We start from the raw sequence: 72089 nt of genomic DNA on the forward strand, positions 1-72089 counted from the left end.
TTCAGTATCATCATGATAGCCTCAAAGTCAAAAATAATTAGACAAAAAGGGAAAAGAATATACCTTGATTTGTACGTCAGAAACGTTCCCTAAACTATGGTTATTAAACTAAAAATAAACCCTCTAAAACCGTAGTAAATGTTGTGCATACTTTAGCCAGAAGTGATTACATTTAGTTACATCTGAGATCAGTTAGGTGTTTTATTTTCTGTTTGTTCAATGATAATTCTAACCTAGAATTATATATTTTCGTACTTTAACAAGAATTTAATTGAGTAAAATTTAATTGAATATGAGAAGGACTGTAAATATATTGACAAAGGTTTTTTTCTTAGACTAAGCTTAAAGAGAGAAATTCTAGCATCGTTAAAGAGTTCTAACAGTGTTTTGTTTGCTTTTTTCCTTTGGACTTCTTGAGAAAAAAGATTAAAAAGGAAAAAATCAGGAAAATAGCTTTTGATTTTTTTTTTTTTTTGGTAAATTACAAGGGTAGAATAGGGAAAGAATATAGACTTATTGGGTTCAAATCCTGGTAACTTGCTAGCTATATGAATTGGGCATCAGTTTTTTCATCTGTATAACATGGTTATGAGTACTTACCTCACAGGATTATTCTGATTAAATGAAATGCTTCTTTTGAAGGATCTAGTAAGTACCATGTAGTAAATTCTCAGTAAATGTGAGGTCCCATTTCTTTCCTCTTTCTCTCTGGAAGCTTCCATCATATATGAGTGAAAGAAATAAAGGAGAAAATGCTTTTTTTTTTCCTTTCCCCTTTTAAAGCCATAAAGTATTTAAGGAAAATACTATAGTAGATTCTGAGATGGATAAAACACATGCATTTGGTTTATTAACGTTCTAGTTAAGAGATTTATTTCCCAGCTCGTTTAAATATTTTGAGAAACATACTGTTACATTTAAACATGAAATCTGTCTCCCTTACACTTCATGAAGCTTTTCCAGTTTCCTGTCTTCAAGTTAGGAAATGATGAGGTTGAAAGCATTCTGGCCTCAAGACACTGACCACGAAAGTTCATTCAACTTCTCATAAATGCCTCAAGACTTTCAAATGTAAAACATTTGGGCAATAGACTTAGTCAGGGGGGACATGATACCAGCCTCTTGTGTTGTGCCATTCATCAGAACCTGATTTGTAGAGTACAAAGTTTCAAAGATTGACTTTTCTTCTTAGATGCTGCATACCATTCAGACTGTCTCATTCCCTGATGTTTGTACTCCTTCTTGCCCATGATTCACTTCCTATTCTGCCCAGCTTCATATCGTCATAGTTATTCTGCTTGTGGTTTTTCTCCTCCTTTAAGGTATTTTTCAGAATTTAGAGTTGTGGGAAGGCAGTATCAGTTTTGACTCATTTAAGGGGCTTCAATTTATACTTCTGACAAATATTTGCCCTAAATAATTTTAGTAGAGCACTCTGATCTTAATGTGTTGCTGGTCAGTAATACCATCAGTGTTGCCCCTCTCGGTGTAAACAAATAGGATCTCCTAGTTAGTAACCATGGAGAAAGCAAGGGTTTACAAACATTTATACACAGTTATAAAGCTTCCCTGGAGTGAAATGGATGCAACTGAAGGGAAGATAAATTATCTTTAAGGATGTTTCTCAGATTGGATTGTTCTTAATAAATAATTCTGTTCTCTCTTGGAGCCAAATTTTGCTTTTGGTTTGTTGGCCTGTTCTGTGTGTTCACAGAGGGAGGTCCACATGGGAAAGCATACTCTTGCCTCAACTTTAAAGAATTTAGAAAAAGTAAAACCATGCTTTGCTGTGAAGGTGTATTTCTATCAGTGGATATTTCTTGAGTGCCTACTGTGCGATTATCATGAGTGGGAGCTTTTTAGGGAGAGAGCGAGGTGGAAAAATTAGTCAGTGACTCAGGATAGCAGATATCAAAGTACCAGATGACTAGACATTACTATAGAACAGTAATTCTCAGCAGGGGTGATATTGTATCCCGCCCCTACCCCCAAAGGCATTTGGCAGTGAATGTCTGGAGGCATTTTTGATTCACAAGTAGAGGGGAGATGCTTCTCATATCCATTAGGTGCAGCCTTTGTAGGATGTTTAGTGGCATCCTACAAAACACAGCATAGCCCCACAGCAAAGAATTACCTTGCTTAATAATGCTGAGCTTGAGAAACCCTGCTGTAGAAATGTCAAGGAAGAGAGTCTGACAAGTAGAAAGGCCTTTCTTTTGCAAAATTCTGTCATAATATGATAACTTAACCCTTTAAAGATGCTTATTTCTTTGAAGAATTTGGAAGATATTTGTTATCTTTGTTCAAGAGCTGTTTAAGTGCCTTCTAGTTGTTAGGTAGGTACCAGAGTCCTACTTATTATGTGCCTCTTAGTGTCAAAGGTTTTGTGGAAAATGCTTGTTGAATTTTGGCTTACAGCCTCTCTCTTGGGCTCAGATAGGAGTCCATGAGACTTGGTGAGGTAACCAATGTCCATGATGCACAAAATTCTATCTTTTCTCAAGGTTTCCTTTACTCATTCCAAAACTATCACATAAATTATCTCCCAGAAGGTGCCCCCACCAATCCATCATACCTGCCAAGACATACCTGTATCCCACTGGAAGACAGGGCTAAGTCCAAAGTTGATATCCCTGCACTTATTTGGGTGCTTTGTAATTAAAAAACAAATGAATAAGGGGGGGGGTGGAATATGGAGGGTGGGGAGACAGGGAAAGGAGAAGGGGAGAGCAGAGAGGAGAGGGCACACATGCATGAGGGACAGTACTTTTGACATCAGTTTATAACTATTGTAATGTGCCAGATTTGGGGGAGGATCTTTGGTTTGGCTATGGTCGTTCCTTTTCTTCAGAGAAATGTTTCTGATCTTCACAGAGTTAGAGGATTTTCCCATATTCTCCCATACAGTCTCTGCATCTCTCTGTGTATTTATATTATAATTGTCTCTTTAGGTGTTCATCTTCCCTAATAGGCTGCAAGCAACTGAAGGGCAAGCAGTGTGTTAGCTCCCTGTTGCTAGCTAGGACAGTGCCTGCTGCATGATAGGCATAAATACCTGTGCAATTGATGAAAAGCCAGTACCTACTATGGTGCTTCACCAAACTTCAAACAAGGAGAACACTTAACGAAGTTTTCCATTTTCTGCCTGCCACCTCTTTCTTGGTGGACAATAAAGGGATATATGGCATATTTTCTTCTTATTTCTTTTACCTATCAGCCCAACCGCAGTATAGGCTTTATTTTTTTGCTCCATCTCTCTTGCAATTTCTCATTGTAAGTCTCTTTTCATGATTATTGTCTTTATTTGTATTGATTATGTGTTTTATCTCTTCATTGAATTATTGGCTCTAGGATGACAAAGACTCTGCTATATCTTTGTTTTTTATATCCAAAGTACTTAATTTCACTAGGGCACGTGAAAATGCCTAGAGTTGCTGTAAATGTATTAAGATTGACAAAAGAAAAAAAAAAAAAAAAGAAAGATTGACAACAGCTAGGGTTTGGGCTTTTGTCTCCTAATGCAGAGCACTATGAATGAATATCTATCTATCTATCTATCTATCTAGCTATCTAGCTATCTATCTATTTATTGTGAAAAGGCAGAAAAAAGTGAAATGAGTAGGAGTTTTAGTGGGAGGAGAAAGAACAAGATTTTAATGGGAAGTGAAAGAACAGTAGGATAAAGCTTACATTAGAAGTAAGATAAAGGACATGGGGGAGATGCAGAAAATGACTGAAGATGGAGAGTAGGGGGCTGGAAGTATATGCCATCAACATAAGTTTGTTCCGGGAATCTTGGGTTTCTGTTCAATTTCTAATTTTTTGTGACACATAAGTAGCAGACTCAAAAGAGATAACATATTAAGGAGCAATTATCTCAACTCTTTAGTCTCACTGCTACTCTGTTGGAGAAATTACTTCAAATAGAGAAATAATTATGCCATTTTTCATACTTAGCTCCATAGTGCTGAATTAAATTTGTTTAGGCAAGGTCTAATTTTTCTCAGATACTATGGGGACTTCTCAGTGTGGGGTTTGCAAATCTGTTGCTCATGTTTTCACTTTATGGTAACCTTAATTATTAAGTAAACTTAGAGATAACTGATTTTCTCTCTCCTCTCCTTTCTCTATCAATCAATTATTATATCTTAGCAATTGGAGTGAACATATATCATCTGATTTCAAATAAAAATGTAAAGGCATGCAAATCATTTCCCCATGGCTGAAGCTTTGCTCTTACATTGTACATTAGTAGACACACTCTTTCTCATTGCAGAATTATGAATAGTAAAATATATGCAACATTCTTATACAGTTTATGATGAGCAACTGACAAGAGGGATTAAATCAGGAGGCAAGATGCTCTGCTGGAATTGACTGGAGTCACTGCTGTTGAAATGCCAGAGCACAGTATGTGCATATTTTCTCTCTTTTCTCACTGCCTAATTGAGAGAGGCGTTAATGCAGTAAAGAGTGCTGAAAGCAAAATGCCAGCTTTGTGAAACAGGAAACAGATATGTCCAATTATTTTTTGGTTGGACTACCGTCCATGATAAAGCAGAACAAATGTTGCTGCTTTGCCTGTATTGAAGTTATGAACAACAGAGAAATTTGGCACGAATTCAGCAGTTGATAGCACCAAAAAAACACCAAGAAAATCAAGGCTCCGGTTATTTGGATTTAATAAGGGCCTCAGTTGATAAGTATGAGTTGAATAAAATATTCAGTATACATTTGGTCTTCTGCATTGACTGGTATATACTGAAGGAAGAGAAATATTGATCTCACATTTCACTAGTGCCTTTAGGATTGGGAGAATGAATTTTTTTCCCATTGTCTCAAATTGCTTTGGATGAGCTCTCTCTAAAAAGATAAGTTGCAATTATGGAATAGTGTTTAGTCTTAACATGAAAGAAGATTGGATAGGCCAAAGTATCATCATTAAATACAATGCACGTAACATACTGGCTCATGTTAATTAGTTTGTTAGTGAAAAGCAAGGAGCTCCAAGTGACTGTGGGAAAGTGACTTGGTGATTTGCTATTGCTGGTCAGCCTCACAAAAGGAGAATTGTCTATTGTGAAAAAGTAGAGAATGGGAATCAAAGAATCTGATAGAACTTGGATATGGTAGTAGTTAGTTAGAGCATTAAGTAGGAGGGAATCTAAAACCTATCATTGATTTCTTGAAAATATAATTTGATTTATCTCTGGAGTTCCAGAGGAATCTAATGGTTAGAAGATTGGTATTTTATCACGTAAACTGTTTTTTCATATTTATTCGCATCATTCAGGTCAGCAAATTTAAATCTGGCAAAAAAAATGAAAGAACCCACATTTTAGACACCAGAATTTATCTTCAGTACAGCACACAAAAACATAATGCAGAGCAGAATCACAAGAAGCTGAACTTATTATGCAAATTCCTTATTAAAGCTTTCAATTTCTATCTAGGTGGTGCTGCTGCATGTACATTACTTCCTTGGTTTGGCTACATGAGGAAGTCATAATTATAGAATACAGATTTAAATTATTCTAATGAATAGAAACCATACTCAACTAGTATATTTTGACTTTTATTAATAGTATAAAAAAAGCTTAGAAGAGAAGATGGCAAGCTGGAATCGCCACATGAAGGATCTGCCATAGATAGCATTTAAAATAATTATACAAAAAAAAATTAAAAAAAAAAAAAAAAATAAAATAATTATACAGATTTTATTTTTTTAGTATAATTAATGTCCATTCAATGGCTAATGACCAAGATGTAAAGAAAAAAGTAGAGCATAGTCTTCTTTGAGCAAATGTAAATCACTTACTATCAAACAAAGAGCAAAGTACTTTGTCAAGTACTTTTATTTTATTCCATTAATTTTGTTCTATTCATATTATAATTTATGCCCCAAACAACTTGAAATAAATGAGTTGCTGACATTTTTATTAGGTTAAATTATTTATATCCCACCCTTCATCTCTTCCTCCATCCCTTCCTCCCTCCCTCTTCCTTTCTTTCCTTTCTTCCATATTTATTGAACAGCTAACCAATTCCAGGCATTTAGGTATATGCTAATGACACAATGAGGATTAAGGCTGAAATAACATTACCGATATATATGGACTAAACATCAATTGAGTAATTGTCAACATATCCTTCAGATGCAAACTCTTGACATTGTTAAGTTTTAACATTATGAGGTAAGGTTCCATTTCATTAGGGGATAAAAGAAGCATTTGAACACAGAAAGGCAACTCAGACATAAAAATAAACATACTAAAACAATGCTGTCGATCTGTTACATTCCTTATTTTAACATCTTGAGGGTACATAAGTATTTCTGATATAATTGAAGAAATCAATATTGATTTCTGTCTAGCCTGTTAGAGTGATGGAGTCAAGGAACTGGAAGAGATTGTTAGAAGACATTAGTTCCATTCCTCTGCTTTTGTGAAATGTATAATTTGCCAGAGTAGCTCTGTAAGTCAAGTGGGGAATAGTGGAGTGGCTGGTTTCTCTTCTACTTTTATTTATTTATTTTTTTTAGGTGAGTGTAATGTAGGTGGTATTTAGCTAGAAATCCCTTGGTCTGCTAGGACTCTTTCCTTGGATTACAGGTTCTTTAACTCAGCACTACTGATGTAGAACCTGAAGAAGTTAGAAGATCTTCACTATGACTGTCAATGGGCAAGCCAAATGCCTTTCAATCACATTGAATTTTTTATTCATATATCGTTCAAATAATAGAAGAAAGTTCTTTTAAAATCAAATACTATAGTATACCCTTCTTTGTGTAATTTTGTAAACTAGTTTTCTTCTTTCCTCCCTTCTCCCTTACTCTTCCTTCCCCTTTCCCTCCCCTCCTGAAATCAGAGTTCTGCTTAGATAAGGGTAATGTGTCTTGAACTCACTTATACAACAACACTGAGATTTTGGTTAGCGGGTATGAAGATTAATGTGACATGATTCCTATCATTTAAAGCTCAAAATCTAGCAGGGTCAGCCATTTAAACAAATAAATTGAATTCAATATAATAAGCCCTATAGTAAAAAAAAAAATAATAAGCCCTATAGTATAAACAAGTGCAAGTTTCAGAGCTTAGTACAAAAGAGAGATAATAAAAATACACTCTTTTTTTTTTAATTTTTATTTATTTATGATAGTCACAGAGAGAGAGAGAGAGAGAGGCAGAGACATAGGCAGAGGGAGAAGCAGGCTCCATGCACCGGGAGCCTGACGTGGGATTCGATCCGGGGTCTCCAGGATTGCGCCCTGGGCCAAAGGCAGGCGCCAAACCGCTGCGCCACCCAGGGATCCGAATACACTCTTTAAATAAATGTTTTCCTCACTTTACTTTCTCCAATTAAATAACTATTCTTACAGTATTAAAAGACAGTGGTTTGTATTGAGAGTAGAATTATTTAATAGAGTGTTCTAGACACAGTACATGAGATGGCTGAGAATGGGAGAAAATGCCTTGGTTTTGTTTTTTGTTTTTTGCTATTTTACCACTTTTGTGTTAAGTCCCTTAACATTTCTTTCCAAACTATCTCTAATTCTGTCTTCCTTTCCATTCTACCCTCATGTGTTCTTTTCTTTTTTTGCAATCCTCAAATTCCAACCATTTCTTAGCTTTTTGAAAAGTAAAAACTAAGAAAGCTTTAATGTCTCTTTAACTTAAAGTCTCTCCACTTGTTTTTACACATGTCTGGAGTCATATTTAATGGATAAAAATAATCAGGATATTTGTCTACAGGCATAAAAAAAAGACTCTTCATCTAAAAAAAAATAACAAATATCTCAACTTGACAACAAATAATTAGGAAAATCACAAAAACTTGGGTCACCTGGGGTACGATAGTCAGTTGAGCCTCTGACTCTTAGTTTTGGCCTATGTTTTAATCTCAGGGTCCTGAGAATGAGCCTCACGTTGGTTCTGTGCTCAGCATGGAGTCTGCTTGAGTTTCTCTCTACCTCTGCCCCCTCCCTGCCATTGCAAATAAATAAATAAATCTTAAGGAAAAACCCCACCACACTCAAGAGATGGGGTTGGTCTCTGTCCTTCTTGGGAGTTACTGTGGTGGCTCTTGAGGTAGTAAAAAATTTATGGATGGGACATGCACATTTTAAGTCACTCTACCTTTAGTTATAAAGATTTTCTAATGCTAATTTTAAGAAACCAAACATCAAAACTTCAGAAAGAATAAAGGGGAAAATTGGTTGAATTGTTCAGAAGGTAAGAATTGGCTGCAACTTAGAATTCCATCTAATTCTCTTAGTACATGTTGGCCTGATACATTTTCTTCAATAGAATTGAGATCCATTAGAGTAATGAGGATGTAGAAGTACAAATTTTACTGTTGTAGGACTATCTTGATCATCTATATCACATTGCACTGATCAAATAATTGATTCCATTCACTATTTGGTGGTGGCCTTATGAACAATGAATTAATTAGTTTTAGAATAATTTGTTAAGTCTTATTAATATTTTGTTACTTTACTATTTTAAAGCCATTTCTGACAATAGTAACAAAGAATATATACTCTGTAAGCCATTCAGTTTTGTTTGTATTGGATGATGTTGATAATATAGGGTTCTGATATTACATGAGGGTTTCTAATATTCAAGTTATTTTTTATCAAATCCATTTTAAAGAATAAATAATATGTAATATGTCATACCTGTTAATACTTATTTGAACAGGGATCCCTGGGTGGCGCAGCGGTTTGGCGCCTGCCTTTGGCCCAGGGTGTGATCCTGGAGACCCAGGATCGAGTCCCACGTCAGGCTCCCTGTGCATGGAGACTGCTTCTCCCTCTGCCTGTGTCTCTGCCCCCCTCTCTCTCTCTGTGTGACTATCATTGAAAAAAAAAAACAAAACTTATTTGAACATATTTTTCAGGTACACATAATCTATGCTTTACAGAATGGTGATTTATGTGGTTCGATTAAGAAAAGGAGGTTGTTCAGGGCTTAAATGCTCCTGTGGGTTTATTATGCATAAAATCCTGAGATTTAAACATTTTACTGAAGTGGTTCCATGATCATGCAAAGCAAGTTATTCTTGGCTGCCTAAAAAGAAAGTAAAACACATTCTTGGTCTTATTTCTGTCTTTTATTCCCACCTGATGTCATCCTCAAATCGTGCAATATCCTTAAACCGGGAGGTTACAACTAATTCCAAACAAACTTTATTGGGGACTTTCCTTCCTGCAGACATTTCCTAACACAGAAAATACTATAATCATTCTCAGAGCTCCCAGACTGTCCTAATGTTTGGTTCTCTCTGCAAACCCTCAGCCTTGGTCTGCTACACGTGATTGTCAATCAGAAACCTTCCTTACCCTAGCAGAACGTTGCATGGCATACTGAAAGACTTCCATTAAAGCAGACTCAAACAGATGAATGCTGATATACTGGGGAAATAAACAGAAGGAAAAATGGCACGTTTTCTGGGAGGCAGTCAAAAGCAGTTGGGTTGCTAGGCAGGAGGAAGTCATATAAACAATTTTAGATCCCAAATTCTATTTGAATATCTGAGTGAATCCAGTTGAGTTCATGGCAAAAGTGTAAAATAAAAAAAATTAAAGGAAAAAAGAAATTCTTGATGTGTGTCAATCCCATTCCTTCAAGTTTTGCTTTCTTTTAGTTTCCAAGTTTCCATTCTCCTCAATCAAACTGTATCATTGCTTCAGATAGTTTGCATTTGAGATTTGTTTTGGTATTTGTGAATAGTTATAATTTGTATAAAAAGAAGCTGCAGTTGCACTTTATTTTTCCAATAAGGATTTAACTTAGGTTTAATAGGACAGTTATCATATGTTAATTAAATATTGATGGATTATGAGAAACATTTATTCTGGTTTATCAACAAGGTACAAAAATATGTTTTTAATCTAAATTTGGCATTTAGCTACTTTGCAGATTCTTCTGTAGAGAGATAAAGTTCTTCAGAGTTAATAATATGTTTATTTTGCTGAGATAAAATTGTACGTGACAGTTCAAGTATTTGTATTTGCTATCAGGTTTATAGTTATGTTACAGAGATGTATGTGGATATGTTTTAGATCAGTGAGCACTGGATCTTCCAACAGCAATTATATATTTAAAAATCAATTGATCTTTTTTATAGCTACATTTGTATTTTTGGAATTTGTCTCTAACAGGTAGTTACAAAATGCTACCCAATAGAATCTCTTCTTTTTATGAATTTTTCGATGTACTTTTTATTAAGAAATGATATATTTTAGGAATGTTTTCTTCACATCAACACTTGTCATCTATAGGACCAATTGTATTCTCTAATTCAGCTTATTTTCTCTCACCATAGTTATGAATACACTTGATTGAATCCACCTTTTTTGCATCAGAGCCAATATTCCTCCTCATCTCTCTCTTTCTTTTTTGTATGAGTGATTATAACCTACTTTTTTTTCTGTCTCCTCTTGTATCATTTTATCCCTAAAGTCTCCCCTAAGGACTTACAGCCTGGCTCTCCACCAAAGTACATTGTCTGGAGTTAGAGATCTTAAGAGTGCTGAGTTAACTTATCTCTTGAGTTTCTAGGCACTTTATAAAAGACTACACAGTAAAACATTGAGAGCCAGTAAAAGTAGAGAGTTGAAGAATTATCTGAAAAATGTGACCAATATGCACAGCAAATCTGGATCATTTCATCTCTGATTTTTCCCCCTCAATAACAGGATTATCTGGGTCTTGACACTTGCATTAAATTTCCACTTCTTTGGGCATACAGAGTTACAGCCAAAGGCAAGAGGTGATTTTGAGTTTTCTTTTTATTAAAGCAAAATATCTGAAATCCTTGACACATGAGCTCTTATAACATGTCTCATTGTACTTAAAAAGGAAGAAAAAAAAAAAAAAGCTACAATTACTTGTGTGCTAAGGAAGAGAACACAAGGTGGCAGGGCCACAGCAGAAATTGCATCGATATTGTGAGAATACACATACAGGTTGGGTCAGAGATATAATTTAATTTAAATCATGATATGATATGATATAATTTAAATTCTCTGGGAAGTGCATTTTTTTCATTCAAATTTCACATAATGTATTATTTTCTTTACCAGTAGCAAATCATTAATCCCTTTAGAAGGCACAAAAATCTTAGTTTCTAAGTTAAAATTCATAAGGATTGCAAGCAGATACACTTAGCATTGTAAATTATTTACCTGAAGTGTGTGTTGCATTATTTTTCTTAGCTTTTTATGACATAAGCTTTACTTTATTTCAAAAATGCCTTAGGAATAATTCTATGATCCAGATGATTTGAATATTCCTGATCTCTGTTATACTTCAGAATTTTTTGGCTCTGTGGGAATTATGGCATTTTCAGCATTTTATGAAATAGATCAGTGAGTTTTCCTTTGTGTGGTTCAGCCAAGAGAAGTATATAGTAGTGATAGATATTCCAAGCCTTTGATGGTAATAAACTGGAATATTTATATTCTGGAGAAAATGAAAGTGCTTATGCTAGTTAAGGTAGCAGAACTTCTGTAAAATAGAAGTACAATAATTTCAGTAACTTAACACAATGGAAATTTAATTCTTGCTAATGAAAAATATTAAACAAGCATACCTGAGTGGCAGGCAGATTTTGTTAAAACATTGATTGAGTAATCCAGTTTCCCCTATATGTTGGTTCATAATCTTCAACATCTGACTTCTAAAATTACCATAGAAGGGAAGGAGCATGGGAGATTGCAAATGTTAGGTTGTGTAGGTAAAGCGTGGCAATAATAGTTATCACTTCTACTCACATTCTGTTTGGCCAGAACTCAGCCATATGGCCTCATCTAACTGCAGAGGTTGCTGGGTAGTATTGTCTATCTGCATGTCTATGAGGAAGAAGAATTAGGTTTGGTGACCACCTGCCTCACCTTTGCCATAGTGCTATTGGTGATTTTAACTAAATTACTACAAAAAAAAGATTAAGAATCATGGCTACAAATAGATATTTGGGAAGATGTATGTATCAGTTAGGGTTCAACCAGAGAAACAGAAGAGTAGGAAACATATATTAAGAGAATTGGTTTAATGTGTGAGCACCGGCGAGGCGAGTCTGAAATCTTAAAAGTCATCAGGAAGGACAGACTGGAACTCTGTTTTGGAAGAAGCTGCAGTCCAGAGGTGTGGGATAGTTTCCTCTTCATGGAATCCTCAGCTCTGTTCTAATGGCTTTTGCAACTGATTGAAATAGGCCCACCCAGATTATCTAAAATAATTTCCTCACTTATGATCAACTGATTATGGACTTTAATCACATCTACCAAATACCTTCATAACAATGCCTAGAGGGATGCCTGGGTGGCCCAGTGGTTACGTGTCTGCCTTCAGTTCAGGACATGATCCCGGGTTCCTGATCACCACAGGAAGCCTGCTTCTCCCTCTGCCTATGTGCCTGCCTCTCTCTATGTGTCTCTCGTGAATAAATAAATAAATAAATAAATAAATAAATAAATAAATAAATTCTTAAAAAACAAATAACAATGCCTAGGTTATTTTATTTTTTATGTTTATTGAATAGCTGGGGACTATAGTCTAGCCAGATTGGCATAAAATTGAACATCACAGTATTTATATATGTGTATATAGTTATAATATTTGATTGTTAATATAATTAAAAATTATTTTACATTTGTCTTTTGACACTTAGAAACTATACAGACACATTTCCATATGTACTATATTTTGGAAGTGAAAACATTCTTCTTTGCAGTTGTACATTTAATTAGCAAATAAATAAAATGCAGCATGATATCAGTAGGATAAATCCAGCTTTGAAGTGAAACAGACTTGAGTTTCAAACCTTGTTACACTGTTCACTAGTAATTCTGTGACCTTGCACAATATTACCCAATCACTTTGAGGCCAGCTTTTTTTTTTTTTTTTTCTAATGTAAGAGGAAATAATGATTGAATTTGTGTATAACATATTACAACAGTCCTTGGTTTGGGATAGTTGTTCAATATATAATAGGTATTATTAAATGAGATAGGAGATAACCTATAGCCAGGGCTGGACACTCTCCTAGAATGCCAAGATTCAGAAGCCAGGAAAGATTGCTATGACATTGTCTCTCTACCTTAAGGTGGAAGTGACAGGCTGCATCATGCCTGAGATCGTCATTCTTGATGATCATTCCTGATAATAGGAGAGGCAGTGTTCAGAGCAATGTTAATGTCATGGAAAATGATTTCTAAGGCCGTAAAAGTCTTTCCTTAATCTAGGTCTTTGCAATGAAAATTTTAGCTGTTCTCAAGTAACTCCTGAAGAGCAATGTGAATGTCAGAATTTCGTTCATTGTATTTATTCTTTTTTTTTCATTCAGTAAAATATTTATTGAGTTTTTACTAACTCCTTGGCATTGTTCTAGATGAAAGTAACAGAAATATATTGAGATTTGTGGAGAGGTGAGCTTTAGAGTAATAGTTTACAGATTGGAAAGGTGGGGCAGGTAGTTAAGTATTTCCATTAACAATGTCCCTGGTCAGGGTGGTGTTGTCTTCTGCTGTTACAATTTATAAAGGCTCATGTAGCAGGTTGGGTTTTCTTGATCTCAATTACTCTTTTTTTTTTTTTTTAAGATTTTATTTATTCATGAGAGAGAGAGAGAGAGAGGCAGAGACACAGGCAGAGGGAGAAGCAGGCTCCATGCAGGAAGCCTGATATGGCACTCCATCCCAGATCCTGCAAGCCCTGAGCTAAAGTCAGATGCTCAACCACTGAGCCACCCAGGCGTCCCTCAATAACTCTTCTAACCTTAACATACTACTTTAAAAAAAATTCCTGAGAATCTAAACTTTTCTATATGCTATTTAATCTATGCCTTTGCTTCTTAAAATAATTTTAAAAAGCAGTCTGGTTGCTATTTCCTGTATATGACTTTTGATAAAAGGTCAATATCTTTTTTTTTAAAAGATTTATTTATTTATTCGTGATAGACAGAGAGAGAGAGAGAGGCAGAGGAGGGAGAAGCAGGCTCCATGCCGGGAGCCGGACGTGGGACTTGATCCCGAGACTCCAGGATTGCGCCCTGGGCCAAAGGCAGGCGCCAAACCGCAGCGCCACCCAGGGATCCCCCAAATGGTCAATATCTTAAGACCAAATGCTAGAAATCTAGGTTCTAAGAAACATCTGAATGTGAAGTATGTGAAAGTGGCCATTAGTTGATTGGAGGACCATGTGACTAGTGATGGTTTTCATAGTTGGATATAGTTAATATTGTTTATGAATTCAGTAGTCAGATTCTTTCAAAGGTTTTAAAATAATTCATGAAAAACTGATTATCTAAGTCAATACCTACAGTACTTGTGGAGACAGGCTGGGAAAGACTTTCACAATGGCCTATGTCTGACAGACTACTTTGGAATGTTAATAATAGTGTGTAATTGCATGTGACCAGGAAAAATTACTTTATATCATATACTATTAATTGTTTTAATATAAATTTATATTATATATAGGTAGACTTTCTCATTTTCCCACTTACTAAGTATCATATACAGTTTACCTCAGAAATAGTTTAGGTTTGGTTACAGATTATTGTAATAAAGTGAATATTTTAATAAAGAGAGTCAAATGTATTTCTTGGTTTCCTGGTACATATAAAAGTCATGTTTGTACTATATTGTAGTCTATTGAGTGTGCAAGGCATTGTCTTAAAGAGATAATATGCATACCTCAATTAAAAAAAGCTTTTTTGCTGAAAATTGCTAACCACATCTGAACTTTCAGCAAGTCATAATCACTGATCAGAAATCACCATGACACAATAATAATGAAAGAGTTTGAAATATTGTGAGAATTATCAAAATGTGACATGGAGACATGAAATAAGCAATTGCTCTTGGGAAAATGGCACCAATAGATTTGCTCCACACAGCATTGCTACAAGCCTTCAATTTGTAAAAAGCACAGTATCTGTGAAGTGCAAAATGAGGTATGCCTATAAATTTAAAAAGACATAACTTGTCAACAAATGCATTTTCAAATGCCACATGTTTGGTTTAGGGACTGCGTGTGTAGTCAGTGTCAGCTAAAACATAAAACTACATTTTTTTGGTATTAAAAATAGACCAATAGAGCAATAATCCTATATTTGGCTGGCTTATTTTTATAATTTTCTTACTTTTTCTATGTGAAAATTATACATATATTGCAGGAATTTATATATATTTTTCCCAACAAAGGAAAAAAGACAATAAATTTTCTCTTATTTTTTCACATTTTAGAGACTTCTTAGTTTGCTATATGAAAATATTGATTAGATGTGTGCAATTTACAAATAAGATGAAGGTATTCTTTTCAGCATGTTGGCCATTTTATAGCAAAGAAAACTGATGTTTAGAGATGTTTACCACTGCAGAAAATCAAGTGTGAACCTGGCATTGTGGATGAATCTCAAAATGTGTCTGTATGTGTATGTCACACAAAGATTTGATAGCTAGATGTCTCTTTTTTTCCTTTCTTTTGTCTTTTTTCTTTGAACAATCACTTGTATTTAAAAATCTGGTAGAACTATTTATGACTTTAAATATACTTGCACCAACTTCCTTCCTTTCACAGAATTATAAGTGGCATTCACTTTGGATTTTCAGTGATTGTTTCACTGAATTGGCTTTTCATCAACAGCAATAATGTGATTTTATTTAAAGAAAGCAGTAATAGAAAATAGATATGAATAGTGACCTTTTTGGCTTGTCTTGTAAAGTTTATCACGGCTCTATGACCTAAGAGCATTTTTATTAGTATTATTACTTGCTTACTATTATAAACTGGTATGAGTTGTGCTATTCTCTGCGAGACAGACCCTCTCCTCACCCCCTGGGACTTGAAGAACACTCTTTTCCATTTACTTGGTAGTTTTGAAATGTCCAGATGAATTCCATTTCTTTTAGTTACAATGTTAAAGTTAACTTAGTGGGATCAAACCTCTTTGGATAATCCTTTGTAAAGTGTGCCTGGATCCCTGTATATTTGAGGAAGAGCTTTTGCTTCATTGCTGCTTCTTGGACAACAAGCTGATATTGTCCTGAGGCAAGATCTACATGTGTAAGGAGCCTGGCTGGCTCCATATCATCTTTGTGGATAAGCCCCTCTGGCTAAAACAAGCCATGTACTAGTTCTGTCAGGCACTGGAGGAGCAGAAGCAGGATCTGACTGTGAAGCAAGTGGAGAATGCAGAGGGAGAGTATGTGGTCTGCCTCCCACCCAGCTGGGGCAGCCAGTCACATGCTTAGGAAGCACCCTGACATCAGCCTCTGGGCCAGCAGGGTGAAGTTTTCACATGGTGCTGCGACTGAGTCAACAGTGGGCTCCTCCAGGAATGGGGCTCATCTGACCCAGCCATCTACCTTCTCAAGCTGAGCATCTGTCACTTTGGAAGCTTTGCATCTTTTTGCTCTTTGCTAGCCATTGTGGGTATACTTGAAACGTTTTTATGGGGGCTGGGGTGGGAGCTTGCTGGGTCCTGATTTTGGTGGTTTTATTTTTGTGTTCCATATTTAATAAATTTCATATTCTCTTTAAAAAAGGTATAAAGTTGTATTTAATAAAGGAATCAGAAGGAGTTGACACCTGTAAATTGCAACAACATTACATGGAAGAGGTCATAGAAACTGGTGAAGTTGTAGCAGTTTGAGTGGTTTGTAAAACTATAGGAATTGAAGACCTAGAGGGAGTGCTAATTCAAAATTATTTTTTCCATAGTGTCGCTTTTATCATCAGAAGAAATTTGGGTATTTTTAGTGTATCTTTTCATACACTGTATAGCCCTCATTGATTTTCTGACATTCATGACATCTTGAAGTCCTGAGAACCCTCTTGATGTTAATTTTTATAGTGCATAAACCAAATAATATGCTAAATGCTCGCAATGTTCCAATCCTAAAATCACATTTTGCAACCAGATGATCCTTATAAATTTGTTTCCCAGAAGATCATAATCCAGTATTGAAAAATTGTATTTTAATATCAGATGTTTTCTTAGTTAGCATCTGTTTTGTAAGGTTCATAATTCAGTAAAATGTCATGTTTCAAAGAACAGAGTATTTTTAAATAATTAGGAATGGGTAAGCCAAATTGGAAGTCTGACAAATTTTAGCTCTTTGAATATGAGGAATGTAGTGGTAGAAAGAGCAGAAAGAGGATCTGGGATAGAGTCTGCTCTGATATTATAGGTAAGAGAAAAAATTTCACCAGAAAGAGCCAAATGAGATATATTGTTATGCATAAATCATTACACATCTGTGTAGCAGACAACTCATGTTGGATTCATCAGACTGTTGGTGAAAAAAACAGTTTTGGAAAGTGGGGGAGGGGCCATGGAATAATGGGAACAGGTAAAAACCCCATTATAATAGATTTCATGAGACAACTAAACTGTTATGTAGTGACTGGAAATTTTGCTGTAAATATTTCCATTTTGCAGGAGGGAGAAAAAGCTTAAGCAAAGCTTATCCAAAACAAATTAAGAAGAAAAAAAAATCAGTGCTTTGAAAGCAGAATTAAAAATTGAGTGGTGATTGGTATACCTATATTTTTGTGGTCCAGTGGCTTGTTTTATTGTTCTGTTTGGAAAGTTTATAGATTTTTAGAGTGTAGAGCATTGGTATTCTTGAAGAATGAAGATATAAGAGACATTAATCTAGTATTGTTGATATAGTAAGTTCACAAGGTATTAAACAAATAAATAAAACGAAAGTTAATTGCTGCTTGAGGCTGGGCTATGGTGGCGATGGGAACATAACATTATGGCTGATTCAGCTTTAGTATGCACTTCCTCGTCTTTCTTGTAGAAGAAGTACACAGACATCAGAAAGGATGAATATCTATCATTTATAGTAACATGGATGGAACGGGAGGGTATTATGCTGAGTGAAATAAGTCAATCAGAGAAAGACAGTTAAATGGTTTCACTCATATGTGGAATTTAAGAAATAGTGAAAGGGGCCATAAGGGAAGGGAGAAACTGAGTGGGGAAAAAATAGGAAGACAAACCCTAAGAGACTCCTAACAGAAACAAAGAGTTGCAGAAGAGGAGGTGGGTAGGGGAATGGAGTAACTGGGTGATGGGCATTAAGGAGGGCACGTGATGAGATAAGCACTGGGTGTTATACCATATATGAGCAAATTGAATTTAAATTAAAAAATTGTGCTCTAAAACTGAAATCATCATCTCTTTCTCTGCTTCCCTTTGATGCTCTTCACAGAAACTTGAAAGTCAAAGGACCTGGGCTCTTAAATTTACTCAGGTGGTTCCAAGTAGTATAAGTGGTTTTCAGTGAAGATCCAACAAACTGTTTAAAAAAATTACTTCCCTCAAAGAAGGTACAAACTCTCGCTATAAAAATTATTTTTTTGGTGATGGTGGATCATTTGGAATAGAATGATAATAAGAAAAGAAAAACACTCTTGGATAGACAATCTCTTGAACTCCATACATCAGTGTTCTATAAGAAGCATCTTAGGTTTGGCCCTTCTACAATATTCTTCCTATACTAAAAACTAAGCCTTTTATGTCCTGTCTGCATTGATAAAATAAGACATCATTCCCCTCCTAATTACCCATTGCAGACACTCACATGTGATATCTTTGAAAATCACAGTATTTTGGAGACATAACAGTCATTTTATAGATGAAGTAAATGAAGATCATACCAATTACTCTTTGGGCAGGTATTAGGCTTCAGGCATCCTAACTATATTCATTTTCTTCTATTTATAGTTTTACTACTCCCCAGTTCTGAAAACTCAAGATTTTTTTTTAAGATTTTATTTATTTATTCATGAGAGACATAGAGAGAAAGAGAGAGGCAGAGACACAGGCAGAGGGAGAAGGAGGCTCCATGCAGGGAACCTGATGTGGGACTCGATCCCTGGTCTCCAGGATCACACTCTGGGCTGAAGGCAGCACCAAACCAGGCTGCCCCTCAAGATTTTAATCCTATTCTGCACTGGGTTATAAGATTCTTCTTACAATTAATGTTAATTAAGCACTTGCTAAGCGTAAGAGCTCTAGGAAGGCAAAAGATCTAGCTGTGACCCTCACACCCTTCTGATGACCTTTGATCATCTGAAGTACTTGAGAAGTTGTATAGGAATGTAAGTTCTTTGTCTCCATTTCATACCTTTTGAAAGAAAATCTATGTGTGTAGGTCTCAGGACTTTATATTTTAAAAAATACCCCAAGATAAATAAAATGATGAGATGCATTTGGTACTGTAGCTTACAAAATACGTACACATAGAATAAAAACTAATTATTTGGTGCTATGGCTTGATCTTCCCCACACCTCTTTCCTCCTTCAGCTCTTTCCATCTCAGTCAATAACAACTGTCACCTACTGAAGTGCTCAACCCAGTAAGCCTACAGCCATCACTTCTGTTTCATCTGTTCTATTGGTTTATTCTACTTCCATTGTTTCTAGAATTTACTCTCTTCCATCTGTTCTCTACAAATATAGCTGAAGTGATGAATTTCCAAAGTGAACACATTCATTCCCCTCTCCTGTGTAAAACCTTCTGGTAGCCTATATCAGTGTTGCCAAAGTGCGTTCTCTGTAACTATATAATAGACATAAAAAAAGAAATGAAAGCCCTGTCCTAGATCACACGGGCTGCTACAATAAAATACCACAGACTGGGTAGCTTAAACAACAGAAGTTAATTTTTCAAAGTTATGTGGGCTACGAAGTCTGAGATTAGGGTTCCAATATGGTTGGGGTCATTCTAGTGAGGGCCCTCTAAATGGCTTGCAGACTGTTGCCTTCTTACATGCCTCAAATAGTGGAGAGTAGAAGCCTTGATGTCTTTTCCTCCTCTGATAGTAGCATTCATCCCATCACGGCGGGCGGGGGGGGGGGGTGTCTCACCTTACCTTCATGACCTCATCTAAACCTGCTTACCTTCCAAAGACCATGCTTCCTAATACCATCACATTGAGGAATGGGAATTGAACCTGTGAATTTTGTGGGGACACAATCATTTGGCTCATAGCAATCCTCACAGTCAAATCAGCTTTTAAAATGTTGAGTTAGCCAGATAAGGATTTTAAATGTTGCTATTTTTATACCAGGATTTTGGCTCTTACATGTATTATATAACTTTAAGAGGGTGGGATATATCGTAGGCACTATTTTCCAGAGATCTTCAACTATAGAACTCCTTTTCCTACAGAGTATCCTGAGGAGCTAATGTCTAGGAAATGCACTCTGGTGTTGCTGTGTCTTGGCACTGGACATCTCTAGGGTTTTTTTTTTTTTTTTCCAATCTCATTACAGAAGCCCATTAGTAACTTGGCATGTGTATGAGACTACTGCTGTAAGGGGACATTTCATATATTACTGTGTCTCTTGGGGCTAGAAGGTAAGAAATGTTTTCTACATGTTTTCTCTTGCCTTGTCTCCTGCTCTTGGGAGATTGTAATTTTTAAGACATAATGACCTAAGAATATTATGGATATTTGAAAAATATCATAAATGTGAATGGACTTAGTGTTCTACAGTAAGCCAAAGTATTGTATAACCAAATAGATTCTAACTTCATGATAAGATTCAAAGTCTCCATTAAAAAAAAAAAAAAAAAGATAAATGCGTTCCTGTCCTTCTGGACAAAAGAATCAGAAATGAAACCAATTTCTTTAATTTTCTTACCAGCTTATTAATTTGATGTCATGTAGATACTACTTATACTTTATGTTATTGACGAGTCAAGGAAATGAAGTCATTTGTACACATTGGAATTTTATTTAAGCATCCATTGAGTTCAGTTAAATAAGCCTACATCCAACTTTTAAGTTAAATGTAACTTTAGTCACTCTTTATTGTTTATATATAGTTTTTATAAAGTGAATAGAGACTTTTTTTGTTTTCAATATGCTTAATAAATAATATTGGAAACTAGATTTTAAAATAATGTATAAACATATAATATTTTTAAATGAAAATAATTTAAGAGTGGAAAATGGAAAAATCATATAATGTTTTCAAACTGTCAGTGCTGAATAGTTGTATATTTTAAAAATATACAGGCCTTTGTTTTACCGGATATTCGAAATTGTTATAGTCAAGAGGGAAGAAAGATACAGGCCAGAATGTTGGGCATTTGCATGTAATGTAAAAATAGGTCACCTTTGGAAGGCATGTAGAATATGTAACCATTTGTTTATTTGTTGCTACTTATGGTAACAGTGTTCCTGAGAGCTAAGATAAATAGGATTTGGAGAATGATTTCTTTCTTAAGAATTTAAAAATGGTATACACTTATTTATGGATAATTTTTTCTTGGTGTATACTAAAAGAATGTCCAATTGATTAGGAAACATTGCATAAATTTATTTTAAAGTATATTTGTTACATTTCCAATAATATGCTTAATGTATCTTTTGTTTAAACCTCTAGACACTTTTTGAGGTCAAATATCTTTAAGTTTAAAACAATGGGTTCAGTTGTTAAACGAAGTACAAAAATATACTAGCTTCCTATTTTTCCAGATCTTCTGATGCTCTGTAGTGTATTTGTTATATTTTTAACATAAATTTTCTTGCTTTCTGTAAATGTAAACATATATGAACCCCATATCAAATGATAGATGGTTGCCAATGAGGCAAATTTAGGGCAAAATCAAGTATATTAAGTCACTTCATGTTTTATTAATAATAGAGGAGTTCCAGGTTAGACTTGGAAAAATTTAAATGGAGAAATGGAAAACATTACATTGCAAAGGAATGTTGATTAAATGTGATGGCAGTAATCAAGATGATTTCATATACATGATTTATTATGAAATATATAAAAAATTACATTAAGTCAAAAAGATATTTTTATTCTTTGCAAAGTGAAGTTTACCCAATTTATCCTGACTGCATTCTCTATACTCAACACTGTTTCTGCCAGCTTGATTTGATATTCTTTTTTTAATTTTTTGGTGTATTTTGAATAATGAATAATTTTCTCTTATTTGTTTCTTTTGTTTTGTAAAATGAAGTCCAGTGTAATGATGGAGACATTTAATTGTTACCTTATAGATGAATTCTAAAATATTCCTTATTTCAAGTTAGACATCAGTTGTCACTACAGAGAAGTTACTGCATCAAAGATCTCTTTGAAATTCTAAGTACTTTGGGCAGCCTGGGTGGCTCAGTGGTTTAGCACTGCCTTCAGCCCAGAGCATGATCCTGGAGACCCAGGATCAAGTCCCACGTCGGGTTCCCTATGTGGAGCCTGCTTCTCCTTCTGCCTGTGTCTCTGCCTCTCTCTCTCCTCTCTGTATATTCTCATGAATACATAAATAAAATCTTTAAAAAAAATTCGAAGTACTTTATTTTTTTTTATTTATTTTTTTTTTCGAAGTACTTTAAAATAAGTACACACACCCAAATAAAACCAGAATCCTCATATTACTGTTTTAATAATAGCTAAGCATATTATCTTTTTATTTTTTTAGAGGTAGGGACAGAGGGAGAGGGGAGGGGCAGACGGAGTGGAGAGGGGCAGAGGGAGAAGGAGAGAGAGAATCTTAAGCAGGTTCCATGCCCAGTGCTCAGAGCAGAGCCTGACTTGGGGCTAATTTCACAACCCTGAGGGAATGACCTAAGCCAAGATCAAGAGTGAGTGGCTTAATGGACTGAGCCCCCAGACACCTCTAAAGCATATTATCATTAGAGATAAAGAGTTAATTAAATTCATCAAATATTTTTTTAGCACCTACAGTATCTCTCAGAATGCCGATTGTATAATTGGCACTCCATTGACACTGGATTTTTGGAATGAGTGGGCAGATGGAAGCATTTTGTTAGCTGAAGCAAGTTTCGTATAAAGGTATGTAAATATTACTTGTTCTCGAGATTCTTTCAACTAGCTGGGGATTCAAGGAAGTAGACAGAAAAACAGGCATTTAAGGAAGAAGGAACTGAATGTGGAAGAGAAGGAAGTGCAAATGCTTAGGAAGTACATAGGCTCAGCTTGTGGCCCCAAATGCTCTGAGTTTAGTGCTCTTGTAGGGTAGATTGGAGACTAAACCTGGAAGAGTGACTTGACTTCTCATTTTAGAGATATTTTAACCTAGACTACATTTATACTTCAATGGTTAGAAAATATGAGGATCTTAGAAATGTTTTGATTGGAGAAATGACATGGCATTAGGTAGCTAATTGGATGAGTGTTCACCAAGTGAACTGTACACCTGAGAAAGGGAAGCTGCCAGAAGTGTTACAGACCAGACACAAACCAGGCCATTTGGCTACAGTCTATGCTATGTTTCTCAAATTAGTATTTTTATTTTCTGAATTCTTAGGCTAGCTTTCCATTGTTTACTGGCAACTCTACAACACTTTTTTTCTTAGCTTATCCTAGCTAATGCTCTCTTAAATCCATATCATAATATCTTTCCTCTCTTTCTTAGGTAGGATATTTAGCTAAAGGGACCTTATTAAAATATCTTTTTAGTTAAGATCATGCATGCATGGGTGTGTGTGTGTGTGTGTGTGTGTGTGTGTGGCATTGACTGCGATTGCTGTTCATCCTGGATATCATTAGAAACTCTGAATAGATGTAGGTCATAATTGGAAAAGAAAAAAGTATGTATGATTGCCCTTAAGATAATTTATCTTTTTCGTATTTATTATAGTCAGATTTGACAAAGTCTTTTGGAACATGAGCTGTTTTCCAGGTATTTTCATTTACTAGTGATAATGAACTTTTGTAGTGTATAATAGTCATTTTGCTAACAGATTACAGATAGTATGTAACTTCATAATTGCAATACTGTGGCTTATATATTGTCTTACTTCTTTCTTAGAAGAATAAATTGAGGTATAGAGACATTAAATATTTTCCTATATGTCAGGCAGCTAATAAGTGATAAAGTAAGTAATGAAATTGGTTTGGTTTCAAATAATACTACTTTGTCACCAATTAATATAATTGAATCCTTGTAGAAATAGCTTTATGCAGTCTATTATTATTCCCATTTATTTTTAGGTTAGAGAATAGACTCATCTGGGTAGAAAAAAAGGCTAAAGTCAGATTAAAACAAAGGATTTCAAGCTCCACATTCCATGACCTACATGTTGTATTAACTTTCTCAACTTTAGGACTAAGAAACAAAGTAAAATAAATAATTTGGAGCCCCAAGATGCCTATTAATCAGTGACTTCTCTAAAATATTACTTTTTGTTTGTTTGTTTCAATTATTCATACCCCAGCTTTGTTTCCATTAATTATAGTCTCAAACTCAGTGGTTTATGGTGTTAAATTTATTAACGAATACATATTTTTAGTAAATTTAATTTCTATTGTTGTCTAGCACTGGGACCTTAGAGCTCCATATTCTTCCCTAGAGCTTTATTTAATGTTGCCTCTAGTCATCTACTGGAAATGGTATGTATGACCTTAGGCATCTTCATGGTAGATTTTCCTGCCACTTTCTTCTGTCTATTCTATGCAGCTGCCTAATGAGTCATTTCAATGTCTACTTCATGTTTCCCAGCTGCATTTCATTTAGTTACCCAATATATTGCACATGCATGAAGAAACACTTATAAGGTTCGTGTTCAAGAATGCTTAGATTAGTGGGTGGCTTAGAGAGGGGGAGGAGGATGACAGAAAGAAATTAATGGATTCCCCACAGAAAGGTAATACTTTAAAATGCACAATAAAGAATTTCTTGTAACCCAGATCACCCCATCGACATACATAATACAGTTTGAACATACACCTATGTTAACTTTTGAAACAACTCTTAATTTATTAAGGTGAAAGAGCTTGTTAGCATTTGCTTCAGCATGCACAGGAGAGGTAAATGATTGGTTTAAAAATGTTTGATGATGCAGGGTTAATTGTTGGGCCTTAGGGACTTAGGATTCTTCAGAATTATGTTTTAAAATCTATAATACAAGCTTTAAAGCACCACCTGCAAAATGAAAAAGTATTCTGGTGCTTGAAATATATTGATATGAGCTAAAGTGAAGCTCATAAATTTTGTTCTGTTTCTCTTCTGAACAAACACAGCTTAGGATTGTATAATGCGTGCCTGGGGTGGTCTTGGTCATTGTGCTGTCAGAAAGCAGTGTGCTGTGTTCTTCCAGAAATATAGATGTGATACATCATATGCTGGGAATAGTGGTTTTTTTTCATGATTTTTCAGTTTTATTCTCCCTTCCTTTGGGTACAGTTTTACCTTAGTATAGAATAAGCAAAGTATTACTAATAAACAGTGAAAGGGCTGACCTACAAAACCATCTTCAAGGGTTAAACAGATACTTGGCACTAATCATATGTTAGATCTAAATGAAAGTAGTGAATATTAGATAGCATTCCTCTTAGAAGTTTAAAATGATATCCCCAAATCTGGTTTTGTCCAATGGATGTTTGGCCCACACATTGTTTTTTAACAATTTAATTAGTTTCCAACATTCAAAATTGGAAGGTTTTACCTAAAATATCAGAGTTCTGGCTTCTCTTAAAAAATATGAAGGTCTGGCAATATTGAGAAGACCTTCCCGCATGACCATAGTTGATGAGAACTGCAGAAAATACCCACTACACACATTTGCTAGAATCTAAATTCCATGAAGACTCATGAAGAAGGAACTGTTCCATGAAGAACTGAAGTCCTATGAAGTACCATGAAGGACTGGTTTGTGGGTTGAAATAATCTGAATACATGGAAGAGTGTCTGGCTATAATATGTTTAATACATTATCACACAAATCAGTCTTTAATCTCTTACTAAACATTTGTTGAGCAACAGAGTATAGGTTCACCAGGATGATACCCACGAATCATTACTGTATTGTACTGAAAACACCTTTTCATTTATGTTATCTCTTTGGGCCCCTTCTCAGGTATTTACATTTTTTGTTGCTTTTTAAAAATTGTAGTAAAATATACAAAACATAAACATTACCATATTAAGCATTTTTAAATGTACAGTTCAGTGGCTTTAAATATATTCACATTATTGTACAATCATCACCAGGACTTTTCCATCTCCAGAACTTTTTTCATCTTCCATATATAGAATATGGTTCGTATAAGGAATATCTTTCTAAAAAGACTTATCTAAGTCATTGTAGAAATTTTTATTTTGGGATCCTGGATGGCTCATTGGTTGAGCATTTGCCTTCAGCTCAGTTCATGATCCTGCGGTCCTGGGATCAAGTCCTGCATTAGGCTCCTCCCAGGGAGTCTGCTTCTCTCTCTGCCTATGTCTCTGCCTCTCTCTCTCTCTCTGTCTCTCATGAATAAATAAATAAAACCGTAAAAAAAAGGAAATTTTTATTTCATTTTTAATAGTTTTGGGGAAAGAAGGTTGGCTACTCTGGTGAACATTTAAGCATTACTGTAGCAACTATACATGGAAGATTCTTTTGTTTTGTTCAATTATGTTTATAGAGATTTGTTAACCTAATGTTTTCATTTATAGTGAGATTTTATCTTCAGAAAAGTAATTTTTTTCTTGCCCAACCTTTGTCTTTAGATTGATGTTCTCACATAACAATCCAGGAATGCAGATATTATTTGCTAATTTTAAGAAACTCTGGTTTGATGCGATTAGGTGATTGCTGGAATATCAGCCCAGGTTTTCTGTTTAGCTCAGTGTACTTTCACTGCACCAGGAATTCCTGATTATAGAAATTTTTCAAAATGGTTCAAAACCTGTAATTTTAAAAGATTTTGGGGAAATATATATATTGCATATTTATTTGTTCTTGATATTGAAAGACCTCTGAAATTCTTTCAACAGCTTAGCCCAGTCCTGGAGATGATGCAAACATTTTGCCATGGCAATTCTTTGGATTTGTGTTCACTAGCCTATGTAAGACAACTGCTTGGTAATGGTGGAAGAAGTTTATAAATCTTGTTGAAAAGCAAACATCGAGATCACAAACAATATAGATATTTATTAAGGACCCACACTTGTAAAGCCAAGGTTTCCTTAAAAAAAAAAAAAATGAGGCATTTTGCTCTGACAAGAAGACAATGGAATTTAATTAAGTTTTGTATACCATATACTTTGCAGTTGGAATCCAGTGATGTAATTAAATCGTCTCACTTTTCATTGTAAAATGGACTTGCAAAAGCTTGTATTTTGCTCATGGTTAGTAAATTTTCAGTGAAGTTTTGTTAAATTAGTTAAACTATATATTATTAAAATCTCTGAAGTCATATAACAGGCTTAAATGCTAAAGAATATGATATTAAAGACATTTACATTATTCATTGTTATGTTTTATTTCAAACAAATTAGTAACCCTGTTCTTAGATATAATACTTAATGAGTCCTGTGATTCATCTCTTGAAAGACTGACATATAATTGGTAATGAAGTTATCTGCTTTTGACAAAAGTTTCTCCTATGACTTTCTGATGATATTTTTAAAAGGCTGGATTTATAAAATCCATAAATTTATGCGTCTTTTGAGGAAGGCCACTTTTATATTAAATCTAATTAGTAATGAGGGCAGTTTTCAAGTTTATCATATTCTCACAGTTATAACACATTTTCTGAAATTATGCCCTTTATCATGATAGCAGCTTCCTTATTTTTTTACTTCTATTATTTTGTCTGATTAGTTCTCTCAAATTTCAATCTTTGTATTCTCTGAGCTTTCTCTAGTGTATTATTAGTGCCATTGATTTCTCAGATTAATCTTAAATTAGTTATTTTCATATTTAAAACATTTAAATCTTTTAGCAAGTAAATACATGCTTAAGATGCATCTGCTTGCTTAATAAAAGCATGGAACAGTGCTGTATCTAATGTAAATGACCTTCACAGAGGATTGTTTTATAATATTCCATAGATAACAAAATTATTTTTAGTAGTAATCATGAAATGAAATAGATACTAACAGCAATAATAGAAAAATAAATGAGTTTTGTATGTATAATCATGCCAGTAAAAAATTTAGAAAACAATAAAAGTAATAGATTAAGATTTTTTATTTCCATAAAAATACTTTTTTTTTGAAAAATAGAAAAGAAAGAAATGAAGAATGCCTTCAAGAGAATAAATTCTTCAAGATTTGGAGGGTGATTTGTGCATAGAATTACAATATTAAGGTAACTCAAGTACTGTTTCTTCATCTTTACAATCACTGTGCTTTCAGTGTTTCATCTTTACAATCACTGTGCTTTCAGTGTTTATTTTGAATTTGTAGATGCAGATGTATATTGAGCCGTAGATGTTGGAGTTCTGAACTATGCCCAAAAGAAGCTCAAAGTATTTCAAACCATTGTGAATTTACTCTTGAAATGAATGAGGGCAGCAAGGATCACAGAGTTTGTGTGTCAGGGCTGACTGGGTAACTCAAAGTTTTCCAAATTAATCTGCCTGTAGAATATTATTTTCATTAAAGGTAAATAGTAATCAAATGCTAATTTGGATTATATATGTATTTTACTAAAACTCAACAGTAACAGCAATTACATTTAGAACATAAAAGCAGAGATTTGCATACTATAGCTTATGGGGCCAAATCTCCCATGATCCCAGGTAATCCATTTTTGGGGAGAGCAAGAGAGAGCAAGAAAAGGTTCAGACACCATTTCTGAGCATGCGCATCCACAATGGGACTAAATTCTGTTGTGTATGTGAGTGTTGGTTTTAGCACACTATATTAAAAGCAAACACAGTCTATGCCATTTTATTTTCCAGGTGCTGTGTATCTTAGGTGTTGACTTTCTCTGTGGTAAATGTGGTTAACTTGAGTGTGGTTCAGAAAATGTGTCTCATGTGCTTTAACCTCTTTTATTTGAGGAAATAATCCAAGCTCAGATTTAAATCAAAACCTTCGAGGAATTATATTTCTTCAAGCAGCTTCACCTTGATAGAGTTTTGTTATCTCTTATATTTTTATTAAAGATAGATTTATGAGCAGAAAACTGTTGTTACATAAATATTTGCAAGCTATGTCTTTGAAATAATTTCTCCCCTTTTGATCTAACCTTATATAAAATAAAAAAAGCTGTTGATAATAGTTAAATTTCCTTGACTTTTTCTTTAAAGTGCATTACTTTATTTATAGGGTCTCAAAAATGTTTCTGTATATTAAAAAAGTAACTATCATATTTTAGCAGACCAGAAATATATCTTGTAAGGAAAATCCCTTTGGTACTACTGTTAGCTTTAGCCATATGGACTATCATGTTCTTGGTCTCTCCGAGGACCTGTGCCCAAATGGAATAGTCATTGCTTTATCAATAGATATTTTTAAATTTATGCTGCAATGACTGCAAATTTTGCAGCATAGTCTACTTGGTTATATTATTTCAATTATGCTCATTCTTTAATGTAGTCTTTTTTTATCCATTTTGTGTTTATCATACTAAATAAAACACAAGTAGGAAATACCAATTTTAAGTCTTTAAACTATATAATTGCATCTGTAACTAATAAAGGGATATGACTGTATACTTAGTGCACTTTAAGTTTTCAAAGCTTTGAGAAATAAAAAAAAACCCATTAGATCATTTAGCGTGTAATTTAGAAAAGTTAAGGCCTAAGAACTGCCTTTTATATACTCTTGATGTAGGACCAAGAAGGTTCTGGGGCTGGTACACTTTAGTTCATTGTGACCCTTTGAAATATAAGGATCACCAATCAGCCATTTTATGTCTAAGAGAACTAGACTATAGGCTCCGGGAATACTTGAATACTGATGAAACTCAAGTTAATAAAAATATAGAAATTAATTCTGAGTTTTATTTTATGTCAGTAGGCGTTCAGCTGTTCAAACTGATTTTTCAAAGGAATTCACTACTTTGAAAGATTCAGGCCCAGATAACCAACTAGTTGATTTGTAATTTGGAAGTAATAAAGGATTTCCCTCTGTTAGGATGGTGCAGATAACATTTTATGCCCAGTCTAAAGGCAGTTGACCAAGAGTAGTATGAAAGGACCAACAAAAATCAGGAATGCAGTAATTAGGATAATCAGTGGAAAGAAATCAGTTCCTATGTAAGGTGACTTCCTCACCTTCTTTTCCTTCTCTTCCTCCTTCATCTTTTCCTGCTTCTTCTTACTTCTTTTAATATATATCTTTTGTAATTTTTAGTTTTATTTATTAGATATATACATGACAAATCAATAAGCAAAAGGCCTATATAACATATTAGAAAGTTTTATAAAAGACATGAACAGGTAGTGAAGTTCCTTCTGGGCTTCTCTCCAGGAAGAGAGGACTATTGCTCCACTATTTCATTAAATGGGGAAGTATTTGCTATTAATCTACAAGGAATCCTTTGCCAATTGGTATATGTACTGTCTCTGCATCTTATAATAAGATCACCTTTTTGTAAAGGCACGTGGGATCTTTTCAACTCCTATTTTAAAGCCAACAAACAGAAAAGCATCTCTCTCTCTCTTTTTAAAGAGTTATTTATTTTAGAGAGAGAGAGAGCACGTGCACAAGCAGGGGGAGGGGCAGAAAGAGAGGGAGAGAATCTCAAGCAGACTCCCTGTTAGGCATGGAGCCAGATTTGGGGCTTCATCCCAGGACCCTGAGATCATGACCTAACTGAAATCAAGAATCAGATGTTCAACTGACTAAGTCACCCAGGTGCCCCCAAAGGAATAGCTCTTGTGGCAATTAAAAGGTGCTGTTTTCACATAATTTGGTCAACTTGGGAAATACTCAAACCTGAAACAGGACTTCATACCATACTGCTAAGAAAGTTATAGCACAGCTTCCATAGACTTTTCAAGGTTGTGACAAGAACAGGATGCAAGAATCCCTCTGCCCCCTCAAAAAAGGGCACATCTGTGGAATGGAAAATTAATTGTGACCAGGAAATATATATGGATATAGTTTTGGTTGTGATTTTTAATAGTGGATCAACCAACCTACCTGAAAGAAATGCAAATGGACTACCTTCACATTAAACTGCATAATCTTGCTCATAATTAAAGAAATAAAAATTCAGACATAAGAACTTGATTCGCACTTATTTTCTTAATAAAGTACCTGTTGATGTACAATATGTAAATATATAGAATGGAGAAGTAATAGTTCTCATTCAAAGATAGTGCCATCAAAATCATTTTTAACCTCTTTAATGGCAGCTTGTCACATCTATAAAAATATAAATGTACATTACTTTGACCTAACAATTTCACTTCTAGGAATTTATCATGTAGTTTATCTTGCACATGTATGCAAGGGCATTTCTACAGAGATATTTTCTGCATCTCTGTTTATGAAAGCAAAAACTGGAAAGTACCATAATGTTTTTCATTTATTTATGAAATAATATAATATATATATATATATATATACCAATATGTCATGGAATATTATACAACCACTAAAAAGGATAAAGAGTAAATCCATTTGTTTACATTAAGAAATCTCAAATATAATTCCAACTAGAGACATCAGTTCCCAGAGCAGTGTTAAAATTTAACAGCAAATTTATTAATAAATTGAATAACAGTGTTAAATTCAGTATGTGAATTTTTGTTAAAATGAAAAATATAGATAGATTATAATTCTGGAATGATGCAGAGTAACTTAAGTGTATTCTCTTGGGCAGGAACATGAGGACTAGAGAACTACTTTTCCCTCTATTAACTATACTATTTGAATATTTACCATGAGTTTTTTTTTTTTTTTTAAGAAATCAAAAATCTAGTAGAAGGAGTGTAAATGGCATTTTACAAAAACTAATGTTGGACATCTCACTGAAATGTCTTCTAATCTAATTTTGTTGTATTTGTGAAGTTATTTTAAAATGCATCAAATCTAATAGTGTTTATGCAAGGAAGATTTCACATCAATGTTTTACCACCTCATCACTGATACTTCCTTATTCTATTGGTAATTTTGTTGATTATCACAATGGATGCAGAAAAAGCATTCAATAAATTCAATATTTTACCCACATACACATGCCTATATGTATTTTTGTATGTGTGTATTAAAAATAGTGGAGAACTTCACTGATTCTGCTTGTATCTACTAAAATTCAATGCAAAACATTATACTTAATTTTTAACTTTAGAAGCATCTTAAAAAGTGATGCTTGCTATCATCGCTACTGCTCAAGTTGTAATCATTTTGGAGGTTCTGGCCAATATAATGTGATTTCTTTTCTTAACTCATGGATTACTGGATCGCTTGGATGTGATTTTTGTGGTGTTCAAGTATGTGGTATTTTTGTCTTTTTTTGTTTTAGCTCTATTGATTTTTGTCTTTTATCTTCATAGGACTGTGATAAGAAAGAGAGTCTTAGAATAGCATTTATTTGGAATTTGTGGAAGCTTTATTTTTATGGCTTACTATATAGTCAATTTCTTCTTGCTGAAATAGCCCCTTTATAATTTTTTTTCAGTGAGAAACTGACCAAAATTTCTGTGTTCTTGATTTCTAAAAATGCCTTTAATTCACTCTAACTCTTGAATGGTAGACTGGCCAGGCATATAATGAAGTACAAGGTAATTTTCCTAGAGTCATCTAAATATATGATTTATCTGACTTCTGTCACATATTTCTGTGAATAAGAAGTCTGCCATCAATCTTATTGGTGAAGTTTCCTTATAGAAAATTTTGCCTTTTTCTGGAAAACTTAAAAACTTTTCTTTGCTGCAAAAGGTAGCAAATTTCATTATGATGTGTTGAGATTTGGTTTACACATATGGTAGGTTTTTTTCAACCTGAAGATTGATATCATTAGTTCTGGGAAAAATCTCAGCTCTTACATCTTCAAATACTACATCTTTGCAGTCTTTTCTATTTTTCTCTTTTTGGAATTAGGCAGATATATATGGTCCTCAAATTATTTCTCATGTCTCTTGATTACCCACCTTCTCCCTCATCCATTATGGAAAATTGTTAGTCCTGTCTTCCAACTTATTAATTTGGTTTCTAATTTTCTTTAAGATTTAGCCTACAGTTTTAAGTTTTTAAAAATTTCCCTAATGACTCTGTTTTTTTAATTTCTAAAATTTCTAATATTTTTTCCTGTCTGCTGTTTTATCATCACGTATTATTTTTTTCCTTAAAATATTTTTTCTTTTTATCTCTTTGAGTTATTTAAACCTAATTCTCTGGGATGCCTGGGTGGCTCAGCAGTTAAGCATCTGCTTTTGACTCAGGGCATGATCCTGGAGTCTGGTGTCAAGTCCCCCACCAGGCTCCTTGTGAGCCTGTTCTCCCTCTGCAGGTGTCTCTGCCCCCCACCTCTGTCTTTCACGAATAAATAAATAAAATAAATAAAAATAAGCCTAATTCTCCTAATATCTTCTCAAATTATGTTATTAGTTTGATTTTCTTGATTCAAATTCTCTCATGTTGGAGGCAGTAAACCCTCTTAGATATTTATTAGTTTGTGTGTTTGCTTTAACTCCTGCTGTGCATAATATATGCTCTATGAGGGCATGATTTGTAACTATTTGTTTTTCACTATTGTTTTCTTAGCACTGGCAGAGCACCTGGCATATGGTAGGTACTCAATAAATATTTGTTGCATCAGCAATTCATGTACTTTTGTTCTTTGTAAATCTTGTTTGTAAACTTATCCTATATGGGTTTTCCATGGTCTATATAATTGCTTTCTGTTTGTTTCTGCCCTAGGCTTATAAGAACATTGTAGCTGTTTGGCTTAAAACTCTTGCCCTGTGTAGTGGCACATATCCATGCCACACACCCCTAACTTTGCATCTGTTCTGGGCTATAGTCTGGCAGTTTATTTCTACCCCTTTCACAGGAAGAAGGCCTAGATCTGGCTTTCAGGTTTATGCAGGTCTCACCCATGACCTCTTAGCCTGTATTTGGCTTTATATTCATGGACTACATGACCAGATTTTCAGTTGCTTGCTTTTCCTTCTCAGTTATACTTTTCTGCTTTATGGATATATATCTGTTCAATTTATAAATTTATCTCCATATTTTAAACAAAAAGGAGCCATTACCTGTTATTTCTGTATTTTAAGAAGAGATAATTTTCATGTTTTTTTCTCTAAAGCTAGAATATATGTGTGTGTGTGTTTGCCTATAAAATCAAGAATTATTTATTAATCTCTTTATTTCAGCACAAAAGGAGAACATATACTGTCCTAGCTGTCCAGTAGAGTTATAGCACATAGATTTGTAATATCTTCATGAAGGATAGCCATCCTGTCTAAGTTCCAGAAATTGCATATATCTGTGTAGTCAATAGGAGCAAGAAATACGACCTTAAATCTAATTCATGTAAATGAAGTAATGTAAGCCTGAACCATGAACACCGTTATGTGAGAAGGCTTAGATATCTTTACTGATAGACTATGGTCCTCAATGGGAAGAAGCCACCTGCATGTAGATCTGTGTAAGATGTAGCACAATCTGGTCGCAAACAACACACTGTGCATGCATTACTAGATAAAACTAGCCATCTTATAAAACAAAGACATTCTGTTTCTTATAGTGGAATAATAACAGCTCCTCTTAGAGAATAGTAATTTAACAAGATTGATACCACAATTATACTACTGCATCAAATCCTTAAACTTCAGAAGTTCAAGTAAGGCATTTATGGTGGGTGCTTTCACTTTCAACTTCTTAAACCCATATTCTCCCTGGCCAGGTTGTATATTTAGGGAGAGAATTAAAAATAGGTCAAAAGAAGAGGTACACAATCACTTTCAACATGATTCATACATCTATAGGCATTCATACAAATGCCAAGTAAGGCTTCTGGACGAGAGCAGGCTTTCCTACAGCATGAATACCTTTAATTATGTTGTTTTTTTTCAGTCCTCAGATGAGTTTCTTTTTACCATTTATCAGTGTCTCCTTTCATGTCTTTTTTCAAACATCTAATTGGAATCTGTCATTCTCTTAAGTTTACCAAACTTCATCTAGCTTCCAAACAAACATTTCTGAAATATCAATTTTTCTCTGGAACACTTTTCAGAACATTTAGAAAAAAAGAACACTTTCTATTTTCTATCCTAGACTCTCTCATAAACATATAGTATTCATAAAATGCTCTTATCACCCTTAACTATTTTCTCCAGTGATTGCCCATATGATTACTATATCAATACACATGAATTTAAGTCATATGGTCTATTTTGTCCTTTTGTATATGTAGATAATGATTTTGTGGTTGTGCCTTATAAAGCATCTGAATAAATAGTAAAAATTTATCTGGATATTCAGCTTTATGGTGGTTGGGCTTTATATGCTTATGCTTAGCTGGCTTATATTTTTGCATTTAACCTGTAGATTTGATGTTCTATAACTATATAGTTAACATAAGTTAACAAGGAGACCTATTATCTTTCTTTGTGTATTCTTTTGTTACTATAAAGTAACTTATTATACAAGTAATCCAGACAGTACAGAATTATGAAAAAATAATATGAGTATCACTTTGCTCTTCTAATCCTACTTGTCTGAGGTAACCAATTCTAAGAATTTGGTAATTGACTCTGAAAATATTTAAATAGTACTTTCTCCATTTCTGGTATGATTCTTAAAATTTGATTTTATTGCATGTTAGTTTTCTTATGATTTTGCTATTTCTTAATGGTCCTCTTTGGCAGCACAATCTAGTTTCAACTTTTATATCTTTCTAGTTGATATAAGAGTTTCTGGTATATTTTGCCAAATGTGGCATCTACCATTAGCTAGTCAAAAATGATAGTACCATTGAGTTTTCTTTTTATGTATAACATTGCTAAAATATTATATCATGAACTACAGTGACTTCTGTAAATGCTCTAATATAAGTTATTGGAGGCACTTGCTTATAATACCTGCCACAAACAGGTAAATTATACTTTGATACTTTCCCCCTGAATAACATTTTAGCCTGAATGATCTTACCACAGTTCCAGTTGCACCAGAGGGTCTATTAAGTTACTGTACTTTTCTCTTAGAGAAATCAATACCTATTACCTTTAGGTTACACTTAAAAATATAGGATTGTTTGAATTAGTATGAATGTGTCTTAGTATCATGTAAATGTTTTTTTTTAAATTATTATTATAAGGAATCAATCTAAGTCAGGCTTATAAATAGAAACTTACAGCTAAGAATCTGAATGGACAATAGGAGAGTCAGCACTTCAACTTTTACATGTTTAACAGAAGATTATGGAATTGTCCTACAAGCATAAGCTAAATCATGAAAATTTACATTTTCCTTCTGTAGGACAGTTCCTTCTAACATTATCCTCTGAACAACAGCTCATTTTCTTGTGCCAGTATTCTATTCCCTGAGCTGCAGCTTGGCAGCAGCCAGGTCTCAAATTTCAACCACATGTATTTCAAAAAATCAAAAGATCCTTATTTGGCACTTTAGTCACATATCTTTAAAAGCAGTGTTTGTGCGTCAGATTTAAAAATAATTGAAACCAGGGGCTTCAAAAAACCAAACTTTACTTCCAAGATGTTTCAACTTCAACTGATTCCAAAAACATTGAAAGCAACAGAATGGAAACGAGAATAGAAACTTCATGCAGACTGCAGCTTAATATACTGACAGAGCCAGCAGAAATAGGCTCAAAATGTGTGCCCTACCCCCAAGCCAGGATGAGGATCCTTATAGTGCCTTGACCCTGTTTGCATGATAGCCTGCCTGAAAACAGGTTCTGCAAGTCTATGGGATCATTTTCTCTAACACTGAATGAACTCATACCCAAAGATGGGAACATATGTAGCTGTTTTGGGTTGGTTATCCAATATTAAAAATCACATTAAGAAGTATATGCATATATATTTCATGGTCAAAATTGACTTTCCATTCCTCAGACTTGCCTTTTTTTTTTTTTTTTTTGGAGAGATTCTTATTTTATGTTCTTGTCAGAACCTTGAAAAATCCTTTAAGGCTGTGCGCATGTCCTTGTGAGCAGCATGGTTTGGAGTTCTGTTTCAGTTTTGAGTATTTGTCAAGTTGACCTAATCATGTGAAAACAGCAGTATATAATTGCCTTAAGATATGTTCTTTTGTATTTGTTGGTTTTAAGCTGAAAAGAGCCCAGATGCCTTTAAAGAGAAAGAAGAACTTACTGTAAAATGCAGTTAAAGGACTTACAGAAGTTAGGAGAGGATTCCTTGTAGATTTATAGTGCATGCTTCTCCATTTTGTGCAGTAAGGTAGCAATAATCTCTCTGGTCTAAAAGGGTAATTACTCTTCTCTTCCTGAAGAGAAGCTAAGTAGGAACTTCACTCTGACTGTAAAGGAGATAGGATAATAGAGATATATAAAAACAGTAAATAAAGGAAAATGACCTCATTTTTATGTAAATGTATTTACCTCTAAAGTTTCATATATAAACCTCTGGTGTATGATTGAGGGGCATAAAACAAGTTATTTTAATCAGACAACCTTTTATTTTAGACCACACTGCTAATTTAATAATTTATGGTTCTCCCAGATTCCATTCTTTCTTTGTTCCAAATGTTTTTCATATTGTGTAGATGCACCTTTACAGAGAACTCCTTTGATTGTTCCCTGATTAGCAAAAATCCTCATTGAAGCACCATTTTCTTTCATTCAATCAATGAATGAAAGGTCCAAGTACCTTAGACTGGAACTAAACCTTACAGTTTTACAGTTGGCCTTCACATCCCTTCTATTCTTAAAGCACATCATCCCTTTACCTCTTCTTTGGCCATCTTCACTTGTAGAGTAGAAAAATCTCACTTTTTAAAGCAGAGCATATTGCAAAGAGAACAGACAACCAAAACTGAAATTTTAACATCATCACTTATTTCTGTAATCTTGGAAGAACCATTTAGTATTTATAAAGTATCTCTGTGCTTCCTATCTCTAGGGTGATTATACTTCCAAGTGAGAAAATCCAAAGGAAACATTTTTGAAAACTAAAACATGATCTACGATTAATTTCCAAAGTGCAACAGAGTCCTAACTACATTTTATTTTCATAATTTTATATTAGAAACTGGTTCCATGCTTGCACGTGTTTGATGACTCCTAGCCATGGATTATTAGCTGCTGACTTGGATAACTCACTTAATTTCTTTGTAAATCAGTTTTCTCATTTGTTAAATGGGAATAATGCTAATAGTGGCCCTCTCAAATAGTTCTTGTGGGAGTTTCAGTTGAGTTAATTCTTATGAAAAGTTTAATGAAGAGTTAATATTTGAAAAAAATGCCCAGAAGAGTACCTCCTGTGAAGGAAATGTTCTATAAGGGTTTGCTGAATACATAAGCACTACATTAAACAAAGTTAAGTAGTTTTTTTTTTTAATTTCAGGATTTATTAGCAAACATGCATTGTTGTTTTCTAAGAGAGAATATAATAGAGTTTCTCAAAATTATTTCCTGAAGTAAATTTCTTTTGATGAGTACCTTGAAAAATGCTGCCCTTTACCAATAATTATTTCATTTCTTCTTAATAAATGGTGAATTTTTTTCCTCACTGCCTAGCTTCCTATTAGGGAGGTATATGCGCCTTGGCAAGCCTTATTTAATTTGCATAGCACTGAAAATATCCTTTTTTAAAAAAATATTTTAGGCAATTTGAGATTCACAGCAGAATTGAGTAGAAAATATAGAGTTCTACACCACACAGGTACATTTGTTATGATTGATGAACCTACTTGGACGCATCATTATCGTCCAACGTCCATAGTTTACATCCTGGTTTTGTATATTGGGTTTTTGACAATGTATAATGACATAGAACCACCCTGATAACATCATGTAGAATATTTCACTGACTTAAAAAATCTTCTGTGATCTGCCTATTTATCTTTTCCATCCCCATTATGTCCTACAACCATTGAACTCTTTACTGTTTTTAGTTATGACCTTTATAGAATGTTACATGGTTGGATTATACAATATGTAGCTTTCTGAAATTGACTTCTTTCATGTATGCAACATAGTGTTTGTATTTAGGCTTCATCTGTTTCTTTTCATGGTTTGATAGCTCATTTATTTTTAGCATTGAATATTTTATTCTATTCTCTGGATATATTATAGTTTATTTATTTAAAAAATTTTTTAATCCCAGTTAGTTAACATACAATATAATATTAGTTTCAGGTGTACAATATAGTGATTCAACACTTCCATACATCATCCTGTACCCATTATAACAAGTGCACTCCTTAATCTCTAACCTCCTATTTCACTTAGTCCCCTGCCCCCGTCCCCTCTGCTAACCATTAGTTTGCTCCCAATAGTTAAGAGTCTGTTTCTTGGTTTGTCTCTCTCCCTTTATTTTTTCCATTTGCTCATCTGTCTTTTTCTTAAATTCCACATATGAATGAAATTATGCGGTATTTGTATGGTATTTCCCTAACTGACTTATTCCACTTAGCATTATGCTCTATAGCTCCATCCATGGCCTTGCAAATGGCGAGATTTCATTCCTTTTTATGGCTGGACAATATTCCATTTTATGTATGTATGTATGTATGTATGTATGTATCTATCTATCTATCTATCTATCTGTCATCTCACGTATTCTTTATCCATTCATTAGTCAGTGGACACTTGGGCTGTTTCTGTAATTTGGCTATTGTAAGTAATGCTGTTGTAAACATAGAGATGTATGTATCCCTTTCAATTAGTATTTTTTTATTGTTTGGCTAAATACCTAGTAGTGCAATTGCTGGATAGTTCTATTTTAACTTTTTAAGGAACCTCATACTGTTGTTTCAAGAGTGACTGCACCAGTTTGCATTCCCATCAGCAGTGCAAAAGGGCTCACCTTTCTCAGTATCCTCACCAATACCTCCTGTTTCTTGTGTTGTTTATTTTAGCCATTCTGACAGGTGTGAAGTGATATCTCATAGTTTTGATTTGTATTTCCCTGATTGCGGGTGATGATGAACATCTTTTCCTGTGTCTGTTGGCCATCTGTATGTCTTTGGAAAAATGTTTAATCATGTTTTCTCTCCATTTTTTTAAATTGTACTATAGTTTATTTATTCATTTGCTTACTGGAGGAAATCTTGATCACTTCCAAGTTTTGGCAATTAAGAGTAAGGCTGCTATAAACATACATGTACATCTGTTTTAACATGGACATAAGTTTTCGATTTCTTTGGGTAAATACCAAGGAGCATGATTTCTGGATCATAGGGTATGAGTATGTTTAGATTTGCCAAACTGTCTTCCCAAGTGGATGTACCATTTTGCATTCCCACCAGCAATGAATGAGAGTTCCTGTTGCTCCACATCATCTTCAGCATTTGGTTTTGTCAGTGTTTTTGGATTTTGGCTATTCTAATAAGTATGTAGGAGTATCTCATTGTTGTTTTAATTTGTAATTCCTAATGACAGATGATGTTAAACATCTTTTCATATGCTTAAATATCTTTTCATTTTCATTTTGATTTTCCATCTGCATATCTTCTTTCGTGAGTTGTCTGTTCAAGTCCTTGGCTAATTTTTCAGTTGGATTGTTGATTTTCTTGTTGAATTTTAAGAGTTATTTGTATATTTTAGATAACAATCCTTTATCAGATATTTCTTTGGCAAATATTTTGTCCCAGTCTGTGTCTTCTACCCTCATTCTCTTGACAATGTATTTTGTAAAGCATAAATTATTAAGTTTATAAATTCCAACTTATCAATTATTTATTTCATTGATAATGACTTTAGTATTGTATATAAAAAGTTATTGCTATAGCCAAGGTTATTTTTTTCCTATGCTATCTCCCAGGAACTCTGTGATTTTGTATTTTACATATACTCCATTTGAGTTCATTTTTGTGAAGGGTATAAGGTCAATGTATAGAATCATTTTTTTCCATGTGGACCTCCATTTGTTCCAGCATTACGTGTTGGAAAGATGTCTTGATCCATTATATTGCCTTTGTACTTTGTCAAAGATCAGTTGACTGTATTTATGTAGGTATATTTATGGGCTCTGTATTCTGTCCCATTGACCTACTTGTTCTTTTGCCAGTACTACACTGTCTTGATGACTGTAGCTTGATAGTGAGTCTTAAAGTTGGGTAATGTCATTCATCCAACTTTGTCCTTTTTAAATATCGAGTTGGCTATTCTGGGCCTATTGCTTCTATCTATAAACTTAATAATTAGTTTGTTCATATTTAAAAATTAGCTTGCTAAAATTTTGATTTGGATTGCACTGAATCTATAGATTAAATTGGGAAGAATCGACCTCTTGGCTATCAATACTGAGTATTCTGTCCATGAATGTAGAATATTTCTCCATTTATATAGTTCTTCTTTGATACCTTTCACCAGACATTTGTAGTTTTCCTCATATAGATTTTGTACATATTTTTTAAGATTTAAACTTCAGTGTTTCAATTTTTGGATGCTCATGTAAATGGTAATATGTTTGTTTTTATACATATGTATATGGTTTCTTTTTAATTAATTTTCAAATTCCAGTATACTTTACATACAGCATTATACTAGTTTCAGATGTACAATATAGTGGGTCAATAATTCTAAATTGAATGAATTTATAAAACTCTCTCCAGACTTAAAAAGAAAAAAAGAGAAAGGTCTCAAATAAATAAAATCACAACTGTGAAGAAATAACAACCAACACCACAGAAATACAATCACAAGAGAATATGATAAAACACTATATTCCAAAAAATTGGACATCCTAGAAGAAATAGAGAAATTACGAGAAATATATAAACTTCCAAAATGAAACAAGGGGAAATAGAAAATTTGAACAGATCAGTTACCAGCAAAAGAACCCCACAAAAGTCCATGACTTCACAGGAGAGTCTACCAGATATTTAAAGAAGAGTTAATATCTTTTCTTCTCAGACTGTTACAAAAAATGTAGAAAAGGAAGATAAACTTCAAAGTTAATTTTATATGGTCAGAATTACCCTGATATGAAAACCATATAAAGACACCACTAAAAAAAGAGAACTGCAGGCCAATATCCCTGATGAGTGTAGAGGCAAAATCCTCACTGAAATACTAGGATACTGAATTTAACAATACATTTAAAAAATAATTCACCACAATGAAGTGGAATTATTCCTGATTTGCTAGGTGGTTCAGTATTCACAAAACAATGTGATACTTCCCATCAGTAAGAATTATATGATCATTTCAAGAGATACAGAAAAAGCATTTGACAAATATAACATACATTCATGATAAAAACCTTCAACCAAGGAGGTTTAGAGGGAACATATCTCAACATAAAAAAGGCCATATATGACAATCCATAGCTTATATCATCTCAATGGAGAAAAACTGTGAGCTTTTTCCTTATGATCAGGAACAAAACAAGGATGTCTACTCTCACCACTTTCATACAATATAGTCCTTGAAGTCTTAGTCACAGCAAACAGACAACAAAAAGAAATAAAAGGCATCCAAATTGGTAAGGAAGAAGTCAAACTTGAACTATTTGCAGATGAGATAATACTATATGCAGAAAACTCAAAAGACTCCACCAAAAAACTGCTAGAATAAACAAAATCAATAAAGTCTCAGGCTACAAAATTGTATGGAAATCTTTTGTATTTCTCTACACCAATATTGAGGCAAAAGAAAGAAATTAAGAAAATAATCCCATTTATAATTGCACCAAAAATGACAAGAGACCTAAAAATAAACCTAACCAAAGAGGTGAAAGACCTGTACTCTGAAAACTATAAAATAAATTGAATATGACACAAAGAAATGGAGAGACATTCCATGCTCATGGATTGGAAGAACTAATATTGATAAAATGGCTGTACCACCCAAAGCAATCTACACATATAATGCAATCACTACCATAGCAGCATTTTTCACAGAATTAGAACAAAAAATTCTAAAATTTGTATGGAACCAAAATAGAACCTAAATAACCAAAACAATCTTGAAAAAGAAAAACAAAGCTGGAGGTATCATAATTCTGGACTTCAAGTTACATTACAATGTTGTAGTAATCAAAACAGTATGGTAATAGCACAAAATAGACACAAAGATCAATAGAATATAATAGAACCAGGAATAAACTCATCATTATATGGTCAATTAATCTTTGTCAAAGCAGAAAAGAATATCCAATGGGAAAAGGACAATCATTTTAGCAAATGGGATTGGGAAAATTGAACAGCACCATGCAAAAGAAAAAAAACTGGATTACTTTCTTACACCATAGACAAAAATAAACTCAAAATGGTTTAAAGACCTACATGTGAGACCGAAAACCATAAAAATCCTACAAGAGAACACAGGCAATAACTTCTTGACAATGGTTATAGCAATTTTTTTCCAGATAGGTTTCCTGAGGCAAGGAAAACAAAAGCAAAAATAAACTATTGGGACTATATCAAAATAAACATCTTCTGCACAGCAAAGAAAACAATCAACAAAACTAAAAGGCAACCTGTGGAATGTGAGAAGATATTTGCAAATGGTATCTAATAAAGAGTATACAAAATATATAAAAACTTAAACAACTCAACACCCATAAAAAAATAATTCAGTCAGAAATGGGCAGGAGATATGAACAGACATTTCTCCAAAGACATCCAGATTGCCATCAGACACATGAAAAGATGCTCTTCATCACTTATCATCAGGGAAATGAAAATCAAAACTACAATAAGGTATCACTTCACACCTGTCAGAATGGCTAAAATTAACAACTCAGGTAACAACAGGTGTTGGTGAGGATGCACAGAAAGGGGAACCCTTCTGTGTTGTTGGTAGGAATGCAAACAGGTACAGCCACTATGAAAAACATTATGGAGCTTCCTCTAAAAGTTAAAAATAGGACTACCCTATGATCCAGTAATTGCAGCAGTGAATATTTACCCAAAGAATACAAAAATACAATTCAGTGTTCATAGCAGCATTATTTACAATTGCCAAGATATGGAAACAGCCCAAGTGTCCATAGATGAATGGATACAGGAGATACACACATATGGTGGAATATAATAGAATATATATATAATGGAATATTTCTCAGCTATCAAAAAGTGAAATCTTGCCATTTACAAGGACATGGATGGAGCTAGAATATAATGCCAGGCAAAATAAGTCAAAGAAAGACAAATACCAGATAATTTCACTCATATGTGGACATAAGAAACAAATCAAATGAATAAAGAGGGAATAAAAGAGGGACAGAGATAAACCAAGAAACAGACTCTTAACTATTGAGAGCAAACTGATGGTTAGTTACTAAAGGGGAGGTGGGTGAGGGGATGAGTAAAATAGGTGATGAGGATTAAGGAGTGCAGTTCTTATGATGAGCACCAGATGATGTATGGAAGTGTTGAATCACTATATTGTACACCAGAAACTAATATAACACTTTAAGTACCTGAAATGAAAAGAAAAACTTACATTTCTGCAGGCAGGTCTACTTTTAACAGAGTTCCTCAATTTTCATCCATTTCTCTTTCACTCTGAGGATGGTTTCATAGGGTGCAGGATTCTGGGTTGGTAGTTTGTTTTTTTTTTTTCTCCACATTTTAAATATTTCACTTCATTCCTTTTGCTCACATATTTCTGAGGACAAGGCAGATGTAATTCTTATCTTTGTTCCTCTATAGGTAAGATTTTTTTTCCCTTCTGGAGTTTTTCAAAACTTTTTTTTATCTATCTATTTATTTTTGTAGTTTGAATATGATATCCTTGGAAGAGTATATTTGGTTTTTGTCTTTTGTATTCTGTGTGGTGTTTTTTGAGTTTCCTGGATATGTTGTTTGGTGTCTGATATTAATTTGGGAAGAGATTTTAGGTCATTATCTTCTGTTCCTATCTCTTTTCTCCTTCTGGTATTCCCATTAAGCATATGTTACCACATTTAGAGTTGTATCACAATTCTTAGATATCCTGATTTTGTTGTTGTTATTATTTTACTATTTTTTAAATAGTTCTGGAAATTTCTTCTGTCACATCCTTAGGCTTAGTGACCTTTCCTCAGCCATGTCCAGTCTACATTGAAGACATTCTTCATTTTTGATGCATTTTAAAAAATCTCTTAACGTTTATTTTTGATTATTTCTTAAAATTTCCATTTCTCTGTTTATATTATCTGCTTCTTATTTCCTGTTGTCTACCCTTCCCATTAAATCCCATAGCATTTTAATCATAGTTTAAAAAATCTCTGATTTTGCAACATTCCTGCCATATATTGATTCTGATATATGTTCAGTCTCTTCAGACAATTTTTTTACCTTTTAGTATGCTTTGTAATTTTTGGTTGACAGGTGGACATGATGTACTGCATTGAAGGAATTGCATTTAATAGGACTTTAGTAATATGGTAACAAGGGGTAGGGGAAGGGGAGACATCTGTAGTTTTATTATTAGGTCTAAGTTTTTTGGTGAGCCAGTGTCCTGGACTGTGAAATCGGCCAGTGTCTCTCAGTTGATTTTTTGCCTGCTTAACTTGGACAGGTTGGTTAGAGTAGCCTGAAGTTGGGTATGTCCCTTTCCCTGTGTGGATTAGATTCTGATAAAACCCTATCAGGTTAGTTTCTGATAAAATAGAATAGAATTGAAAGCTCTGGTGTATATTAAAATGGTTATTTTTTCCCTCCCTCTGCCAGAAGAATAAGGAGATTTTTCTCTGTTATTCACTGTGAGGCCCTGGTAGAAATAGAACTCTTAGAGATAAAACTTACTAAGTATGGGAGTTGCCTTATGACTGCCATCTCCTTGGAGTTTTAACTTGCAGACTTGTCCATACAGAGCCTCTAGCAATTTAGCAATTACAGTTTAGGTTTTCCTGCCTGGGTTAATTCCCGTGGACGTTTTTGCTTCTTTAAGTTCTAATTCTCTGAATCTACCTATTTGTCTCTCCATTTTGCCTTGTGATCTCACTGTCTGACACATCTTAGAAGAGTTTTTTCAGTTTATTCAACTTCAACTTGGAATCATGACTTCTAAGCTCCTTACACACCAGACTGGAAACCTGAGGTAATATCTTTTTTTTTAATTAAAAAAAATTGCAGTGGCCTGCAAACATTAATAATGTATTACTGCTGAGAACAGGAGTGATACTTAATACTATTAGTTGTATTTCTAGATACAATGGTTTTTAATTTTTAGACTGTATATAATATTTGAGATTGGGTTACTTTTTCAGTATAACATTTTATTTCTAAAATTACTTCTGCCATCTTTTGTCTTTCATTTTTCCTTTATTTGTTTTAAGTATTTTATATTTACTATATTTCTGGATTTCCATTTCTTCTTGAAATATATTAGGAGTATTTCTCTAATCTTGGCATAAGATTAACATATATTTTAATTTAAATAATCATAAAATCAGATTAAACAATTTTTTGTTATTTCTGTTTTTGAAGAGTTTCATTAAACAATTTCATTGGGGAGAAATTTCAATTGTGAAATAATATATCATATGACATTTTATAGTATATAATACATTAAACGCATTGCACTGTTTGTATATTATGATTGGCACTACTCCTTTAAGTTCATTTGTTACCCTAGGGAAAAAAACCGCTGAAGTATATTGGATGAGTTCAGCATTTTTTTTGGGGGGGGGTTATCTTTTGAAGCATTCATAAGTACCCTTTGTTTAAAATACTAAATAATCTATCTACTGTAAACATTAGGACCATGCACATAGTTTTTCTTCCTGGTATCTGTATAGGCTTGAAACAGAATGTACTTATGGAATTTACTCCATTTTGTTAGCAAAATATTTTAGCCAATAAATAGAGCCAGGAGAATTTCTTATGTCATTAATGTTTTATTGTGGTCTTTTATCATTTGATTTATCAAGTTAGGAGGAATCAGTCTAATAAACTAATGGAGCTTTAAAAAAAGAATAATACCATTTTTCTTTAAAAATAAACCGAACTTTGTAATTATATCTTTACTGAAAAAAATCTGACTAGACCTACTTAAAATCTGACCTGGAAAGGACATTCTTTATAAGTCTAAAAATTGTACAAAATCAAATGTTCAGGGGATCCCTGGGTGGCTCAGTGGTTTAGCACCTGCCTTCAGCCCAGGGCATAATCCTGGAGTCCCGGGATTGAGTCCCACATCAGGCTTCCTGCATGGAGCCTGCTTCTCCCTCTGCCTGTGTCTCTGCCTCTCTCTCTCTCTCTCTCTATGTCTCTCGTGAATAAATAAATAAAATCTTTTTAAAAAAATCAAATGTTCAACAAAAGCCTTATCCAGAAAGAAGGAAAGAAGGAAGGAAGGAGGAAGGAAGGAAGGAAGGAAGGAAGGAAGGAAGGAAGGAAGGAAGGAAAGAAAGAAAGAAAGAAAGAAAGAAAGAAAGAAAGAAAGAAAGAAAGAAGAAAGAAAGAAAGAAAGAAAGAAAGAAAGAAAGAAAGAAAGAAAAGAAAGAAAGAAAGAAAAGTACTATTTGTTTTTCTTATTTTCTTGGATTTCTTGGATATTATATATATCTTTGACAGGTATTTATTTCTATATAATTATATCTAAAAGCAAAACATGTTGTTGTCCATACCCTTTACCTATATTTTTGTATTCATTCATGTCTTCGCTTTAATATAAACTGATAAATATACACATAATTGCTTAAGGGAAGATACAATATTAAAAAATGTATAGCATACAAAAAGTATCCTTAAAATACCATTTCCCAAGGTGAAGTAAATATATTACTCATAGAATATGAAAGTAGTGTTAGAGACAGGCACATGAACAATCTTTTAAATTGTTAATTATTTTTATGTGAATTAGAAAAACACATTCACATCTTGATTTCAGGAGAGATAGGATAGCTTTAAAAAAGTAGACCATTAGGGGCCCCTAAGTGGCTCAGCTGCTTAAGTGCCTGACTGTTGATTTTGGCTCTGGTCACGATCTCAAGGTCATGGGATCCAGCCTGGGGTTGGGCTCCACCTTCAGTAAGAGTCTGCTTCTCTCCCTCTTTCTTTGCCCCTCCTCTTGCTCGTGCATGCTCTCTCTTTCTAGAATAAATAAATATTTTTTTAAGTAGATCATTAGAAGGAGACCTGTTAAGTTATTGATGGTGCAGTATGTGACGGTATGCCGAAATGATAAAGATGAGTGAAGTATGGAAGTTTGGGAAACAGTACATTAGGAGTAAATATGAGCATTATAATAGCATTTAAGTTTATATATGATTAATTTCAGTAGCCTATCTTTGTAGTGTATTTGATTACAATTTAATTCACAAAAAAAATGAATGATATCAAGTAGCTCAGTTCAGGTTCAGGTAAAACACATTTATCACTCTCATACAAGGAGGGAAAAAAACCTAAAAATACTAAGTTGCATTTATTCACTAAGACAATTTTAGTGTAAGTGCTTTACAAACTCAAATTTTTGTACACAAAAAAGGAGTGAAGGCACATACTATGACTTATAGAGCTTTATAGAGCTTAAAGACTGAATCCTTTAATTCTGTAGTGATTGATCTCTCCCTTCTAGTTCCCTCTGAAATAAAACCATTTGCCTTAATGTTACAGAATCTCATCAATATCTTTCCACCTTCAGTGTATAACCCATACCCTAAAAATTGTCAAGCTTTGTAACATAGATACACTCTTAATGAGTTTGCGGTGTACTTTTAGTAAAAGCAATTCTGAAAGTGGATGGGGGAAAAATAAGATGTTTAGGGATAGAATACATTGGCTTTAATCATACACATTACTCATACAACAGCCTTTTACAATTATACAATTTCTACCATGCTCTCTAATATTCCTATTTGTTACAGTAAGTTACGCTTAATGGACTAAACATCAAGGTCTTTTTAAAAAAGTTTATTGTGACCCATTAACATTTATTTGGATATTACCTTGTGATATAGGGAAATATTGCATTTTGTTGTGATGGAAACAACTTTGAAGTTTGAGTCCCAAATTTTTCAGTCTTTGTAGAGACATATAATCATACTTGGAAAGGAGTGGATAATTTAGGGGGAGCTCAGACTTTTAGTGCTTGAAGAGAAAATTACAGAAAAGGTACTTGAAGTAAGCTCAAAACTTTTACTTTGTTCATTTCTTCATTTGTACGTGATCTATGCTATTCTCCCACTAAAGAAGATGTGTTAAGCATCTCCTTGACTTCCCAGATGACGCTGGAATCTGCTTCTCAGTTTCTTTGGGTTCTGTGTATTCCCTCATCACGTGTTATTTGGTGAAAATACTTATAAGGAAATTAAAAACCTACAAGGTAATGATTTTTCTTATTAATGATAAATATATGAAGTGATTTACTTCTTAACATCAGGGTAGTTTTTATTTCACAAACAACAGCCATTTAAAGGTGAAGGACATGTTAAGGATAATCTTTGACTATTTTCCTTGGTGAGCAATTTTTAAATCTTTAAGGATTTTTTTTGCCACTTCATAAAATATAACAACATACCTGTTTAACATATGAATACATCAATTGAAATAAAGAGGAGAAGAAAGGAGAAGAGGAATAGTGGGAGAATTTCTCTTAGGGAAAGACTTAGTATAGAAATGGACATGTGTGGAACTATTTTGTCAGAAAGATGTAGATCTGTATAAACCCGAATGGAAAAAAGAGAAGCTAAGTTGATTTACAACAGAAAAAATAAGGTTAGTTGTAGATATGGCAAGGCAGGTAAGAAGGTGGTCCAAGATGAAGAAAGAGGTACCTGATTTCTTAGCAGCTGAGGTTTGTAATATTAAATTAATGATCTCACCTTATGACATAAAATTCTGTCCATTGCCTCTTGTTTTGACTTTGAGTTGATAGTGCTAAGGAGAGGGAAGAGGCAGGACTCCAATGAGAAGGATGATATGCTATAGATAAAGAGCATTGCTTCTAGGATGGGGAATGCAGAACATGATTTAAGAATTGAATTGAACATGATGAGATTAACACTAGGTATTATACTATATGTTGGCAAACTGAATTTAAATAAAATATTAAACAATGAATTGAATAGATGTCTGTTTCTTATCTTTGTAACGCCTACTAATTTGAGAATCTAATGATTATGATTTTTTACTGTTTATCATTACAACTTTAAATAATATATTACATCTCATTCCATTGACTCTGATCTGAACCTTGGTCCATTTCTGTGTAGGGTTAAGAAAACTTTTTTTTTTTTCCTACCTTTTCAGTGTCTGACCGCCTTTAATTATATTTTTATTTTTGTAACACTTAAGATTTTTTTTCATATTGCCTTTCTCTTTTACAGTTGTATTTTCTTGGATTCTTGTATCTTTTTTTAAAATAAATTTGATAAATGTATTTTTTTCAAAAGATTTACTTATTTATTTTTGAGAAAGAGAGTGAGAGAGAGAGTACATACCTGAACACATAAGGGACACATAAGGGAGGGGCAGAGGGAGAAAGTCCCTTGATCCTGACTTCACAACTTGAGCTGAAAAGCAAGAATGAGTCACTCAACCAACTGCACCACCCTGGCACCCCATAATATGTTTTTTAAAGTAGGCTTCATACCCAGCATGGAGCCCAATATGGGGCTTGAACTTATGACCCTGAGAAGAAGACCTGACCTGAGATCAGGAGTCTGCAGCTTAACTGACTGAGCCACTCAGGTACCCTAATAAAATATTTTTAAGTATCATTCAAGAAAATATGATAGAGAAACTTTTTTAGACATTGATTTATGCATATTTCTCTATTGTCTTCCAGTTGATTATCCATTTGTTGGGTATAGAATTCTAAGTTCAAATTATTTTTCTTTACAAAGTGAAATTGTTGCTTATCTTTTAAAATGGGATTCAGTGGCATAGAGGGTGAACTACAGGGCTGCCAACAGCAGCAGGTGATAGAGAGTTTATTGCATTTGGGGAGAAGTAAAAAATTAGTTATGGGATCCTGAGTGCATAAGACTAGAAAGGCAAAAGGCTCTTCAGATGCGGTCATTTTTATTAAAGGTTCTGACCTCATTCCAAGAGCAAAAGAAAGTTTTAGATAGTCTATTCAAGAGAAACAAGAAACACTTTAGAAAACTCATGCTGCTGATATCATGAAGAATGAGTTGAAGGGAAAAGAGCCTGGATATAAAGAGGTCAGTTAGGGAAACTTTAGGAGCTTCATGTGGGAGCCCAGGTCTAGGATCTTGGCCATGGTAGTCAAGCCAAATGGAAGGATATGGTAGATATTTAGGGGCAGATTCAGTGGAGCTTTGTGATTTTTGGGACATAAGAAATGAGGAGAAGGAAGGACTTAAAGATGATCCTCACTCAGGCTGTGTCATCTGAGTCTAGAGTGAAACCTGGAATAGGGACAGGTGTACAGGGAAAGTGCTATTGCTGATAATTTGTTCAGTGTGGGACGTGTTGAACCCAGCTGAACCAAGAGTCAGCAATAAAGAGGAAGAAAAGCTGATAAAAATTACAAGGTTTGGGGGTCAGTTCCAGTGCCATTGGTGTTAGATTCTTACCTGGGTTGCCCTTCATGCAGAAAGCTGAAGCATTTTATTTTTGTTTTTATTTTTGTTTTTATTTTTTTTATAAGGTTAGCCCTTTATTTTTTTTAATTTTTATTTATTTATGATAGTTACACACAGAGAGACAGAGAGAGAGGCAGAGACACAGGCAGAGGGAGAAGCAGGCTCCATGCACCGGGAGCCCGACGTGGGATTCGATCCCGGGTCTCCAGGATCGCGCCCTGGGCCAAAGGCAGGCGCCAAACCACTGTGCCACCCAGGGATCCCTATTTTTGTTTTTATTAAGGATCAAAAACTATCTGAGCAACTCTAACTAAACCCATAATGTGAAATCAGTGCTCTATATAAAGTAGAGAAACAAGCTGTTTTAATAAATATAAACAAAAATAAATGAATTAATAACATTGCTATTTTGAATTCAAGAAATATGGGAAGATAAAGAGGTAGATGGATAGTAGGGCAGGGTTTCTAAAAAGGCATATTAGAGGCTTGGTTTCTTTGAGATTTTTTGAAATTGCTCCCAGGGAAACATGGACCATTTATTTCTTTATATCTAGATCTAGATCTGTCTATTTATTTATCTATCTGAAATAGAGAAAAATGAGGTTTTCTTAAGGGAATTGGGAGAACCGGAAAACCTAAGCTAAAAAATTAAGGAGTAAAAGAGGATAATAAAGCTGAACTTTCATAATACGCAAACTATGTGCCAGATCCTGTTTTAGGAGTTTCCCACATGTGAAATGCACTAATCCTCATATGGAAGCTAATGCCTTTATCATCCAATTTCACTAAAGAGTATATACTGAGGCATGAAGCAATTAAATAACTTTTTTAATTTCACACATTTAAGAATTTGTGGAACTAGGATTTAAACCTGGAAGGTTGGCTCTGGAGCCCACCCACTTATTTCTTATTATATAAACTTCAGTTAAGTAATATCTGCATATGATATAGTCATAAATAAAATATATGTAGATAGGTAACATATCCCACCCAGGTCTATATTTACTAGAACCACTATTAAATAGAACCACTGGTCTATTTACTAGAACCAAATGCTTGACTGAATGTTCAGGTGCTTTCATTAATACACCACAGAAATCAATTTAACTGATATGTATATGGCTTTATCCATGTTATAAGTATATATATCTAAGGTAGCACACATGAAGTTGTGAATAATGATAGAATCGGAAACCCACTAAATTTGTATATACTTTGCATTTCTTTGATGAAGAAAGGGGGAAAATAATTTAACGGTTGGTTAGAAAATTTGCAGGATAGGCCAAGAAAGTGACATTACTGGGTTGTGAGAGTCCCTAGAAATAGCAAGGATGGAAGCAGAGTGACTTTAGAGTGACAGAAGAAGTAAGAGAAGTTTTGAAAATTATTATTTGTTTGTTTAGAATTTTCACATGTGAGTTGCTCATAACATGGGCATTGCTAAGCACAGCTATTTTAATCCCTTTACCATGGTTTAATATGAATAAAATAAAAGTTTGTCTAAATAAATATACATAGTCTAATTTTGAATTTTTTAAACAACTACAGAAAATTTCAGTTGAAAATATTCATGTGCATATTTTCAAGAGAAATGTAAAGTCATTTAATGCTGCCTGTGGCAGTTTTCAAAGTATGAAGATAAATAAGGATTTAATTTTCTCACTTGAATATTTTCCTAATTTGATGAACATGCTGGAAAAGTAGAAATGACAGCCATTTAAATGATCTTCCAGAGAAGCATAAAGGGGGCTTCACAATTTCATTTTTTCTTAAAGGCAGTTCTGTGGGTGTGTGCCCAGGCATACAAACATTTTATAATTAATGTTAAAGCTTTAGAATATTGTCTTAGATTCAGTCATCTCATAACTGTGAAGAAAAGGATAAACCAACTTAGGGGCTCCTGAGAATTTTTAAGCAGGGGACATAATTCATAGCATCCAGGAGACAAATTTTTTTTTTATGTAAAAGTATAAGAAGAGATGAGTCATGAACATAAAAATATCACATTATGAGAAAAAAATTTCTAGACTCTAGTAAGGGCAGAGGATTGACCTAAAAGAATTGGGTGTATTCAAGTATCCCTTATGTTTCTAATAGACTTTTGTTGTTTGGTTTTGACTTAACGTCAGTGACAGGAAATAAAGGTTGAAACGAAATACCACATCACCGACATGTGACTCACAGCAAATAGCAAACAGGTCAGACATTCGTCAATGCTAAACACCTCCCTGATACTTGTCATTTAGGTAACTGTTGAGGGTTTTTATAAAAATAAAGTATTAAAATTAATTTTAATAATTATGGTCAGTTTATAGTCACCATAGATATTTAAAAACATTTATATTATTTTGGATGGTACCCTCTGACCCAGAAAACTTATGTATGTATGAATGAATATGCATAATTGCTTTGGGAGACAGCATATTAACACAATTTATTCTCATACCATTTGTTTAGTGGTTGTCTATGTGCAGCTGGATAGCTTATTCCTGGTTTATATAAATAGTGGAACCAAGAGGTAGAATAGTCACATGCCAATTCAGTTGTTCATGTGCTCTCATTAATGCACCACAAAAACCAAGTTGACCAAAAAACTTTCCATGTAGTTACTTAGTGTGGCAATAGAGGTACTATTAGGTTCAAATTATATTTAAATTTATTGTCTAGAATAATTTTCCAACTTTGAGTTGCATGAGGGTAGCATAGGAACCCAGTCAATTTATTCATACCTGAAGGCTTGCTTTGACAATCTGATTTAAAAGCCTCACCCAGGAAATTTTTTATTTGGTTTTTATTAAACGTTCTATTTCCAAATTTTATCCATTCATCATTTTGGAGAACTTGGGGATAAAAATTATTAGCATCAAACCATCTTGAGCTATGGTTATTTTTTTTAAAACTGGGAGAGTTATTTTTCTTACTGAACATTTATAACCTTTTCCTGCCACTGAGTCATAAAAATTAAATCTAAAATCTTGCAATTGTTAAATTAAACGTGCATTGGTGTCTTTTGGATGCACATACAAAAACAAATAAGCAGTAAACAATAAGTAAGGTAAAGGATTAGTTGAAAGGTGACTCAGGTGCTCTCATAATCAAAGAGATTACCAGAAATTGATACTCTTGAAGCAGAGTCAGGCAGCTTGGGGGACTTAGTAGTAGGACTTTAGTGGAGCTTCTCTCTCAATCTATAGTCTGAAAACTATAGTTCTCATGACAAATACAAAACACCAAACACCATTGCCTCTTTTGTGCAGCCTGCAAGCCAAGAAAGGTTTTATTTTGTTTTAAATTTTTGAATGGTTGAAAAAAAGAAAAAGAATACTATTTTGTGGCACACAAAGACTATGTAAAAATTAAATTTCAGGGTCCATAGATAAAATACTTTGGAAACATAGTCCCACCCATTCATTTATGGATTGTCTATGGCTATGTTGCTCTGCAAAGATAGAATTATAATGACAGAGACCTTGTTGCCTGCAAAACTGAAAATATTTACTATCCGGGCTTGTACAGGACAATTTACTGACCCTTGGCCTAGAGAGAACTGACTTATAACTAGTTTCTAATAACCCTCCGTGGTAGTGTCTCCACTTGTTTCAAATAACTAGAAGAAAGAGTCTGATAAATTCAACTAAACTTGGATCAAGTTTCCATCCTCTGACCTGTGATCATAGATGGGAGAGATTAGTTTATAATTGGACTAGCCTTGTGGGGTTTTGTTTGTTTTGTTTTGTTTTGTTTTGATTTTGTCTAAAGCAGTGGAATCTGTTGCAAACAGAAGGGAGGATGAGTGAGGAAAGCCTTTGAGCAAACAAAATCAATGGCCATTTCAACACAATAAATTATCATTGCCATCTTTTCTCTAATTCCTTCATTAATGCATCTTATATTTCAGTAAAAAATAAGCACTTACTAAGTATCTACTTTTTATATTCCTTTCATTGACTTAGGCACCAGAAAGACATACAAAACATACATACCTTTGAGGATCTCATTGTTCTAAGAGGAAGACAAGTATTCAAAAGGTGAAATAAAAGACTATGTTTTAGATATCGCAGAAGAGATATAAGACAAATGGAAGAGGAGCAAAGAGAAAGAAACAACTGAATTTTTTTTTAAATTTTTATTTATTTACGATAGTCACAGAGAGAGAGAGAGAGAGGCAGAGACACAGGAAGAGGGAGAAGCAGGCTCCATGCACCAGGGAGCCTGACGTGGGATTCGATCCCAGGTCTCCAGGATCGCGCCCTAGGCCAAAGGCAGGTGCCAAACCGCTGCGCCACCCAGGGATCCCTGAAACAACTGAATTTATCTTAGAACTTTAAGAACATTATTAAAGAACACATGAATTTTGAGCTGCATCTTTAAGGATGACGTTCCAATTATTTATTGCTTTAAAACAATTCTAAAACTTAGTGGCTTACAACAACAATCATTTATTTTACTCATTAGTATGTATTTTGTGTAGTGCTTGGTAGAAATGAATAATGTTTGCTGTATTGGGACAGCTTAAATAGTGACTAGAAAACCTCCTTTCAAGGTGACTCCCTTACTGTCTGGCTAGTTGGTGCTGGCTGTTGACTTAGAGGTGCTTGGGTCTATAAATAAGCCTCTCCCCAGGCTGCTTGGGATTCCTCACAGCATGGTAGCTAGGTTCCAAGAACTAAGGAAGGTCTCAAGCAAACAAGGTGAAGATATGTTTCATTTTTTTCTCAACTAGCCTTGGACTTCATGTTGTGTCACCTGAGACGATCACAAAGTCTCCCACTCAGGTTCAAGAGGAATCAGATATAGACAAGAGTCTCTAAAGAAACATGACAAAAATAGATTAAGAAGCAGTTGTGCTGACATTGTTTATTACACCATGCTAAATAATTTGTATTCTATCTTGGTTGTTTGTTTTATAATACTTAATAGAACATAATCCTTAAAGATGCAGCTCAAAATTCACCTATTCTTTATAACGTCTCTGGAGTTCTGAAGGTAAAATCAGTTGTTATTTCCTTGGCCTTTGCTCCTTTAACACTTTGTTTATATCTCTTTTGAAGTGCTTATTACATAGTATTTTATTACTTCTTTGGAATAACTATCTTCATGCAAGTATAACAGCAAACCTACAGAAGTATTTGAATAGTAGGGCTATATTATCAGTTTTGCTTTGTAAGAGATTACTCCCCTTTTTTTGCTTTGTTATATCCTTGTAGTTAGGAGTATAAACACAAATATAAGTATAACCATATCTTATAAAATGAAATTTTACTAATATACTGTACTTACACCACTTACTGTAACTTCACTTTTTTTTCAAGTTGTCACAGGTTGAATGTATGGCCAACTTGGAATTTTTCTATGATCAAATGGAAATACTTCTTACTAAATACATGAACCACAAATCACAAACCTGAAATGTCAAATTTTGCAAGTAAAGCATGTGGGTATTTATCACCAACTTTGGCCTAAGAGTTTTCAGTTTTCAGGAATATCCCTGCTCCTTGTATATCCTTTTAATATATCCTTAGCACTTGATTGATCATAATTTTGAAATCTGTGCTTTTTTTTAAAACTTAAATTTTTAAAAACTCAATAAAACTTTAAAACTTCTTTTTTTTGGGGGGGGGGGAACTTTTCTTATGCCATACAGCTTGAAACTAAAATATGAATATTCAAGTGTTCCTAGGGTAAGAACTGTGTCAGTGTTTAATTGCTGTGTAACAAAATACCACAGACCTAGATGCTTTATTAGCTTATACTTTTTGTAACAAAATACCACAGACCTAGATGCTTTATTAGCTTATACTTTTGTAGGTCAGAAGTCTGGGCACAGTGTACTCCAGGTCTTACAAAGCTGAAATCAAGATATTGGCTAGTGCTGTAATCTCATCTGGAACTCTTCAAAGATAACATGGTTGCCAGAGAATTCAGTTCCTTGTGGTTGTAGGACTGAGTTCCCAATTTCCTTTCATCTGTCAGCCAGGGATCATTTTCAACTTCCTAGAGTCTGACTGGATTCATGTGACTCCCATCTGTTTAACAAGGAATGGACACTTTCCTCTGTATCATATTCCTGTTGCACTTCAAATCTCCTTCTTCAGGAAGAGCCCTGTACCTTTTAGGGATTCATTTGATTAAGCTGGGGCCATCCCAGATAGTCTTTTTTTCATAAAGCCAAATGTGCCACATCACATAATCTAATCAGGACAGTGAAATCTATCAAAGTCACAGTGCCTGGTGGGGAGGACTCTTGGGTGACAAGTGTTCAAAATGGGACACTTTTGAAATGAAGGGGAGGCACTATTACTTTTTGCTAATGATCACACTGAGACAATAGGTAGATACTAGTGATGTCTTGAGAAAGATATGGTTATGTTTATACTTAATTATTTTCTTTGTTTTTGTCTTTCATTAACCCTAAAGTGTACATGTTTACTTTTTATTCCTTTTTATTTTCTTTTATTTTCAAATTTATTACATAGTTTTTGAAGTATGCATGCAACGTGTAAGTTATGAAGCACAAAAACTTGAAAACCATGAATCCAACATTCAACTTAGGACTTTTTTTTTTTTTAGTTTTTTATTTAGGTAATCTCCACACCCACTTCAGGCTTGAACCCACAACACCAAGATCAAGAATCATGAGCTTTTGCAACTGACTCAGCCAGGTGACTCTCAACTTAAGATATTGGACATACTAATATTGTGTCTGCTTTTGGGCTTCTCCTTGGTCCCATTGCTCTGCCCTTCCTATTTGTTCCACTATTATCTCTGGCTTCTGGAGATAGAGTTTGGTTGTTATCACATTAGATTTGAACTTTGTCTGAGAGAAGAGAGACCACGGTGTGTGGAGTTACCAATGTAAAAATTACCAAGATACAGAATAGTTCCCTATGCTTATTGTGGTAGTTTAAAGTTAGCATGGTGCTGACCCCCTAAAGTAGAAAAGTCACCATCATTTAGAGTCACCTACATTAATGCCTTTTGTAACTTCATGTATTTAGTGTACTATTCCTGGCCATTTGCTACCTGGAGGTGAACCTTATGACCAGGTACTTTCATCTCAAGGCTCTGCTGTCACCGATCATGGTCCTCCAATTTTCCTCCCTGGTCCTTCCCCATCTGCTCCTTCCATAGTCATCCATCTTTTACAGCTTCTGCTGCATGAAATTGTATTCACTAAATTCCTAGAAGAATCCTTCTTTTGACTATTTTGAGTTATATATACAGTGGATACTTCCCATAATGCAAACTCATTTGCATCATGTTGTATATAAAATCATTGAAATGTCTTCCTTGGTGACATCAGGAATATCATATTTTTTAAATCCTCATAATTCTTTGGTTTGTAGTCTTGCGATATTAGCAAGTTAGTTTTAAGCCTGAGTTTCACTGGCCATCTCTGTCTGCTCTCATCTCTAAAACCCAATAAAATCATAAACTACTTTGCATTGATAATACTGTATTTTTCCACTGTCAAAGATGAGTCTTATCCTATGTACTTCCAAAGAATTATTTTTAAAGACACAAAACATTAATATCCAGTTTGTCAGGACCGGTCTAATTCCTAGAATTTTAGTTTTTCCACTTTTCACAGCTAGTACCAATTGATTGCAGTGGCCAAGCTCAGTTCTACTGCTGGCATATGGGGGAAATTCTGGCTTTAAAAGGAAGAGTTGAGTAGTTTTAGCACAACACCGTTAGACTGAACATAAAGCCCTTCTGCTTGTCTGACTCTGACACTTGCACCATTCTCATTATTGCCATTGTGCCTTGTTCTGGCTAACCAAACATTTTCTCTACTCAAATCTTTGCCTAGATATGTGCCTTAATGGGACTGGAGCCTTGCTAGCTCATGTCATGCCCTTTTCTTACTCTTGATTACATAGCCTGGGATCCATAACTTGGTGCTACAGTATCCAGACACTAGTATCCATTTTCTTCCATTCAGGGCACTCTTTGATCCTGACCACTGTATGGCAACTGCTCTTTAAATATTGTATTTTTCCTCCACTTTTCAGAATGTGCAGCTCAATCTCTGCCTTCCAGTACCTGACTACTGTCACCGCACATCTATTTTAGATCTCTGTCTGTAGAGAACTGGACCATTCTGCTTGGAACTCCAGAAATGAGGCAGAATGGGAGCCATATCAAATTATGTGCAATAAAATATTAAATTTTATATGTCGATAAGGTAAGTTGACAAACATTTATTATATGTCTACCATAAAGCAGGCTTTGTGCTGGACAATAATTTTTAGTGAATTCAATCCCTCAGTCCCTTGCTGTGGTTTGTCCTCCTTCTAGTAAAAGTCTCAATCTTGCCTGCACTTCTGTTCAGTTTTCATAGACAGTTTCTTTAATCAAGTTATAATTTCTTTATCTTCACTGATTATTCCTAAAGAAAATAAACTCCTTATCTAAGATCTGATTAATAAACTCATCAAAATGATCACAATGCGACTTAGACACTTAATCCTAACCTTATGAGTAAGCTAACTTTTTCAGCTCTAAGTTCTCATCTCATATTCTCATATTTGAATTATAATAAATTATCAGTACTTGGCAAACTGTTATTATCACCTGCTACTAATCTTGTATTTTCTTTGAATTCACATGATATTAATGGCTTCCATCATGTAGCCCTTGCTAAACAGCTGCTTTCATCCCTTTGAAGTGCAGCTTCCTAAAGATGCTCTTAATGGTCTTCTTTCCCTTCCCAAAGTCTCTTAGATGTTCCTACTTTCACTCTTCTTTCTTTCATTTCGTCCTGAAGTGTTGCAAATGACTAAGAAGATAAACCTACAGACATAATTTCTTTCCTTTTTTTCACCTTCCTTTGCTCTCCTTCTTCTGGCCTCATTTCTATCATCATGCTCTACTTCTTTGTCTTTATTCTGTAATTCCTCCCTTCGATGGTCCTGATTATAGATGATAGCTGAGACTCACCAGACGCTTGGCAAAAGCAAGGGGAACACAGTTCAGGTTGTGTTTTTCCTAACTCCCACGGGCTTCTTCCTCCAGATGTTCTCAGTGCTCTCCCTGCCCCCACTAGTTTTGCCTACCTGTGCCTCCGCACCATACTTCTCATGCTCTGCCTTCTGTGCCTCTGAGTAGCCCGTGGGAGTTACTGCAGCCCACACTGTAACCTCTCAGTGTCACCACTCTGATTCTCACGTGTAAAAACTATCCTGTCTCCCTTGCAGCATTCCTTTGCAAATTATTTTAGGTAGAAAATAATTTGAATATGCAGTCATCTCATGTACAGATTTATTCCTCAAGACCCTTTGCCCACCAAGATGAATAAATTGGGACATGGATAGATCAAAAGACTTTGGAATAGACACAAGGCAGTTAAATGTTAGAAGTTGAGCCTGTTGCTAGGTCTTGACTTGTAAATTCAAAAAATGTGGAACAAATTGGATGTATGGAATATCTCTATTCATTTGATCTAGTTTATTCTTGGCCAGAAATACTAATTTGTAAAAATGCCAATCTACTATTATTATGTTGGACTTAAAATTATCATTAGGAAGGTCATTTCAATTTTAAATGAAAAGATTGCAGGTTATTTTGTTTTGGGTTTGAGTACCAGACCAAAGTTCAGATAGAAATATCTGTCTTTTTACATTTTTTGGCTTGGATGTGGACTTTGAGGGAACTTGAAATTTAGTTTTATAATCCTTATAAGTTCAGATAGAAATATCTGTCTTTATACATTTTTTTGGCTTGGATGTGGACTTCGAGGGAACTTGAAATTTAGTTTTATAATCCTTATAAGAGTGTATTGCTTAAAAAGAGAGGGTCTGTTGTTGTTAAGAGTATATTGCTTAAAAAAAGAGGATCTGTTGTTTCTTTTCACCTAAGAAAAGTGAATCTATACCATCAATTTCTAATATCATTTCCATCATTATAAATTAATTTTTATTCTAAAATAACACTTTACAAGCATATCTCTAAACAACTTTGATAACTTTCTCTTAACCTGATTTCTAATCCTAGTAAAAATATAGCTGTATAACTCCTCCAATATATAAAACATCAGAAAATATTCCTGATGGCTTCAGAGTGAAGATCTTAATTTCCAGAGACAGTCTTTATGTAGAAAGAATCTTTTGGGCCATGTCTACCCAAATCCAAAAGTCTGAATAACTAAAGGTTGAGTCAAACAAAAAATAGATGTTATGGTCCCTAATCAACTAAATGGCTCACAGTCTTTTTTCTTAAGCTATTTCTAAATGATATGATTTATAATATGTCAAATTGCATACAGAATAAGTTGAAAGTGAAGGTACATTTATTTTAAATGTTTTGTACAGTATCAAGCATAAGGCAGCTAACAATGATATATAGGCTACACTCCAAATAAACAACACTTATGAGAACCTTGTATGTTCCTGATATTTCTCTAGTGCTCTGCAGGATGGACATCATGGTGGTCCCTGGGGGCAGTAGTTCTAACTCTTGAGGCATTTAAACCTTTGTTTGGGAAATAAGATGAAAACAAGAGAAAGAATGTATAAATATAAAATATAACTATTTTAATCCAGCTTCTCATATCTTAAAATGTTCTGCAAGTGATCTTAAGACTTTTAAAATTAATACATTCATATTGTGACATATTTATGATCCATAGAGTTATTTATTATTTGTGAATTTTGTTTGTTTTACATAGAGACAAATTTCTCACCTTTTATAAGGACTTGACTTTTTTTCACTAAAGTTCTATTTAGTGACTAAGAAATAGTATTTGAGTTTAGAACAAGCTTTATAAAATGAACCCATGTAACTGGAAAGATTAATGAATCTTCAAAGAATGACTTCACCAAAATGAGTGAGTTCAATGACATTTTAAATGAATTTTTAGGGTAAAATTTACTCCTTAAAACTGTAATATATGTAATGTTTTCCTTACAAAAAGTATAAATCCCTAAAGATTAAGGTCCTTTAGTATAATACATTTTTTTAACAGGTATGACTACTCTCGTGTTTTTTCTTAGTCTATTTGCATGTGAAACATTCTCTATATTCTTTTAGTGTGAAAAAAAAATTCTCTCTGAAGTTCCTACACTGGAAAGTGTGAAGCTGTATTTACCCTAAAATTCATTTAGTTATTTATTAATTTACAGAAGATCACTGAGAAATGTAGTTTGTATTTTAGTGGCCTTTAGAATAAATAGACACACATGTAGGATAAATTGCTAAGATATAAGGAGAATGGAATAATGGAAGAGAGGCTGAAGAGAAGTAGGATGAAACATAAAGAGAGACAAATTCAGTAGAGAATGACACTATTTTGCATATGTATTTTTCAGAATCAAATGAGAGCATTTTCTGTAAGATATTTTTCTCCCAACTGTTCATGTGATTTAAATTATTTTTCAGCATATAAAATTTTAAATTTATTTGAGAGAGAGAGAAATGCACAGGGGGAAGGACAGAGGGTGAGGGAGAGTGAGTCTCAGATACCTCGCTAAGTATATAAAAGTCATAGTTTATCAGTTTGAAAAACAGTATTCAATGACTTGATATTTACTTTTGTTTATAAAGTATATAACAAATAATAACTTAAGGTTGAGGAGGGGATCATATACCTCCTCCTCTCTTCTTAGCACTCACTAGCCATTGAAAATTGAATATTATTTCTAACTCTCTTATGTTATGAGTGTTCAGGATACTGGCTTAACATACCAGTTCAAGTGATCACTTGCCATGCAGTCAAACTGATCCTCATGGACATTAATTTTGTGAATCACATTCTCCCTACAGCTGGCCTTCCATCTCTTGTTCTCTCCTAGGCTTTATGATTTAGGTAAAATGACATCTTCTAGAAGACTTTCCTAGTTCCAAAGGTATAAGAACACTATGCATATCTTTATTATAAAACTTAACATATTTTACTGAATGTGCCCCTTATGTCTCTTAAAGTCTTTCCCATGTAAGATGGCAAGTTCTTGAAGTGGTTATGGGGTGAGAGAATGAAAAAGAGAGCAGACACTATATAATTAATATATCAGTCACCTTGTTTTCTTTAGGACCTAAGAGAGAGTAGGTGTTCTATAAATATGTTTTAAATAAGTAGGGATGAAGCTATTTCACAATCACCAACTGGTCTTACTCCCTTTTAAGGCCTGTCTTTTAATAATCTGCATTGTAATAACTAGTATTTTATCTAATGTAGAGGTAGTTATACTTTCATCTTTTGTCTGTTAAATTTATTTTATTTTTTTTTTTTGGTGATATTGTGGTGATATTTTTCACGGGTCATTTATAGACAAGTGTGAGGACCATTGACTTTAAAAATCACTTTCATAGTCCAAAGATCTTTTCCAATATTGTCAAATAATTCAGCAAATGAGAGACTTTGGTGATTTAAGGAGATTTGTTAAAATACTATGGATTTTTCTACAACCTCATAGTTATTCCCCTTCCCTTAAAAAAATTATATTCCTTAGAGTTATCTGGAATGTGGAAGACAGCCCTTCATGTAAGTGTTTATTTTCTAAAAGGTCTCTTATAATTTTGTCACAGTTTGGGGGTTTACATTCTTAAATTGGCATAATACTTGCATACCTTTCCCTCAGCCTAGCAAACTTCTAAAGATGGTTTGGAAAGTTGATATGAATGAGAAAAATTGATACTCTTTTTTTTTTTTAATTTTCCCACAGCATGGGAGTGTGAGGGTGGAAGATAGCAAAATGGGCTTTATTAGGGAGAGTATATGCCAAACAGGCCCTATGTTGTAGCTAAAGTTCCACTTTGAGAGAGTGTATTTAAACTCCATCCCCATGTCTGGAAATGTTGAGCATAATTGCAATCTGACACTGGATGAAGTAAATGTTTTCTTAGAGTAAATGTTTTCTTGCCTAAAGAAAGCCCCTTTTATTTAGGAGGACCCAGGCGCCTGCTGATGAAGAGGTCTAGATCCTCCTGTCTGGGAGTGATAGGCATTCCCCTGTTTTTGTGCTGTTTTTGCCAGCAGGATCCTATGATTCCCAAGATGGGAATGCACTCAGTTCCTGGAATTTTCACCATCCTAACACTCACTTGGTCATAGGTAAATTGATTACTGTAGCTTAGTTGCTTTGTGAACAAAGCACTCTGTCTGTTTTGATTCTCAGTCCTCACTCTTCATCTGTCATGCATCATATATTGTTTTTTTCTGCACCATTACCCACAGTGACAGACTAGACAAGGCTGTGTCATTGACTGCAGACTTCATTGCAGCCCCTCCAGAATTGAAAACATATTGTTGATTATTATGTTTAAAGTTCCTAACCTGCATGCAATCTATTTAGGGTAAGAAGATTTTGATGTTAGCTTTCTGGTTTTGTGAACCATGACAAAACTTAAATCTCTCAGGCTACTTGCAAGGAAAACCAGATCTTGACCATATAAAGCTAAGAAAAGACAGGAGAAAAAGAAATATAAAGTAAAAGAGCTTATGGCAGAATATCCTAGGAATCAATTCACAGAAATTGCCAAAAAGTATATAATTTAAAAATTAAACTTAGTTATTATCCTATTTCATTTCAAAGGATTTGAGTCAGAGTAAAAATTATATTTTTTCTGGTTTAGAAATAAAATAGAAATATGAAATAAAGTATTTTTTTAACTATCCTACCAGAACTTATTTGTTTAAATGTATTTTCACCTTCAAAGTAGATGCTTTAGGGTGCTAAAGCTTAATCACACAGTCTGCTCCTTTACATTGCTTTTCAAATTCTACTGCATGTATTTTAGGGCAGCTCCAGTGATGGCAATTATTAGTCTTTTGTGGATTGTATATATTTTTTGAAATGGCTTAAAGTCCTTTGTTTACATATTTCATCAGTAGGGAACAAATATAAGCTAGATAATATACAATTTTTATTCTAGATTGTCACATAAAAATATTACAATTGATTTTTGTGTATATTGCTGATAAAAATCGAGTCTAAGATAATGCCAGAAAAAGTTTCAATAATTCACTTGTATATATATTTTCTTTGTTTTATGTTTTACTCCCAAATAATAATTTAAAGACCTTTGCCATATATTTCAAATCTATTGAAAGATAACCCACCAGCCATCACATGACTTCTGTCTTCTCTATTCATACCTAGGCTTCTTTTAGGGAATTTATACCAGCTGAATGTAAAGAAAGTTTCCAAGTTTTTTTCTAATTCGATTTGAATAGAAGATAGTGCCACTTTTTTTCACAGTGGAACTACTAGCTTTACCTTGTCATATTCAAAGGGTAATTAATTATTTCTACTTCCACTGACTGTAACTTTCAAGGTATCATATTGTTCCATCCCCTTATTATCAATGTTATCATCATTTTCCAATGATCATTTGCCAATTTTCTGTTTTTCTTCTTTGCAATGGCAAATGATAATCTTCATATTTTCTCTGATACCAAATTATGTCTGCTTCATATTCAGCAAATCCACATGACTATTCCATTACATTGCTCTATACTCATTTTTCTAATTTACATTAAGTTCATATGCCACTTTACTTTGATAATTAATGTACTTACTTGAAAGGTCCATGTTTAGCTGTACATTATGTTGGTCATGGTCAGGAGCTGGATCTCAATTACTTTTAGTAACTGACTTTTATGATTAATAAAGTACCAGGCACAGTGGCACTATGGAAATGAAGATGATTCAATATATAAAACAGTTATTAAAGACCATGACATTGTTTATATGTCAAGAAAAGCAATCCCAACAGGACACATGCCAGCGCAATATTTTACTAACCCTATAAGTGAACGATCTGACAAACATTTTAGATGCAAGCTCACCTTGAGAGATCCTGTTTTGACTCTGTTGACCTTTCCAACAGTCTGCTCTGTTCATCCACATCTGTGATTTGAAGGTATAAGCAGAAAGACGTTAAGAGGAGTCAATCATCAACTGACTTCAAAGTCTTCCAGAAAACATATCACCATACATTTCAGTATTTCTTTGTGAAATACAGTAAACTTGTTGAATATATTTTCATATTGTTTGAAATGGATTATGTCAGACATAGCTTTAAAATGATTGGTAGCAAAATGTGTCATACTATTAGCTTTGTGATTATTTATCCTTATAGTCAGAGCGCCCAATTCAAAATGTTCAAATTGTGGAAGAGAGTGTGACTCTCTGATGTAGTAAAATATAGATCAACATAGAGAAAAGAGATTAGTTTCAAACCGAAAGGCTCTTCATAAGAAAAACATTACATGCTTTGTGGTCTTAATGACAAACACTATAATGAATTAAAATTACTTCCCTAAGTCTACAACCTTATTTTTGTATTTAATAACCCTCCTCTCCCATTATAAATACTGATTGAACCATTCAGAATCAATTCCAGATTGATTATTTTCATAAGAAAGTAAATTCTCAAAGGATGCCATCTAATCAGAGTGCCATCCTCTGCACATTGCCTGGGTTTCATATTATCGATGTCAGTGCAGGAAGGGTTATAGATTCATTTAGAGTCTACGATATGAAAATTTTTATGGTCTTCCTAGCTTCAGGGTTATCGTGTTTCTGCATAATCTGGAATACAAACTATGTCATTAATTTATAAAGTTACACAATAAGTTTTGTCTTGAGTTTAATTATTTTCAACTTAAAAGTAATATAATTCAAAAAAAAAAAATAAAATAAAAGTAATATAATTCAAACAACAATTCAAACAGATACTCTTCCTTAATTCCTCCTCATCATAAATACATACATTATTTTCAAAATCCCTGTGGGGAAGTAAAGTGAGGCCTGGGAGAAATTACTTCCTTCCACTTAGATGTACATGTTAAAATCAGGAATTTGGTTTTTCATTTGTACTATTTCTATAATATGGTTACATTTGTAAGATAAATTTCATCAGCTGATGATGTGTAATTGAGTCTTCTCAAAGAGGTGTTTGGACTCTGGAGAAATTCTTACGGGCTCTACTGCCCAATTTCATCATTTTTTTTTTTTTTTTCTGTATGTCAGTGTTAAAGCCCTTGGAGGTAAAAGTTGAACCCTCCTCCCTGCCAAATAAACAAAGCTTAACACTGACGAATGCCTACAGTACTTTGTTCTAAACTATGTCAATAATAGTTCAGTACATTATTAACAGGAGCTTAATAGAGGAAGAATTGCATAGTCAAATATTGTATTATTTTTTTTACATAGCTCCATAGATTTTATGACACATGATCTATTAAAAAACCAAACCAATAACTTAATTATTTGGTGGGGAGAAGGTTAAAAAGCAACACTGCTACAGAAAATGTACCATTTTTTTTAATGTACCAATTTTAAGATATTGCTTAATATTAGCTGGATTAAACAGGACATTTGGGAAATTCTGCGTTGTAAATTTACCTCTTGGAAATTCACATTGGGCATTTGTAGATTAAAAGTTCTATCTATATAATAGCATTTGGAAATTGTAATTCTAAAAAGTGAAGTACAGATTTTTTCAAAGGAGATACTTTGCAATATGTTCTTTTTTCTTCTATTGTAATCCCGTCCTTTGCCTTTTCACCATACAGTCTTTAGTCACAACAAAATATACAAGTTTCCTGAACAAGGCATTTTTTTCCCTTACCTTTGTGCCTTTTATATGTTGTTTTCTTTGTGTGGAATGAAATTTTATCCACTTCTTTTTGATGAATTTTTATCCTTTCCTTAATATTGTTTCTTTATTATTCATTTAGAGGTCCATACTTGTTACTATATAAATTCATACTGCTTTTCTTTTAATTCTTACTATGCAGATAATAGCTGAGGTTCTTAACCTTACAATTTCTTCTGCGCTCTGTATACAGGTTTGGTTGACTTTTTCTCTTTAAGATTTTCTAGAAATATTTTATTTATTTGAGAGAGAGTAAGTGAGACAGAGAGCATGAGAGGGGAGAGTGTCAGAGGGAGAAGCAAACTTCCCACTGAACGGAGAGCCCAATGTGGGGCTGGATCCTGGGACTCCAAGATCATGACCTGAGCTGAAGGCAGATGCTTAACTGACTGAGCCACTCAGGTGCCCTTAAAATTTTTATAAAAGCAAAAGCAACCATCTTATTTTCTTAAATAAAAACAGAATTATTACCTTTAATAAAAATAAAACTTGGGCAACAGGAATATTCTGATTATCTAATGTAAGCATGGTCCATGCTGCTGCTCAGCACCAGACACTTAAAATAATCAAGAAAAGAAATTGATTCCACTTGTGAATTGGCAAATAGATTGGTTCCTGGCCTCAGGATTTTTCTTTTTGTGGGTGTGTGGTGGGTATATGCTCTCAATTGTTGCCTGCCGTTCAAAATTAATGTCATTTAGTTTAAGCATATTTTACAATTCACCTCACCAATTCACTCTTAAGGGAAGAAAGAAAGGTGTAGTCTACTATTTGCTACAATAAAGACATTTCTGAGAATCTGGGATGGCCTGTCACCATCACAGTCTTGGATGATATCACAAATAGATTAAGAATGGGGAAGACATCAAAGAGATTGCTTGTATTATTTGTTCAAAGAAGAAAAGTTGGGACAAAAAAACTCTCTATTTTTCTTTTACTGAGTTTTTTTTTTAAATAACTGGAAATAATAGCCATTTTCCTGGGTGAAGTAGCCTACTTACTAAAACCTAGTGCAGAATAAATTTGCTAATTTGGATATTCTAAATGGCCAAAGTTAAACTTTTATATGCAGAAGTTAGTGATACTTAAAAGAGGCCTTGAGAGGGGATCCCTGGGTGGCTCAGCGGTTTAGCTCCTGCCTTTGGCCCAGGGCATGATCCTGGAGTCCCGGGATCGAGTCCCACGTCGGGCTCCCGGCATGGAGCCTGCTTCTCCCTCCTCCTGTGTCTCTGCCTCTCTCTCTCTCTATGTCTATCATAAATAAATAAATCTTAAAAAAAAGAAAAGAGGCCTTGAGAAGTATAACAAAGACTACTTAACTCATCCTGTGGGAAACATTTATTACCCTTGCATCTTGAGGTTTCCTGTTACCTTTTTATGCACCCATTTTTTTCTTTCTACCTGTAACACCATACTTTTATATCCTGGTATGTTTTGCTTTTTCTTCTCCTAGATTGTGAATTCTTGCAGAATGGAAGCCAACTATGACTTACTCAATTTTGTATCCTTTTCACACAGCAACTGGCACTGAGGAAGTGCAAAAAAAGGTTCAGTGAATGAATGGAACACTTATGTGAAGTAAGAGAAAAAGGATTATATGGGAAGGTAGAATTGAATAGTGGTTAGGCATCTATAGCTTTTGCAGTTAGGTAGATTCTTGAGTTCACTTGCCAGAATTATGACTTTGAACATCTATTTAAACCTAAACCTTAACTTTTTTATCTTAAAGCCAAGAAACATGTCTACACCATGTTTTTTTTTCTTTTTCTAGATCTTTTTTTGTTTGTTTTGAGAGAGAGAGAGAGAGAACACAAGCAGGGGAAGGTGCATAGGGAGAGGGGGAAGCAAACTCCCCCACTGAGCAGGGAGCCCAATATAGGGCTCAATCTAAGACCCTGGGATCATGACCTGAACTAAAGGCAGCTGCTTAACTGACTGAGCCACTTAGGCACCCCTACATAATAGTTTTTTTAAGAAGATATAGATAAATGTCAGGTATATAAATACCTAAGTTCAGTACCTGGTACATGGGAAAATTTCCATTGTGTTACTGTTATTATATTAACAAGAACTGGTACTTTGGCAAGAGTTAATATTGTGTAGAAGAGCAAAAAAGACCTTTTTAAGTGTCATTTGTTCATAAGACTTCCCTCTACTCTCTGTTACCTGCATTCCAGATCCCTTACGCCAGAGATAACAAACTCTTATTATTCCGAGCTTATTTTTCTCCCTTTCTGTCTTTATTTTCCATTTGTAGTCTTGCTAGAAGAGGCTCAGTGAAGGAATAGAAATTGGGATGATGTAATTTCGAGGTGGTCCTTTGTAGTGCTGGTTCTGTATATATGTTATATGCTTAGTGGTACATGATGATACAGATATGAATTAATAATTCACTTCCCCCTAACTTTATTATTGACCAGTAATCTCATTACTGCCTTCACACATTTATTCTTTTCAAACTCAAATTCCCATCTCTTTGTATATCTTTGTTAGCTTTAATAAAATTAATTTTTAAAAAAGATTTTCTGAGTACAGCTGCCAAGTTGCACAGCACTTGGGGACACAATTCATATTGTACTCTTTGTCATAGAATCTATGAGAATGGCAGCCTTTGTAGCACAATTCCATTCACATAGAATGCAACTTGAATGGTATCCCCTGGACACTGACACCAAGTATCACTGTGAGCAACAAAAGCATACTAGTGGGATGCCTGGATGGCTCAAGGAGATAAGCATTTTATTTCTCACATGCTCAGTGGCACTCTTGCTGAGCTATAGAACCCACAGGGCCAATATGGTGCTGTGTTTTCTGAAGGGGAGTTGGAAAGAATGCTTTTGTAAGAGTATTCTGGGTGTCTAGAATTGTGGCACCACTCCTGTAGGGTATGTGAGAAGGGAGTATAATATGTGTCTCTTGAAGTTTTGGGATGTCTTTAAGATAAGGTACTTGTTCTTGAATCATGCTTAGAAATTTCTACAAGACAAGAGAATCTACAGACCAAGATTGCAGTTGTGCACATTCATAGGTTTGAATGAATATTGGCATGGGGATGCCTGAGAAGACACCATCTCTATTCCATCCAAATTATCTGTAATCTCAGAGGGTTCAGAGGAGAACCCTAGCATTTTTCAAGGGTTGTTAATCTTCTATGTTTTTCTGCCCTATATTTCTTTATTTAATCTGTAATTTTATTATTTTCTTCTTTATGTTAGCAATGAGAATTGTTGTGGACTTTTTTTTGTTGTTCTTATTTTTCTAGTTCTTAAGGTGTATTGTTAAGACAGTGATTTGAGACCTCTTTTCTTATTTAATGTGCTTACTACTATAAATTTACTCTGAATATTGCTTTTGCATTACATAAATTTTTCTGTGTTTTTTTCACTTTTCTCTAAGTATTTTTAAAATTTTCATGAGACTTTTTGACATATTGGTTGCATACAAGTGTATTATTTAAATTTTCAGCTATTAAAAAATTTTTTTCAGCTATTTGGGACTTTTCCAGTTTCCCTTCTACTGCTGATTTCTTCATTTCATTGTATCTGGAGAGGATATTTTGCATAATTTAAATAAAGTTTATTGAATTTTTTTGCAGTTTAATGTTTTGTTGTGAAGATTACTTCATATGCACTTGAAAAAAATGTTCATTCTACTGTTGCTGATTTGAATGTTCAATATACATCTGTTGAGTCCAGTTGATTTGTAATGTTTTTCAAGTTTTCTGTTTACTTATTGATCTTCTGTCTAAATGTTTTATCCAGTATTGAAAGGGGGATTTGGAGTTTCTAGCCATGATTGTAGAACTGTCTACTTTTCTCTTCATTTCTATCAGTTTCCTTCATTTTTTGTGTCTCTGTTGATTGGTGCATATGTGTGTATAATTGTTTTATCTGATGTTGAATTATCTCTTTTATCAATATACAATGCCCTTCTTTGTCTCCTGCAATGGGTTTTGGATTAAATTCTAATTTGTCTGATATTGATGTAGCTATTCCAGTTCTCTTGGTTATTATTTACCTGGAATATCTTTACTTATACTTTCACTTTGAATCAATTTGTGTTTGTATCTGAAATAAGTTGGTTCAAAATGAAAGGATGAGTAATGGTTTCTAGTCTAGCATGCTATCATTTCATTCTGAGGGATTCCCTTTAGCGTTTCATTTAGCCTTCAT

General features: G+C 34.0%; 1 long non-coding RNA gene across 1 annotated transcript; it reads left to right on the top strand.

Moving 5' to 3' along the window:
• Window positions 1–20055: 20055 nt before the first annotated feature.
• LOC112642770 (uncharacterized) lies at window positions 20056–27551 on the top strand. The gene is made up of 3 exons (XR_007403798.1): window positions 20056–20386; window positions 22723–22839; window positions 26768–27551. It is a non-coding gene; the product is annotated as an uncharacterized LOC112642770 (long non-coding RNA).
• The last annotated feature ends 44538 nt before the right edge of the window (window positions 27552–72089 follow it).

The sequence above is a fragment of the Canis lupus genome, chromosome 19 (genome assembly GCF_003254725.2).
Source record: "Canis lupus dingo isolate Sandy chromosome 19, ASM325472v2, whole genome shotgun sequence".
Lineage (NCBI taxonomy): Eukaryota > Metazoa > Chordata > Mammalia > Carnivora > Canidae > Canis > Canis lupus.